The 72,089-nt window shown below is 37.3% G+C and overlaps 3 protein-coding genes, 1 non-coding gene and 1 pseudogene across 4 annotated transcripts; 2 read left to right on the forward strand and 3 right to left on the reverse strand.

The window, feature by feature from the left end:
• Positions 1 to 3,107: 3,107 nt before the first annotated feature.
• Positions 3,108 to 3,843, reverse strand: LOC105060619 (delta(12)-fatty-acid desaturase FAD2-like; annotated as a pseudogene).
• Positions 3,844 to 10,413: 6,570 nt separating this feature from the next.
• On the reverse strand, positions 10,414 to 12,189 carry LOC105058476 (zinc-finger homeodomain protein 1). Its single transcript, XM_010941425.4, has one exon. The coding sequence runs from the start codon at positions 11,973 to 11,975 to the stop codon at positions 11,121 to 11,123; it is 855 nt and encodes a 284-aa protein (XP_010939727.2). The 5' UTR covers positions 11,976 to 12,189; the 3' UTR covers positions 10,414 to 11,120.
• Positions 12,190 to 46,312: 34,123 nt separating this feature from the next.
• On the forward strand, positions 46,313 to 56,525 carry LOC105060571 (bet1-like protein At4g14600). Its single transcript, XM_073247929.1, has 4 exons — positions 46,313 to 46,466; positions 46,593 to 46,716; positions 53,688 to 53,744; positions 56,088 to 56,525. Exons 1-4 carry the CDS (start codon positions 46,426 to 46,428, stop codon positions 56,247 to 56,249), a joined length of 384 nt encoding a protein of 127 aa, XP_073104030.1. The 5' UTR covers positions 46,313 to 46,425; the 3' UTR covers positions 56,250 to 56,525.
• Positions 56,526 to 57,668: 1,143 nt separating this feature from the next.
• LOC105037216 (uncharacterized) lies at positions 57,669 to 60,154 on the reverse strand. The gene is made up of 2 exons (XR_012136371.1): positions 59,115 to 60,154; positions 57,669 to 58,201 (listed from the first exon to the last, which is right to left on the reverse strand). It is a non-coding gene; the product is annotated as an uncharacterized protein (transcript).
• A 7,529-nt stretch (positions 60,155 to 67,683) lies between these two features.
• Positions 67,684 to 68,416, forward strand: LOC105060570 (phosphoribosylaminoimidazole-succinocarboxamide synthase, chloroplastic; the record flags this gene model as incomplete). The annotated part of the gene is given in 2 exon segments (XM_073248169.1): positions 67,684 to 68,234; positions 68,315 to 68,416. Coding segments are annotated over 2 exon segments (312 nt in total), but the record flags the coding sequence as incomplete, so codon positions are not given.
• Between the last annotated feature and the right edge of the window lie 3,673 nt (positions 68,417 to 72,089).

Raw genomic sequence — 72,089 nt, forward strand, 5'->3', positions numbered from 1 at the left:
ATGCATTTTTTTTCCTGATAGTTCTATTCCAGTTCCCAGCCAGCTTTTTGGAGCGTTAAGGATTGCAACCATAATTTTCCTTCCGCCAACAAGCAAGTTAAGGATAATAGCCAGTTATAGGTCAAAAGCTCCTTCTATTCTAATTCTAGGTCCAGGGAAAATAGAATCCATCCAATTCTTTTCGAGCCTGCAAAATCAAAGGGCATTGGCGATATCCCACAAGCCAAGCGGGAAGCATAACAGTTTGAAATATACTTGAAAGCCTTATCTTAGTTTCTTGACTCAATAAAGAGGTGCAACACTAGAACTTTTTAGAGAGTCATCGATCCTATAATACTACTTTCGTCCAAATATGTTAACTGCAAAATTTTAATAGAATCCGACGTATTGGTACAGATATGATCGCACCCAAAAGTAAGGATATCATAGCAGCAAATTCAAGTCCACATCTCTCTTTCTGCCTACTAATACTAAACTTCAGCACTCATAATGCATATAAGATAAGGACTTTTATTTATTTTACTTTTCACAAAATAATAAAGGATCATACATTTTAAGATCTAAATTAAGTTGAGTAAATTGGGTGGAGATGCAGAAAAAAAAAAAAAAAAAAGGGGAATTACATAGAAAGAAAGAGAAACATGAAAAAAAAAGGAGGAGTTGGAGAGTCCAAAATAGGCGTGGCTCCTGCTCTTTTGCTGCCCCTCCACCAGCTTGGTAAAGCAGGCTGCGTTTCCCAGCGGCAGCTCAACTTTAGTGTTCGAAAGAGGATTCCATCCCACGGAATTGATGTCTTCTTATGGTAGCTTTTGCTGTGTGCTTTCTAGAACCTAGACTGCAAGCACATGCACCTTGGAAGCATAATGGCATAAAGTTCCAAAGCCACATCCAAAGAACTCCTCTCTCTTTGTGTGTGGATCCCACGGTTCCGTGCCCCAATGGATGGCTGCCATGGAGCATGGAACTTGTCCTTCTGACAGTAATATAAGTGTAGGTTGGATGCCACCAGGCCCGGCTTGACGGCAGAGTAGTGTTGTGGCTCATTTTATATGTCTACATAATGCTTTAATCAGAGTTGCTGAGGAGCGAGCAGAGAGATCTTTCTGGCATCTTCTCTGACTGGAGAATTGTTGTTCTACAATTTATAAAGTTTTCTGTTACAAAGCAAGCAGGGGTGGCCCAGTAGTTTGAAGGAGGCATGAGGTTGATGGAAATGTACATGGAGTTACAATTGATTGCTTTCTTTTGTATTGAGGCTACTTAAGTACGACTTTTCTAGAAACCTTTGTGACCATTGGTTGGCTTTGCAGCATTTGGGTTGTATTACCTAGCTAGAGTTATACATAAATTTACTTTTTCTTTTCAGAAAAGCAACTCCTCTCTCTCTCTCTCTCTCTAGGAAGAAAAGATACCTATCAACCTTTTCATTGATCATTGAACCAATCATAAACAAAATAACTAAAGCAACATTAAGGATGAATGGCGTGCCTTAAATCATCTTTCATGCTTTTGACAAATCAATTAAACTAATAAATATGAATTTACACTTGGTAATGAATGACCGTCCTAGAAGAAGACAAGAAGTTGCAACAATTAGGCTTACAAACTGCTACTCAAACTATAATATGAAAATATTGTAGGTAAAGTTATGGTAATTAAGAGAAATCTAGGGTATTCATTTGAATGGCTCGTCTAAAATTATTTTTTAAATTTTTTAAATAATCAATTACTACAGTAAAAATAAATTTACACTTGGTAATGAAACAACCATCTCCCCCCCCCCCAAAAAAAAAGAAGTTGCAATAATTGAGCTTACAAACCGCTACTTAAACTATAGTGTGAAAAGATTATAGGTGAAGTTATGGTAATTGAGGGCAATCTAAGGTATCCATCAAAATTATGTTGGAGCATAGTTTCTATTATAATATCGATAATGCTAAAATTCCAACTCTAAACAACCACTATTTACTAACCACAAAACATGCCTAAACCACAATGATAATTAAGTGATTCAATATTAAAAAGAGAATAGGCCTCCCTCTCTTCTAATTAAATTCTCAATAACCTATATTTTTTAAAATATGGCATTTTATAGCTAATATGACATAGTACCTAGGTGAAAAAAATATAAACAACAAGGTGCATATGTTAGATCTGCATTCAAAGTTTTATACTTTCTCCGTATGACTCGATTGATCATTGCAATAAAGGATATGTAGAGCAATAATTTGATGTCTTTATTATTTTTACCATAACATTTATGATGCATACTTGATACAGAGTAATGCTGACATGGATCCTGTAAGGTATACAAGAAGAATCCTCCCATCAAGTGACAAGGAGGGTTTGGTGCCACTTCCAAACATGGTAGGTTGGTTGATTGTGTAGTTGCCAATTTAGTGTCTTGGGTTCAATAAATTTCTCATGTGCAATTCATCGATAACTCTAAGCATATTCGATCCCTGATTATAGTAGTTGACTAAATGATGATAATGATGGATGCCCCTAAGCATATTCCCTGATTATAGTAGTTGACTAAATAATGATAATGACTATTTAGCATGTAGGATAGGTTGCATCATTAGCTATATTTTGTTTTACAATTGATTCCTTGCATTCTTTGGTCCCGATCCTCCGTATGATGTTAGGGGGTGTTTGATTCGCGATTAAAATCGGAATCAAAATAAAATGGATTGGAATCAGAATCGGAATGATCAAATCATCTGAAATAATTGGTTTGTGATCGGAATTGGAATGGATGATTTTCATTGTTGTTGTTTGGTTCATATAAAGATAGAAATCGAAGTCAACTCAAATTTTTATTTTTATTCTTAACTAAAATTTTTAAAAATTAATTATTTTAAAAATTAATATTAAATTAAAATTAAACATAATAATAATATCTTTAATTTTTTAAAAAAATTATCATTAAAAAAAATTATCATTAATATGCATCTGAAGGGCTATTTCTAGAGTCTTCTTGGGGCTTGCAGAGTGCTGGCGAGTGAGATCATCGGGCTCTACAGCAACCTAGAAGCTTCGCATAGATCTCGGCTCAGCTGGGCATTATCTCAAGTGTCTTGAAATCATCCTAACATCTTCTGTCTCTAGTAATCCCTCAAGTTCAGAACTTGTTCTGACACCAGAACACGCCCTTCCTTGCTTCCCTCTTGTCTGGCTCTACGTAGATGCACTCCTTCCCCTTCCTCCATAGTGCCTTGGACATCGAGGTACAGGGGCCAACCGAGGGTTAGGGTCACCACCATGGTGAGGAGATGACCGGGGGGGTTGTTGAGGTACTTGCTATATTAGAGGAGGGCGGACTTGATCTTGGGGATGAAGACCTCATCGTAGTCGAGGGAGTCGATGTTGGAGTGATGGCAGTGGTGGCTGATCTTCTAGGAGAAGTAAGGGACGAGGGGAATAGAGTAGAGGACAAGGCCGACGACGTCATCGAAGAGGGAGGAGTCAGAGAAAGCATGGTGGCCACACTCGTGGGCGATGACCTAGATGTCGGTGAGGTTGCAGCCCTGGGCGGCCCAATAGAAGGGCTCGACGGTGAGACAGAGCAGCGGCTTGGATAGGGCCGAGTGACAGTGAGGGCCATGTAGAGAAGGGTGGCAGAGATGGTGAGGTCATGGACGACGTAAGAGCGGAGAACGGAGCGCTCGAAGCAATGCAGGGGGATGGTCTTTTTGATTTGGCTCAATGTGAATGGAGGCTTCTCCGTCAGGGACCACCAATGGCATCCCCCTCTCCGACCTCCATGCCCACCCCATCGTCGACCTCTCCATTGATGGCGTCAATGAGGTCGACCCGTCGCTCAACATCGTCAAGGGCCATGGCGGCTCCCTCCTTCACGAGAAGATGATCGAGGGTAGATGATTTTTTTTTTAACCTCATTCTAATGGAATGAGATTTGACTCCATTGGGGTGAGTCCGGATTTGATTACGGGAGAAATAGATCATTTTCATTCTTCTCTGAAATGAAAATCAGAATGAAACTCCTTCCAACCAAACAGTTGGAATGGAAGTCATCCATTTCGATTCTCATTCCAGATCTTAGCTACCCTAACAAAACACCCCCCTAATGGATCTTTTTCTTAAAAATTTTTGTAAACTTAGTTTAATTTGGTTGATTTGTATTATGTTTGTTGTTGCACTTGCATGCATTGGTAGAATATGTGGACTTGTTGATTAAAACCTAAAATTTTGATTCATGCATGTTAAAGGGGTAAACAAATAACACACATTTAAAAAAAAAAACAAAGATTTATTAGTTGCTAAAAATTGTGCTGGATTAACATATGTAATTGCATGTATTAGGTGGTTGAGCACATGACACTAGATTTGAAAATAAGTTAAAAATCAAGAATGCTTTTTTGATTAACATGATTATTTTTAGATATTGTAAATTTGAAGTATCTCTTTAGCTCTTACCACAAAGAGAAGCACATAATGCCTATCGAACTTGGTTGGTAGCCTATTATAATTTCGTATGCAACATCTTAGTTTTTATGCATGCTAATAAATCTATTTGTTTTAAAGCACAATTAATTTTCTCCAGTAAAATTTATTTATCTATATTAATACTAATGTGCATAATGCTTCTCTGATCACGTATACATGCATAACATCTTATGAAATAGAGAACAAATTTAAAAAGAAATAAAATTATCCAATTTTTAAATTTGATATTTAATGTAAATAAACTTCGAGCTGCCTTACTAAGAAAAGCATTATGTTTCATTTAGTCAACATTCATGCTATTTCTTTTCTAATATTTTCTCCTTTACACAAAGTTATTCAATTGGTTTTTCTAACTTTGTTAGTTCTTCATTATCTAAGTTGTGAAATTAATTTATATAACTTAAAAAGGATAGAAAATTAAAAATTATTATTTTTATTTTAACTTATGAGCATTTTAATTAATTATTTTGTTCCTTTTAAATTTTGTATGTAATATTTTTAATTTATATTCAATAAAATTTATAAACCTCATCTTTTTTTGTAACAGCTTTTATTGGTATCTTCTTTTATAATAGTTTACATTAAGCATTTTAATAGAAGTTATCCTACAAGTGGTAACAACTAGTCATTGTCGGTTTGAAACTAGCAAAAGCTATGGAAACGTTGTCATTGCAAACTAAATGGAGTGGATTATTGCAGATGGGAAAAGACAATTTTAATCTCTTTCTAATTTATTCTTTAAGATTTAAAAATAATTTAATATATTTATCTTTCATATGCCTTAGGATCTATAGTCTGCACAGTTTACTTGTATCTAATTTAGTAATAACTATGTTTGTCAAACATAAAACATGAGGTGTAGTCAACATTCATTTTGTTTTCTACATTGAAAAAATAAGCATCTTTTATACTTTAAATTTTCCAATTTATCAAACGATGTTCGTAAGAAACAGCAAGAAGCCAGTTGTTATAGGACCAATTAGTTTGTCCAAGCCTAAAGAAAGTCAAACCAGGCTAACTTATCTTAAATCCAAATTCTAGAAAATTTAATTTCTTTCTTCTTAGTTTTTAATTATAAATGCCAATTAGGTGTCTTTTTCAGTTTCAAACTCCTTTTAAGCTGTGGTCTACCAAAAAAAACTCCTTTTAAGTTGTGTAGGTTTATAGCATTTAGGTGCAACTTAAGCTTGTTTGACTCTCATAGATTGTTTGTATCTAGTGCACAAAGTTGAATGTTTGTTCTTTTTGTTCCGTATAATCTTTACACCATATATGATGATGGTAGCTTAGTGTTTTCAATGATTATATCAGTACTTGTTTGTTAAAAAAAAAAAATCTTACTTTCTTCTTGTCTTTTGGTTAATATTTATTTATGGTAGATTTATTTCTTTGCTTGTATTACTAGATATTATATCTTTTGTAATATGAAATTTAACATATCTTAGAAATAGTTTAATTCTTTTTTCTCTTTAAATGATTTTTTTTCCATTTTCATTTTGGCTTGCTGTACTCTGATAAAATAGTAAGAAGTGTTTACCTCGACTTAAAGCTATTCTTTTCTTCTTTTTTTTTGTTCTAAGGTTCCTTTTTTAATCCAATCTTATTGTCCCCAAAAAAAACATTTGAATGATTCTTGATTTGGATTAGAAGGGAAAAAAAAAAAAAAGGGAAAGCCGGAAACTATAAGTGAAGTGAAATTACATTGCATAGAAATTTTGCTGTGAAAAGAAATCCCCTATTTTTTGTGATCTTGCTCTCAAACTTGTCTAGACAGATCTGAAATAGCCCAATTGGACCATAACAGGTCTAGTAATTCCTTGAATTATTTATGTACTTATTTATTGTCTAATCGTTAGGCCTAATCTACTAATTTAGTATATTTTTCTATGGGATGAACTGAACAATCTAGTGGGAAAAAAAATTATATCATAAATTCCAAAATCAAGCACTTAAAAGAGGCAACAAGCTAACAACAAGATCTTTCGGTTTTATATATCTTACTTGCCTCAAGCCTAGAAGGAAATATTCTTACATTAAAATCAAATAGTTCATTAAATCAAAATCTATCTTAATCTAAATAATTTTCCAGTTGTTAAATTGAAATAAAACAGTTCATTAATTAAATCTAATAATTTTCTGATCTATATATATTCTCCAATATCCTCTTAACTCTTCACAGAAACATATAAAGACCTTCACTAGCTCCACTGGACACTTTTCCCGTATTAGATTGAAAGTCAATTATACATCTTACCCTTCAAATACCTCATTGTAAGCTTAGATGCAACAAAAACCATTAACTCTTAGTGAGAAAGTCACCTGCACCTCTCCTTCAAGTACCCTGAACAACATTGCAAAGATCTCATGCTTTGCTCTAGTTTAAGGCAATTTATAAGATCATCAAATAGGCCCCATATAAAAGATCCTAAGTTTATCGAAAGGTCGAAGGATTCGAGGAAGCTAATGCCTAATCCTTCTCCATCACTTTCTTCATGGAATGTCTTATATCAGAGAAAGCATCTGTTAATGCTCAGAAAGCTCAAGGAACAAGAGGTAAAGGCTACTGAAAGAAAACATAATTGGGAACATCTACTGAAAGCAAGTAAATTATTAACTTTTTTTTTTTTTTTTCGAAAGAGGAAGACCCGCCTGCACTATAATTACCTAGTCCAAATTCTTGGATATGCCCTCGAGCCTGTAAAAAACTTTGATGGCTCAGCAAAGGAGTGTCACTACTATGGCAAGCCTCAGCCTCAGTTCATCACGAGTGGATTATTAATTATCCGTGCTGTAACATTTTCCAACCAGAGCAGAGGCACAACAAACACATTTAATCAATCATGAGAATAATTTTGTTAAAAAAATTTCAAGAAGATTTTTGGTCCCTTTACCAAGATAAAAGTCTGAAACTCCTAATAATTCTTGTTACAACATAAAAGTTTCTATTTTATCAACATAAGTTACTTCGATGAATAGAAATGCAAAAGATTGCATACATACATGGACTGAAGCTACTTCGAAGGTAAATTTCCATGGAGGATGAGGGAAGGGTATATGGAATGCCGTGGAACTAAAAGAGGGTGAACAATTACTAGAAACAATATTCAATTTTGTGGTTTGGTAAGGTGGCACTGTTGTGTTTGCTGAAATTCTGTGGACACCCATTTTTCAGTAAGGAATTCAGTGCTACACCTTCAAGATGGTATACTAATATACACTGACTATTCCAACCAGCTAAGATGTTGGTTAACCTCTATATTTCAATTGTTTTGGTTCCCCACATTATGAGGACTTGAGCTACTGTTGGATCTCTTGAATTAGGACTAAAATGAATAATTTAGATAAGCAGCGCACCAATTGAAATTTGCAATATAAATTTATATGCTTTGCAGTCACATCAATTACAATAGGTCATTAAATATCCTCTAGCTAGGGCTATATTTTGATTAGGAATAAGCAATGCATCTTCAGTTTTATACTTGGATCCCAGGAATCTCAAGTGTGATCTCTATGCTAGACCAAATTCAGAAATATGACCTCAGATAACTTTGTGAGGAACAAAACTGAAAATGATCGATCAACAAATAGTTAGAATCAAGCAAATATACGCTTGTAACCTATGTTTACTTCTAGATGAAGACATTTAAGTTGCACGTCCCTCTAGATGTGACTAGACAATATTATAACATTTTATTAAAAAATCTCAAAGATGGAAGATCAAGTAATTCGCAAGCGTTGGAGTCGCAGTTCATGGTGGTACATAAAGATACAGCCCAAAGGGAGTGCCATGAAAACTTCTTTATGCTAAAATTATGCGCCACTGTATGATGGCCATAGATTTTGTTCCATCCATTATGCCTCAAAGAAGCATGTTACACTTATTACCAAAAAAAAAAAAAAAAAAAGGAGCACGTTACACAATTAATATGCATATTACTCATAATGTGATTCAATTACCGTAAACCTCTGACTTCTTTCAATCTTTATTTTGTACATTTTACTCTATTGGGTAAAATTGCTGGGGGAAGTTTCTTGCCTTCCCCACTTTATGGTCAAAAAAAATTACCATAATCTGAAAATTGCCTAGTGAGAGTGAAGTAGCTAAGTCATAAATATACAGAAACAAAGGAAAAAAATAATAATAATAATAATAATAACCCGATTTTACTAAAAGCTCTCTCTCTCTCTCTCTCTGAGGCATGGGAAAACGCTTCATTTAACAAATTAAAGATGGTGTTGCAACTCAAAAGAGAGAAAAAAAGGAAAAAAGAAGAAGACAAGATATATGTATGTTACAACCATCAACAAAATTTAGATGCCAATGATCTCTGCTTCAACTTTGCTCTCCTGCCAGACAAAACAAGCACTCTGGGCCTCCACAACTCTTCTAGCTAACTTAGCAGGTCTATGAGAGTAAACCACCCTCCTCCCTCACGGGAGACATCCCTCCTCTCGGGAGACAGCACACATTAATTCATGCACTAGATCCGGTCACCTCATCCCTCCCTCCCCATCCCTTATCAGGCAATCCAGTTCCGAGCTCAGGGGCAACCTCTGATGGCCCTTTTCTTCTAACAGAATCCCACGGGGAAGAGGGAGCCAGGAGAAGCAGCTCAAGCTTTCATGACAAGTCCCCCAAAACCTAGAAGAAGAAGAAGACAACCCAAAAAAGAGACCATATCCCATTCATGGGCCCCACTTGTGTGGGTCTTAGGTTGGGCGACCAAAACACTGGTCCAGCTTTTCCAAGGGACCACTCCTCCATCAATGCCTCGGATCCACCAGCCCTCCTCCACTCCCTCTGAGTTCGATCCCGGACCCGAGAATTGATGGGATGGTGGACCACTTGCACCGGCACCCATTTATTAGCTATCATATTCCTACGGACCTTGCCACACGGGCAATTCCTGGTCTCCACGGACCGAGGCCCTAATTATTCAACGACCGCTTCAAACTAAGTTGTACCTTCGAATCCCCCAGAGATCGCCACCCGACCCATCCCCCCTCTCTCTCTCTCTCTGCCTTTAAGACCTAAGGAGGAGTCCGCACACGGAGACGAAGTTGTCGGGCCATCGGAGGGTCAACGCTGTGGTATCGTGAGGAGGACTCACAGGGCTGGCTTCTTCGGATGTGTTTGGAGGTTTCGAGAAAGATGGCGGCCTCCGAGAAGCTAAGGGGGGCAGTCGAACAGAAGGAACAAGAGAGCATGCGGTCTCCGTAGTGTTTCATTTAAAGGCCGTCATCTTTCTTCTCTTCTCTTCTTCTTCTTCTTCTTTGTGCAAGCTCAGGGGAACTTGGTCTTGGGACCGAGACAATTATAGACCAGGACCAGAGGGTGCGGAAGTGGACAAAGCTCCAACAGCTACCATCAGAGTACTTAATGGCAAGGAGCTGCACTCACTTACTCACCAGAAGGTGATATGATACTAGTATTTAATGCCTCCCAGGTGCAGCTCCAGGTTGAGGATGGCTAATAATAATGTATATAACCTCAGATAACAGTAGAGAGAGAGAGGGAGTGAGAGAAAGAGATCTCGTGATTCTCATCCATGGCCGATGCAACTGCCCATTTATGGCAGCAAGTAAAACCAGAAAGCTGGAGATCATCTCAACGTTAGAGATGGGAGAGAGAGAGAGAGAGGTGAGTGAAGAAGAGGGAATGAGAGGGCAATGAAAGAAAGAAAGAGAATATATAAGGAGGAATTCAAGTCTCTTCATTCAATTCCTCTCCTACGGAATCGCAGTCACTGCTGCTTCTCTTCGCAACCACCTCACGTTCTCTCTCTTGAGGGCTTGGTTTATAAAGGTCTTAATAACTACGAAAGAAAGGCGAAAGAGTGGAGAGGAAGAGAATAAAAAAGAGTGTGGAGGCCTTTCCTTCCCTCAAACCAACAAAAACACAAGAGACAAGCACGCATACAACACAATATAACAAAGCATAGATGCAGTCGGAAATGCAGGTAGAGAATTGCATGGAGGACACGTTTCGAGTCTCATAAAACAGCTCGTGGAACTGTTGTCGTTCTTGAGATACATACAGAGGATCAGAAGATGAGCTAGAGAAGAAAGAAAGAAAGAAAGGGGAGGGGAATCCAACAGTACCCCATCACCACCCACCCACTCCCCAACAAACCAAACTCTCTCTCTCTCTCTCTCTCTCTCTTTATCAAATAGCAATCTTCCCTCTTCCCTCACCCCCTCTCCCTCCCTCCTACATCCATCGTCACTACCAGCTCAACCTTCAAGTTCGCCCCCATGTGTTGACTCCAACTCCTAAAGTACTACAAATAACAATGCCAAGTTAATGAAGAATGGCCCTCCGCACCCTCCCACCCCCACCCCACCTCCCTTCCCATCCCCAAGATCACATTCATTAAAACCATCAACCGCCTGTCTCCCCCAATACCCATCCCATCCTCCAACAACATAAAATCAAAGATAGTCTAAAAGAAAACCCTAGAAATAGCACTACCGCTACACTTAAAAAGAAGGATACAATTAAAGCAGTTCCCAGCTAGAGAGAAGAAGATAAGCAGCAAAGCTAGAAGTATTGATCATAGAAAGAAGCAAAGGAGCAAAGCCAAGTAAGAAACCCTAACTCCCATCCCACCCCTTTCTCGAAGAGCAGTGTGGTGAGGTTGGCGACCAAGCTAGGGTTTCTTACCCAGCGTGTGCTTGTTGTTGTGCATCCAGACCTTGAGCACGTGGCGCTTCACGCACGTCTCGTCGCAGAACTGCTGCACCGCCGCCTCATCGTGCTTCTGGATCCGCCACCCCACCTTCTCCGCGAATGCCAGCATCTTGTCCTTCTGCTCCTGCGTGAACTTGGTCCGGAACCTCTTCTTCCCCGACCCCGATGCCCCCCCTCCCCCGCTGCCGCCCATGCCTCCGCCGCCCATCATCGGGTTCGAGATATCCTCCTGCTCCTCCCTCATGTGCCCCCCGCCGCCGGAAGTCGATGGAAGCGCCAGCGGCGCCGGCCGGTGCTGCTGTTGTTGCTGCGCGGCAGCTGCCGCCGCCGCCATGTGGTGGTGGTGGTGGTGCAGGTACCCCGCCGGCGTCCGGTAGTAAGGGGAGAACTGGGGGTGGTACTCCGCCCCGATCACGCCGGCTCCGGGGGCGACGCCGCCCTCAGTCTCCTTCCGGTGGAAGTTCCGATGGCAGCTGCAGGCGGCGCAGCGCAGCGCGTCCAAAGTCCCCTCCTCTCCCGCCGCCATGAACTCCCCGCACCCATCCACCGCATGCCCCCCGATACTCACTGCGTGGTTCTTGAGGCACTCTCTGTACCTCCCTCCCCCTCCACCGCTCACCTTCCGGTTACCCGGCGCCCCCGTCCCCCCGACCGCCACCATCCCCCCTTCCCCTCCTCCGCCGCCGACGCCTCCGAGGCCGCTCACCTTCCCGCCTCCGCCGCCTCTGCCGGAATTCCCCAGAGGTGGCTCGTAGCCGGATCCCACCGGCAGCCCGATCTCCTCCTCTGGCTCGTCGTGGTCGTCGAAGTCCATCTCCGGATCCGTCGACCGGCGATCCCCGGTCAGATCTCGAGATCGGACCCGGACCTCCTTCCCCGCTCCCTTTCTCTCTCTCTCTTTCTTTTCTCTAACTCCCGGGCTTAGCTTAGCTTAGCTTAGAGGAGGAGATAAGAGAGAGTGTGGACGCCATCAATTCACACACCGCCTGCGAGCTTTGTGATGATATAACCCAACCCCCCCCCCCCCCCCCTCCCCTCTCTCTCTCTCTCTCTTCCCTCCCTTCCCTCTTCTGAAATCTTCCCTCTCTCTCTCTCCCTTTCTCTCTCTATCTTTCCGGTCACTATCCCTTGTGTGGCCGGTCGCTGCCGGCCGCGTACACCGGCTGCACCCGGTAGCTTAAGCACCGCACTAAGCCAACCCCGCTCCTCTTCTTAAACCCCAACTCGGGGAGGTTTGGTACCTTGCGCGGTATTCACTGTTTTACTCCCCATGGTGAATAGCAAAAGCGTCGCGTCAATGTGAAATGACCCGGTGAAAATATTAGACAAAAATTACGCATAATTTCAGACAATTTTGGCATCTTTTTCTTTCTCTTTCTAAAGTTTGACAGGAAGGTCTCAAATTCAATAATTCCTGTACACCTTAAAGACAGACCCTCTCTGAATCCATACATCCAGCTTTTTATAAAGAAATTTACGACCATAATTTTTTCTAGTCAAATCTTTGACTGCCTTCACTACTTAATACTAGAAAATAGTTATCATGGGAAAACAATTCTAAATAATGTAAATAATAATCATAAAAAGAAAAATCTCATTTTAGGTTTTAATGTAAAAGAAATTAATTAAACATGCATGGCTGCTTTTTCTGCATAATGATGATTAATTATTATAACAATTACTATTAGCTAAAATGTTACTTCATAATTAAATATATTTTTATGTAAAAAATGGCATTAAACTGGTCCGGGTTGGAGTTTCTGGGAGCCATCAGCTATTCTGTCACTGTTCTTCGCAATCCTGCTACTATTTTATGCTGAGAAGTATGTTGCCAATTTAGACCACCAAAACTGCTAGGAGGGATACTATGTCATGATAACGTCTGTTAATTTAGACCACACTTTTCCAGCTTTGACCATCTTGGCATGAAAAAAGGGCAAGAGAAAAAAAAAACTTTGGAGGTTTCCGCAGAATTTTTTGTTCTTTTTTTATCACAGACAAGTGACATAAAATGAAGGTATATGTCCTAATATAATTAATAGATAAACTAGAAGAAAAGTCTTCAAATTAAATCCTCTTAATTTTATCTCTATATCTGCTCTGATATAATAAGATAACTAAGAGGAAGGCCCTCAAATCAAATTTGTTAAAACTCTTCTGAACTTGAAATGCTAACGAGGCAGTTTGCTGTTTGATTTACTTCATAGAGTAAGTAAGTGCAGAAGATGTTAGACAAGATGAAACCAATTCTTGATATTTATCAGGATCAAATATTATGAAAATATCTTAGCATTAATCCATGTTACTATTGTTTTCAAATCTTGTTCAAAGAAGATTCTATTATCCTGAAATATAAATATGATTTTCTTAAATTCATACAAAATAATCTTTAATTTAGCTATGGGAAACAAGGGTGCAAATGGATCGAGGAGCTTGTGAGCTCTTCGAGAATGACTTAACCCTAACTTCGATTTGATTTGATTATTTTTGATATCGAATAGTTTAAATAATTTTTTGAGACAAGCTTAAATAGCAAAATATTTGATTTGAAGACCCAAAATCAATCGAATATATATATAATCACATTTTATTTATAATATATATATTAATTTAATATTTTTAAAATATAATATTTTATTATATTTATTTTAATTATATTTTAAAATTATAATCAAATTTTGAACTTGAGTTTGGATTAGATCTCCAACGTCGCTTAATTAATATTTGAGTCAAATTAAGCCGTCCTTATCAGTATTGCTTTACTTTTTATGCAGGGTTGGATTCATGTTTGGATAACAAAACTCAATTGATCTCAAATTGAATTTTGAGATCAAGTATTTTGATTAGAATCGAGTTCTTATCTTTGACTATTCGATTTGACGGGGGCTTGTGGATTGAAATTGGCGTAGCAAACGGTACTGGCCTTTCTACGTCTTTGACGTACGACAAGGTTGTCAACTAGTGCACATTAACGCAAGGATTTACTCCGGGAGGGGAAAATTAGAAGCAAAGTAAAACAAAGGAAATAATAAGGTAAATAAAAGTGGTGGGCATTTAAGGCAGCTTGAGCTACGTGTGTCCCTCCTCCGACATGCGTGACGCCCTCCACGCGTCAACACCCATTTTGTAAGGCCCTGTTCGAAAAAGATAACCCACTCACCCCATCTCGCCATTATTCCCTCTTTTCTTATTTATTGTTACTGCTATTACTGGCCCCGTTAGAATCAACAAATATGTGAAACCCCACCCCGTTGCTGCTCCATTTATACCATTCTCAGCCTCCATGGTCACCCATCTTGTGACGTTGGCCACAACTTTGACCGTTGGCCGTACGTAATTGACCTCTTAAGAAAGTATAGAGCAAGGTCTGACATTATCACACCAGGGTTTCCAATAACGGGCGTGGATGTGTGGGTGTTGGGAGTTCCCACTTTTTAATTAAATGATAAAATCAATGGACCCTCGAAAAAAATCTCGACCATTCCATATCATGAGAAGTTCAGATAAAGCCTTATCCTTGTTAACAACCTCATCTTGGGAAAAGAGGTTAGATGCCACATATTTGTATCCCAGCTAACCTAATGTGGTCCATACCATCCGTCTCAATTGGGTCTGAGTACGAGTGCCATTTCATTTCTCACCGCTTGCGGATGTTAAGCATAAGCAAGGGACCGATAGAGATGGTTACGATCCAATTTAGATATTAGATTATAGATTATTAACTGTAAAAAAAAAAAAAAGATAGCTCAGTGCATGAAGCTCCGATTATTATGATGTTTTGGAAGGACCGACATGTACGCAACCCTATCCTGCATACATACAGAAAGAGGCTGCTTCTATTTAAATTTATGATAATTGAGTTAAAATCTAGCAACAGTACTGCTCCTACTATTAACTATATTTTAATAAAATTTAGTTTGTGACTTTTCTCATACATTGTAGTTTGTAATTAATTAAACGCCAAGATTTTATGTAGCATAGATTCCATGCGATCTAAGTAGCAGCCCCTGCCACCGCTTTTTAGTGCATTCACACCACATGCTTAGCTTGACAGTGAGACACTTGTCCAACATAAGCCGAACGAGGAGATAAGAGATTATGGTGACCACATGTAAGACACAGAACAAGTGACGCTAATACTTGCGGCGCCGAATCACCTGGCCAACACCTATCATATCAAAATGGCTCCATGCGTGAGTAGGAACGAAAAATTGAAACTGAAGACATAGTCCAGAGTGAAGGATAAGTCGCGCATCTTAGCTGCTGAAAAAAGGGACGCGTTACATCTTGGAACTTGGATGGAAGCAGTTATGGCCAAAAAAATATTGTGAATAGATAATTAACAAGCAAACAATGCTAACCAAGAATAATGATAAAACCAATCTAATTCTGGATGCGAGAGTGGTCATAAGAAGGGGAGGAAAGGATCCAGTCGCCTGTTTACCAACAGTAAGCAGCCTTTTACTCTGAGTGAAACGAAGTAAGTGGGCCCTACTTGAATGAGTTACAAAAACCATCACTTTTAAGAGAATGGCACGTGGCAAGGGGAAGCTGGTTGGTGTTTGGGAGGAGAGAGGAAAGGGGAGGTGGAAGAGAAGGGCCAGGGGGTGGGGGGGGGTCATGTGAGCCGGGCCAGGCCATCCGGGTCACACTGACGCGACGCTCTGACGCCGTACGTCAGGCCTGTCAGCTGGCAGGAAACCGCAGGGTTAGCATAAGAGATAGAGAGAAAAATGAGCTCAATGAATAATGTCTCTAGAGAGAGAAAGAGAATTATGCCCACAGACGGATATAGAAACAAGGAGAGAAAAAGGGGAATGGAGAGAGAAGGACAAAATACTGTAGCGATGCAGCTGGTGCAGAGGGGGGGACTGTAGCAGTAGCAGCAGCAGAAGCTCACGCTTTCTAATTCCAAATCCACAAGCAACCCACGAAGATCGAACCAAATAACTCAATTATGATCCGTTCCGTTTTCTCCCCATGCCACCATTTCGTTTTGTTCTCAGAACCCCGTTTCATTCTCTCTGTTCTCTATTGAAACCGTTTAGAAAAAAAAAAGAGGGGGGCGAGAGAGAGAGAGAGAGAGTGTAGAGGGTTTTGCGGGGAAAAGGATGGTGGATGTTGACAAGACGATAAAAGGTCAGTCGACCGTGATTTCCATTTCTATTCCTCGCAGGCTTTTCTCCCTTTTTCTTTTATTTTTTGCCTCTTTTCTTAGAGCCATATTACTACCAGTCTTTCTCTCTCTATATGCCCCAAGCCCAACATTCCTCTCACTTCTTGCACCACCTCATCTCCCACCAAACCAACTTAAATCTCTCGCTGTCTTATTTAATTTGTTTTTTCTTTGCTTATAATGTAGCTTGCATGTGTGATATTGTAATATTATTATATGTGGCACCTGTGTACATAAGTAAGTAAATGGAATGATATCTCTTCTATGGTAGCCTGGGGAAAGAAAGAGGTATGGGGGTGGTGAGGTGGTGGACCACACACCACATGAAATGGGATTTGTTTGGATGATTCCTCGACAGTGGTAGGAAGGAGCAGGTGCGGGGTGTGGACTGACATTCCCACCAAGTGATGGGAGAGAGGGAGAGAGAGAGAGAGGGAGAGAGGAGGGAGGGGGATAAAAGGCTTCTTCCTTTGTCTCCTATCTCTGCTTCCATCATTGCCTTTGTTCCTCTTTTCCCTCCTTCACTATTGCCCGTATGTTTCATTTCTCCATACACAACCACCATACACCCACACAAGACCCCCGGCCCAAAATACTCCAAAAGAGACAAAACATTGTATGGAGTAGAAAAGAAACCCCTTGTGCTTGTGGACTGAGTCAGAATTTGAAGACAGCGATGCAGCATGGGCTAGCTATAGAATGAATGACAGGAAGAACAATTCATATTGAAAGAGAACTAGTGATGATCTTTCTCTGGTATCATGATTAGTCACTTCCTTGTTTGGCTTGACATGTTAGCCCACCCCTTTCCCACCAGCAGATCCAATCACTGGTGCACCCTCTTCTCCATCCCAAAAAACAAAAGCCCCCCCCCCTCCTCTTATCCATCATTCACACATCTTGCCACTTGATGGAGGCATTTGATTGCTGGCGAGAATAACGAGACATGGTAATGTTGGATCGGGATGGATGGATGGAGCCTTTCCGAGAGCACCACAACACCAACACAAACACAACATTCTTTGATTAAGACAATACGTTAGCATTGTTACGGTCCCTCCTCCTGGAGTTACCGATGCCCTTTTAACTTTTTCTATTGCTCATGTGAGTCCCAACAGTGAAGAGGCCTGCAGGAAGGTCCTAAAATCACTGCTAGGTTAGCCCGGTGGGATCAGCTCCTGGGCTCCCTCTAATAAAACTGGTGCCGAGGATCCTTAACACTCGACACGTAATCGGGTCTGCCGGTACATCACAAGAGACAGAGAGAGCTCTGAGCTTGGGTTTCGTCCTTTGGGACGTGGTATGTGTGCAGTCCACACGAGGGAGAGCATGTGGGGATCACATGCGAGGGTGGGCGGACACACGAGCGTCAGACTGCGAGGCAGAGAGGACAGCTGTGGCTTGCAGCGGCGGAGGGCATGAGGTCGGGCAATGGGATTCTCGGATACAAGAGAAGAAAAGGCTGCAGGAACCGCCGGAAAAGCGGCTGGTGATGACACGTGCTCGAATTCCTCATGCTGCTGTACGTTCCATGTAAGGAGCCACAGCAGCTATCTGATATCTACTTGGTCGAACGTACATCCCGTGTGCTCGCATGTGCGAACCTTGCTCTCTCTCGAAACCGGTGGATGGATATCCCCTCGGTTGGACAAATTATTAAGTGGATCCGATCTACCGTAGATTTAGGATGAAATTATTGGTATCTACTAATTCATCCTAAATCGACCATAGATCTAATCAACTAATCATTTCTCCTCCAACATTCTTAAACAAAGAGCATGGATGCCTCAAACACGAGCCATCCAATTATCACGTGAACATCCATGATCGAGTAAAATACCCAATAAAATACGTATGTCCATTCAACAATGGATCACTTGATTGGGAACTATTTATGCAATATAGGGCAATGGGTTGTATCGTTTGCATAAAAACGGTTTCACTTTCCTTTGCATGAATCAATGGTTGAATCATCCATTGATCACCTAGGGTGCATTTGATTATACTATTTGATTTTTAATTTTTAAAAAATATTTTTTATTTTTTTTATTTTTATTATTGAGTAAAAATAAAAAAATAAAAAATATGTTTGATAACTTTGTTGTTATAAAGTAAAAAGCAATATTTGAGGATGGCAGATGAAGAGTTCGATAAGAGAGAATGATTCAGGAAGGAGGGAGAAGGGGGTGGGGAGGTGAAGAACTCAACGAGGGAGAAGGATTCGGGCTTTTTGCTTTTTAGTTTGGTGTTTTAGATATGTGGAAGCAAAAAAAAAATAGAAAAGTAAGTTTTGAAAAGCAAAAAATTTTTGCTTTGCATATAAAGTAATTATTTTGATTTTTTTTATTTTACTTTTTATTTTTTATGGTGTTACTAAATATTATTTTTTGATTTTTATTTTTTAAAAATTAAAAAAAAAAAAATTAATGGCTAACCAAACGCACCCTTAGAGATTTATATAGACGAATAAATTATGACATCTAAAGATTTGTGAAATCTATGTGGTAGGTGATCCAACAATGGATTTGTACGAAAGAAGATGAATCTTTCCTTCGCATAAAAGATACAACTCGAAACCACTGCATGGTCCATGTCTAAGACTGAACCTTCTCCAATTCAAGCGCGAACTATAACTCAGAACCACTTCATGGTCCATATCCAAGACCGGACCTTCTCCGATTCAAGCACGAACTATATTGCACCATCTAAATGCACAATTACAATTACAGAACTTGTTTTGCTATCTTGGCATCTTGCTAGCTTGCCTATTAGTTGTGGAACACCTACTAATGAGTGGATTGTTGATTTATAAGCTTACTAGGTAATCAAATGGATGAGCAACTAAGATTTTGTCTAATAGCTTACGGATTGGATCCCAGTCTCTCTCTCTCTCTCTCTCTCTCTCTCTCTCTCTATATATATATATATATATATATATCAATTAACTTGTCTTCTTATTACGAAGGATCTAGCTAGATGCGGTGAATTTGTGGCTGTGCACAAGAATTTTCATGCATGATCAGTCATCTGTCTGTCCTTTACTAATCATGTGGAGATTTGCACTCATGAGAATGGATATGGGAATATTTCAGCATACAAAGGGCTGTTGATGTTTATGGACTTATTTAAAGTAGATCAATAATTGTAACTATGAGGGCCATGTTGTTTCAAAACAAAACGACAAAGAGTAATAATTAACAAACTGATCTGACTGCCTGTGTGGGATCTTTTGATTAATCATTTGGCTTAATTTTCACATGGCTTTTATCTGTGAAGGATATGATTTAAAGTCAAAGTACCACCAAAAGATTAGTCGCATGAGCTTGTCTCGGTTGGCAGCATGTTGCTTGTTGCATGCATTTGATGCGGAGTGCTTCAGATGCATTTGTGGACCATTTCCTTTTTACGACATGCAATACTTGGCAGATCTTGTAGGATGGTCACACATTAGGGTTCATATTATGTGTTTCATGGCTCTCTGTCCACAGAAGCATAAATTGTAGTGTGACGAGATACTCTTCTGCTAGAACGTAGCTTGAATTTAGGATTCTAGCGAAGAAGATCAAAATAATTCAAATATGCCTGGAATAGATTTGTACACGAAATGTACACAAAAAAAAAAAAAAAAAAAAGTCATAGGCTTGATGAATGTGGCGGCATAAAGCATGTACAAATAGCAAAAGATGGAATTTCTGATGTGAACTCAGCCCAACCTTCAGGAGGAACAACTTAGATCATCAGAAAAGTATCTACTTACCTGTTGATGCCTTGACAGACTAAAAATGGAAGCGTCTCAGATTTCTTCGCAGTAATGAGAATGAAGTATCTTCAGCAATAATGTATTCATGGAAGTAGGAAAAACCATGCATGGTGGAACGACCATATTTTAAGCCACATCGGCAACAAAACTGTACCTTCTAAACCTAGTAGTTTGGCGGCAACAAAACGACCATTCATGGAAGAGGGAAGCATTGTGGCTTCATAGATATTAAGGTTCAAGTGCGAGGTATAATCTTACATTAACTAATTTATAATGTTGGCTTAACAGCTTGCGTTTCTAAATTGAATTAGCTTCATCAAATTAAAATATCAAGTCTGTTCGGTGAGAGGACTCTGGCTAATCAAAACCAAACTTGATTGGTGATGGTGGGTACGAGCACAACCTTGAACGTAGGTTCTTTAAAAGAGTGGATTTTCATAAATGTGTGGTCAAATGTTGCTCTTGCAAAGCGGGTGATTCTTGGGCTAAAGTGTATGCAGGCAAAAGATGTCCAACCCTATGGTTTGACCACCAAGGTCAAGAATATATAGGGCCCACATGTTATACCCATCAGAAGGGTCATACGAAGAGGTTCCAAAATTTAGGTGTTTGGTTCGCAATCGAAATTGAAATCTGAATGGATTGAAATCAGAATTGGAACGGCCAAATTCTCCAACTATTTGATTTGTGACGGAAATCAAAATCGAAATAAAAATTTGAATTCTCAGAGAAAAAGGAGTTTTAGACAAATTCGGCCATATTATCATTTTATCCCGAAATCATAATCGAAATGGGACTCCTTCCGATCCAATGATTGGAATGGGAGTCATACATTCCCATTTCGATTCTAAACCCCAACTCTTCTCAACCAAGTACCTCCTCAAAAGAACCATATAGATCAAATTAAGATCTAACGGCAAACATCCCATCGCTCACCACCTCAATTCTATGCTCACCACCTCAAGCCACCTTTCAGAGGACTTGCAAGCAAACTAACTAAGTCGAGTTCGATCGGCTCCTTCAAATCTGATGATACATTACAATTGTTCAAAGGACCAAGAACAAAGCTAGAGTCAAAGACCAAGACTAAAGAAATTAAGAGTGAGTTTTCACCATCAAGTTAGATCCAATGGTACCAAAACTATCATCTAAAGAAGATCACCATCAGAACATTTTCTTCTAGAATTACTTTGATGAGATAGTTTAGTATAGTTATTGCTTATGAGTAATTTTTCTTTCTTCTTATCAAACTCTGACGAGGCCCAGATATCCTTAGCTTTGTAAGGGACCCCAGAGCCTTAAAGTATCCCCTAATCCACTATTTTGATCAGTTAAATGAAATTTTCTTCCGTAGGATTATCTACTCTGGGTGCTGGATTCTATAGAGGCCCTAGTAGATTCTAGGGATGAGAGTGAGGCCAATTGAGGGAACCCTTGATCGCAGCATGCTTGAGGCATTAGCTAGTGAAATTTTCTGGCATGGAGAAGAGTGATAGGTGGCAAGGTAGGGAAGCTACTAGGTATCCTTAGAATAGATCTTAGTTTTCCCTTTTACATTTAGTTTTTAAAGAAACTCTATTATTTGCTTCCAAATTTTAGGAATGTTTTATTTTTTGTACGCTTAATTATGTCTTCCATAGTTTCACTCTGAGCCTAATATTAGACCTTCCTTGTCGGTTCAACATATTCAGCTCGTATCAAGGCAAGGTCATTCTTAGTGATTATTATGGTAGTATAATTTTCTTTCGGGACCTTTGCTCGATTTTGTGACACATGCATTAGTAGATTATGGAAGACAAAAAATATATATTCCCAATATTTGTTCTACTTTTAACATTTGATCAGTTGCTCTCAATTCTGATTGATCAGAAATTGTTTTCAAAATTTTAATTTGATCATATCAAGCAAGATAAGTTGTATTACAGGGAGTTCCTTCCATGATTGTTTATTTTCCTATGTGACACATCTACTCATAGGCATTATCCACCATGCTCCTGCAACCCTAGCTATAACCTTATCTTCATGGACTAATGTAACTAAAAGATAAAGGTGATAGATACATGCACCTAAGACCTTATATGTACCACCAGTTGGCTTTCTACTACCATCAGTCTTTCATGCATATATCGATAGCACTCCCACCTTCAAAGCCCTACCAGGGGTAAAGCCCCGATGGTTGGAACCTAACTGACGACCAACATCTATCATGTGAACAAAAATAGCCATAGCTAGCCCCTGCAATCGATGAGAAGCGTACGCCATTCGGAGGCGTCTGATGACAATCACCCTACCATCTATTCCTATCTGACAGCAACCACCCCACATCAATAGGGTTGGCAATTTGCTTTGCCCCATTGGGCACTCAACCCTAAGGGATAGGTTTGACCCAACCCATTTAAAGTCGACAGTGAAGGGTTTTCATTCTAAAACTTGTAGAATGAAAAAAAAAAAAAAAAAAAAAAAAAAAAAAAAAAAAAAAAAAAGAAACTAGTTTCATATAATGACCAGTTTAAATTTATATTATTATATTATTTTTATTTTTTATTTTTTTTTTTTTTTTTTTTTTTTTTTTTTTTTTTTTTTTTTTTTTTTTTTTTTTTTTTTTTTTTTTTTTTTTTTTTTTTTTTTTTTTTTATTATTTTTATTTATTTAATTTTTATGTAGAAAAAAGCGAAGCAAGTATGGGTGTATGGTTCCTGGTTATGAGGTGGACAAGGATAATAGTCTACCTGGTCCATATTCATCATGTTGTCATTTCCCTAACCATAAGGTCCAATGGCAACTATGAGTCCTCTTGACTATAGGTCCAACCTTCTACCAAGTTCATAATTGTGCGTAAATAATTTCACAATGACAGCAAAATTACCGTAATATTGCACCAACAGCAAAACTAATTCCAAGATTGAACCGCTCAAGGCACAAATGCCCCAAAGCAATGGAATATTGAAGTAGATCTAGGCCTCGTTACAACTCATCTAGGCCAAACTAAGGCACTATCCGTGCCTCGTAGCTGGAGCTGTCAAGACGGGCCGGTTCGCCCCGACCTGCAAAAATCCACCTCTAAACAGGATGGGGCGGGCTGACCCATTTAACTGATGGATTGAGAAAATTCCAACTCAACCCAACCCGCATGGGCTGCTGGTTAAATGGGCCAATCGGTCAAAATTTTCAAAAAAAAAAAAATCTGTAAAACAGCAATATAAACAGAATTTCATATTCAATTCAAGCTCAAATCAACCTATCAAAGTCTCACATCTCAATTCACAATTTCACATTCATAATGATAAAGTCAAAGACTCTAATTCTAAGTCTTAACTATCCAAAGCAACTGCCAAGTATCATTGTTTGTGGTCCGCTTCAAACTTAGAGTCATAAAATAAAATTGTCAAACTTAAATACTTAATACAATCCAATCTTAAAAGAGTTAAAGTTTAATTTTTAAACTAATTTAAAGGCAAATCAAAATTTCAAAAAATTATCTACCATAACATCATTGTGATCCTCATCATTCAATTCTTCATCTCCTTCCTCTTCTTCATTAATTTCTTTTCAATAACATTAAAACCCTCCTTTGAGAGATATTTTTATTTCATAGCTAAATCATCATCTTCATCTACAAGTACCACAACAAGAAGTCAAGAATCAACATCAAAGTAATTAAAATCATAAAAAACTAAAATAATCAAAACAAGAAGCACTAGGCAACCAAATAAAAAAGCTAAACACAAGCCAAAAATAAAAAATTAGCCACCAAAAAAAAGTAGTAAGGAGCAAAAATCAAATAACATCTAAAGCACAAGACAAGCTTACCATTAGAAACAAAACCATACAGCCACTTACTAGTACAAAGAAAAACCTGCACTGTCTCTGGAAGCATGCTACTTCTATATTTGTTGAGTACTCGAGCACCAATGGAAAAGGCCAATTCTGATGTAATAGTAGTAATAGGAATAGCCAAAACATCATATGCCATTATTGAAAGAATTGAAAATCGATGCTTATGACTCTTCCAATAGTACAATACATCTAATTCTTCATAGAATCTAAACTCAAGTTTCGGTTCCTCCAAATAGAGATCCAATTGGGATTTTCTAGCATTTGTAATATTTTAGCTCTCAAATATTTTAATTTCCTACATCAATTCAAATACAAGTTAGATATATAATTAATAAAATAAATATGAATATGAAAAAAAAAACATAAAAAAGAGCACAAGATGAGATACTTACATCAAGTATTTTCTTGCCTTTGTTTCTAATTAATCTTCTGCTTGACATTGACATATATATATATATATGATATGGATGGAGATTGAAAAGAACTATTTGGTGCATTTGTGGAGTTAGCATATTGTTCAAAAAGTTTGTTCAATTTTGTCCACACCTCCTTCATCATATCTTTTGCTTTATTTGCATCAATCTTTGAGTAAAAGTACTCCAATATTGTAAGCTTGATGCGTGGGTCAAGAACAGTCCCAAATGCAAGTGCAACATTATATTGACTCCAATATTTATCAAATTTATTTTCATCCTCTTGCACATTCCACTTATCACCACATCTTCATTCCTCTCATTTTCCAACAACAAGCACTTAATTTCCAAATTTGCATGAAATAAAGATTGGAGGTCGGATAAGAAGAATCGAAAATCAAGTTGGTAGTCTCATAAAATGATCTAGGAACTCAAATATTTTCTCTCCTCTTGTCCACTCAAGGGATGTAGGGCAAAATTTATAGTTCTTGTCAACCAATTGGAGAAAAGAAAAAGCTTTTTGTATTTGATTGCACTCTCCAACATCAAATATGTGAAATTTCAATGGATAGACACATCAAGCATAAGCCAATAGAAGTGTCAATACTACCAACCTCCTTAATATATTCATCAAATTTTTGTATCCTACTCTCCAAACCCTTCACATACTTGACAGATTCCTAATCTTATCAAATTTATCTTTCATCCTCTTGCACATTCCACTTATCACCACATCTTCATTCCTCTCATTTTCCAACAACAAGCACTTAATCTTCCAAATTTGCATGAAATAAAGATTGGAGGTCGGATAAGAAGAATCGAAAATCAAGTTGGTAGTCTCATAAAATGACTCTAGGAACTCAAATATTTTCTCTCCTCTTGTCCACTCAAGGGATGTGGGCAAAATTTATAGTTCTTGTCAACCAATTGGAGAAAAGAAAAAGCTTTTTGTATTTGATTGCACTCTCCAACATCAAATATGTGAAATTTCAATGGATAGACATATCAAGCATAAGCCAATAGAAATGTCAATACTACCAACCTCCTTAATATATTCATCAAATTTTTGTATCCTACTCTCCAAACCCTTCACATACTTGACTGATTCCCTAATCTTAACTAAAGCATCATGGCTACTTTCAATCCTTCTTGAACAATGAGATTAAGAATATGAGCACAACACCATATATAAAAACTCACCACCACACAATAAACTATCATTCAAACAAAGCTGCTCTTTCAAATTATCTTGCATATTATTATTACTAGAGGCATTATCTAAAATCAAAGAAAAAATCTTGTTCTTAATTTCTTAATCCTTCAAAAATTCATACAACTTTGCAGCTAATTCACCCCCGTGTATGGAGGAGACATATGAGCAAAATTCAGAATTTTACTATTCAATTTTCAATTATCATTAATATAATGAGCAATTAGAGTAATATAACCCTCACTAGTGCATGCAGTCCACACATTAAAAGTCAAGCAATCTCTATTGAGAATCTTAGCAGATGTTTCAACTTCTCTTTTTCCCTCAAATAAACTTTCTGAATATTATTATAAATAGTATTTTTAGAAATAAAAACAACATCAGGATTGATATACTTCGCCCAAGTCCTAATCCCAAGATACTCAACAAATGAAAAGGACAAATCATATTGAACAGTGGCAGATGCACACAATTCACGAAAAACTTTTTGATCTATTTTTTTAATCTTTATTTTTTATCAGCATCAATTATCATTTGTCCTATATCATGAAACTTTCTCATAGGATACTTTGGAAAATGATCAGTCATAGAAGAGGTCCCATATTTTTTTCCACCATATTTATACTGCTTTTACATCCATTACATGCATCCTTTCTACACCATCTTTATCTTTTTTATTTTTGTAAAATAATTTCAAACATTAGAATATTCCTTTATCCTCTTATTTGATTTCTAACCCTAGATTTAGTTTTACTTTTACTATCTAATTTAGAATCTTCAGGCACTTCATCATCATCCACATTTACAACTTGATTCATTATACTCATAGACCAGTCATGATGCAAGTAATCAGCCATACGCCCACATAATGGAGAAATAAGCTAATAATCTATCAATCAACAAAAAAAAATCAATTAAGACAACGATCAAGCAAAATAAAAATATAAATAAGAGATTCAAATAGTAAAATCAACAGCAAGTCCAAAGATTCATAGCAAGCATCAGGTTATAAAATAAGTAGATAATGAAAACTGGGTGACGGCGTTCGGACGTGGCAGCAGTAGCTCTCTTGGTCTCTCCTTTCTTTCTCATGTAGATACACTATAGAGAAGCTGCTAGCATGGATAAGACTCGACGGCTGGTATGGCTCATGCAGGCAAAAAAGTTCAAGGAGATTTGGTTTCAAATTTGGGAGTAATTTGATATATATATATATATATAAAAGAGATGGGCCAGATCGCTCCGACCTGCTTCGAATCCGCCACAACCACAACCCAAATGGGCGGTTATATATATATATTATAAGAGGTGGGCCAGCTTGCCCTGATCTACCCCGAATCTGCCACAACCCACAACCCAAATGAGGCAGGTTATTTAATCCGCTTTTAGATAGATTGCTAAAACACAGGGCCGGCCCTGGGCAGGTCAAACTGGCGACCGCCTAGCCCAGGCCTAGATCTGTATTGATATTCCAATAGGTGCAAGGATGCTTCTACAATATTATAAAAAAAATAATTAAATAGGTTAATGATAGTTTATACACTGCTTAATGAATATATCTATAAAAATTATTGCACGTAGATTAATTTTCAATGATAATTAATATTTAAAGTATGTTAATTTTAATAGAGAATGTCTCATTTTTCATTTAGCCTAGTCTAAAAAATGTCAGGACCGCCTGCTAAAACATGAACTCAATCCATCCCATTTACATGACGGGATGGGTCAATTGACGGGTCCAACCCAAATTGATAGCTCTACTCATAGCGAGAAGCACCAACAACCTAACTTGACCCACACCTAAGAGGTTGATGCTAGCACCAACAACCCAACTTGACCCACACCTAAGAGGTTGATGCTGGCCAGGGCCGGCCCTAGGGCAGATCGAACTGGGGGACCGTCCCAGGTCTCAGGCTCTGCATTGATGTTCCAATGAGGTATAAAGATGGCTTTCTATAATATTATAATAAAAAAAATAATTAAATAAGTTAATGATGGGTTTTACACGCTGTTTAACAAATATATCTATAAAAAATTATTATATGTAGATTAATTTTTTAATAATAATTAATATTTAAAATATATTAATTTTTAATAAAAAAATTTATTTTATTATTTGATTCCGGATCTAAAAAAATGTCAGGACCTGCTCTGATGCTGGCAACTCTACGTGCCCAGACCGCGCTGCAATAACAACCAAAACCAGCAGCCTAATATGGATGAACATGATAGGCATCATGACAAAATAAATAGTGCATTTGACTGACAAATCTTCGGGTAGTCGGAGCTGCAGCATTGAAAGACTAGCCAGCCTTGGTTGATGACTATTCGAATGGTACCACCTGTCTTATTAAAAGCAAGTTTCGATTTGTAAAGGCTAAACTGAAAGGATCAATCAGCATCTGGTGGTCCACCTTAATTAGAGGAAAATCATGCGCTCTATCGGAAGACATCATCGGAGCATGGACCTAAATGAGAAAAAAAAAATACTCAAGGGCTGCTGCATTGCCTTCGACAACTCCCAAGCCTTCACGCTCCAGCTGAAGCAAGCTGCCAGATAAGTGTAGAAGTACCCAGAGAAATCTGACGAGCTCGCTGTACGGGTTCGTTTTAGTAAGCCAATATACATGCATGGCCAGGTTTCACCATGGACTTCGCTCGGAGTTTTATGATATGACCAAAATAGTAGTAACACAAACAAAAATGCCAGATAAAACCTATCAAGTGATGAGGAAGGTTGACTTACAAGCTGGAGGGTCAAGTCTGCGACGAGAACAAACAGCATCATAGCCAACCATGGCAGCTTTCAGTTAAGGGCGAGCTGCCTAAGCTCAATGCTTAGAAATTAAAGACCCTCGTTCCACCCCTAACGCACGCAAATCAGAAGTTAATTTGATGCTTCAGGGGCATGGACAAGTCGCCATGCAATAGCCCATCAGAACATTGAACTACGTACGTACTTCTAGCTAGGTTGGAAAGAGCTAGCATAATGAGATGCCTAAAGAACAAGTGTCTGCTAATGAATCCCCCCGGGAAAGAAGATCACGAGGAAGACTCTTGCTATATATCTCTCGCCCTCATTTTCATCACATCCGAGTTGTGCCTCGGATGGAGGAAAAGATGAATTGGAGGCCAAACAATATTTTCATATATATATATCATGTTTTTAATTTGTCATGATTACTACATCAAGGTTGTCATTGACAATGGCAATAGCAAGAATGTGGCCTCCAAAAAACTCGAAAATAAACTCAGGCTCCCAGTTATCAGTCAACTAATAGCTGAACGAGTCACTTGGGTCAATGATCGATCTAGCCATCACTGTAAGCCATAGGAGTCATGTCTCTTCCAATTGGAACAAGACACGAGAAGAATTTTGGTGTGATGTCGATACCCATAAATATATGCCACCTCTTTCTCAGACGGTTGTGGATCAATGATTGCATCTACCTATGATGATTGAGAAAATACCTACACCTATGATCTGAATGGAGTAGAATCAAGATATAAACTAGAGCAGTTGAAGAGTCGAAAAAAAGGTGGCAATAGCTGGATCCCAAGCTAGCGTCATAGCTAGAACAACTCGATATTCCTTGGGAGGAATATATAGACCACTCAGGACCAGTAGCTGCTCGAAGGTCTAAGACACTTGCTACATCTTCAGGGGATGGCCCATGCAAGCTAGGAGACATCTGAAAGAGGACCGATGGCGTCCAACAATGGAAGCATGATGACCGATGAAAACTCCCTTCAATATGAACGAGGCTTCTATTCAACGGGACTCGGAAGTCAAATTCCCCAAGCTGGGGGAGCTAATGCATGCCAGAGATGTCCGGCCCAATGGTTCAATTATCCTAATCATGATTACCTAGGGACCCATCATTTAGACCCATTAGAAGGGTCTTATGGAGGTTCAAGAATGCACATCAAGGAACCTTGTGGATAGAGCTATTGTCCAAGAACCGTCAAGGAACCATATGGATCGGTTCTAATTCGACGACAAACATAGTCTTACCAAAAATGTTTCAATGGCAGGCTAAATGCCATTAGAAAGAAATTGACGATGAATGTTTTATGGTTGGAACAAGTGCCCAATGGTGCCATATTCATCGTCAAAAGATTTCTAATGTCATGATGGTCATTGTCAAAACTATAAGGGTCCATGTTCCACCTTTATTAATCATCCTATGAAGATATTTGTGGTTCCATGTTTATTGTTAGGAGCCACCTTTTAGAGGACTTGCGGATCGTATGTTTGAGGCCAACTCGTTCATATCCAATGGCTCATTATTGTCAACTTTGTTGAGTGTGGCTTAAATTTGATGTGATCCATAGTACGAATCCGATCTGTTTTGTACTTTATTTGATTTGTTTGGATATTATGATCTTTTCTCTATATTTTAGGATTTGATGGCTATATATGTATTATAATCACATCTTTTGTTATTTGGAGGGTCATCTTTTGTTATTTGAACCGCCACTCTTTATTCTTCATCTTTTTTATATAGTGAAATTTCTCTTCATCTTTGCTCACAGACGTAGGCCAAAGTCCAAACCATGTAAATCATTATCTTATTTTTTTGTGTGTCATTATTTGTTATTATTTTAAATTTCATACTAATTAATAGGTAATCTTGCAACAAACTAGTATCAGAGCTAGAGATTTAGATTTATTCAGGTTTGTTTGTCAGATTTGTTTTTAAGTTTTTGATTATGTGATTTTATTTTTTTTCTCTATTATTTCTTCATAATGGCTATGAAATTTGAGATCGAAAATTTTAATGGGAAAAAAGGATTTCAATTTTTGGCGTGTAAAGATGCGAGCTCTATTAGTTTAGTAAGGATTGCTGAAGGTGCTAATTAAAAGATAGAGATGCTTTGCCAATGACATTGTCAAAGGAGGATAAGGATGATCTCCTAGAGCACACATACAATACGATTTAGTTATTTCTAGTATAAGAGATTCTGTGAGGGATTATGGATGAGTTATCTGCTATAGTATTGTGGCTCAGGTTGGAAAGCATTTATATGACTAAGTTGAAGGGAAGAGAATAGTTTCCCTCCAGAATGCCCAGGTTGCATCTAAAAATTTTTCTAATATTCTACTTATTTAATGATCAAATCCTTATCTGAATTGCAGCGGAACAAGGGATCAAATATCAAATTATCTGATATAAACCTTCGCGGAGGTTTGGATATGCAGACCCTCTACTTTGCATGCACGTCAGACGCTACAGGAAAGCAGGATGAACTCCAATCCAATTAGCTTCGCATACACAATCAATCGAAGGATGAGATGTGATGATGTGACACCTCACACCAGCAGGTAAGATGCCCAAGAAGGATCCACGCCAAGGAGAGGAGGCGGCAACAAAGAGAGAGATGTAGAAGATGAAGAACCTCTCTCTTCACACGCCTGTCTCTCTCTCTCTTTTTCTCTTCTCTCAATTTGATTTGTTTGCTATTCTATTCTCTTCTCTCATCCATAGGTAGAGACTCTCTCTATTTATAGATAATTTTCATGACCCAATGAGAGAAAGACTCTTTATTCAAATCTGATTTGAATTGGTACAATACTCATGAAAGAAAGACTCCTATATAAGATATAATTGCCATCACTTATGACGTCCACTTTGCACCTACTCCCACACCCACTTGGGATGTCCCAAATAAGCACTAAACTAATTTTTGATCATGCTTCATGAGTGAATATTCCCAGTGTAAGTAGGAATACTCATATCTCATTTAAAACAGATCCGATTCGAATCTGATTCGAAATCAGTTCGAAATAATTTTGAAAGGCTGTCAATCCTAAACTCTTTAGGACTTTTATACCAAGTCTAACTTAAATTTTGAACCTATTTAAGTCTAATTAATTCAGATCTAATCTAAAATTAATTAGTACTTAAATTCAATTTTTATATGTTCCATAGATCATAGATAGAAATTGTTCATCTCCAGGATTGAACCTGAACCTCATATGTAGTGCTAGCTAGACATAGTCAACTCTTCAATCCCGTTTGACCCATAACTCAATTCTCAATCAAATTAGCTTATATGTTCAATCAAGTCAAGTACTTTCAGATTGGACATATAAATATGGGTCAATTTCTTTCTACTTTATCTGACTTGTGTGCGTGACTTCATAGGTTCAAACACTAAGCCGGTAGCACAAGAACCAATTCCTGCACTAATCGAGATACTATCTAGCAATGATTTCCGACGTCCAGATAGGTCGAATTATCGTAAAGAAATATTTCAGAATTCATACTCATGGTTACTGCATAATTTATCCTTTTGATCCTGGATGCTCTAGGATGATCTTAGGTTAACTGTCAATCGAGATTCTTCATCCACATTGTATTTCAACCTTTCAAATCCATCTCATAGATTATCCTGACCAAGGATTTACTAAATTAAAATATAGCGATACATCAACTCCAATAATTTGGAGGGATCAATCCCATCTTGATCCACACACAGACTTCGCAAGTACTTGACTGTACCCAGTAGCCTTCCATTACTACATTAAAAATTCAGGTAATTTGGCACCAAAGCACAGTGAGTTGCTTGCAAGTCACTATGGTGATCTCAGGTCTGAAGGACATTTATACCCATGTGTTTCGTGAGCAGCTCTTGATAGCATAATGCTCAGCAGGTGAGTCACTTGTTCAGTGACGATGTACTCTTACATCTCACCTGTATGCCATACCAGTGTCACCACACTCCTTAGTTAAGAGGACAACCAATCCATATGACACACAATGACCTTCACTCGATAAACATCATCATCCCGTAATGACGTATCATTTGATCGCGAACTTGTTTAAAAACTATACAATAAATCCTCTCTTATCGTACACTAGTATAGTTCTAGAGACTTTATCACAGTATAAGGGTTCAAGGAAGATGTCATTTTGTGATGAAAAATACTAAAATAACTATTATTCAATAATCAATAATTTATATATAAGGATGAATTCAATCGTCACACGATTGATTTTAGGACACAATTTCCAACAACTTTCACTTGGACTAAAGTCAATCGGGGCAGTATCTTATACCCATATTTCATTTGAAGTTATCGAACTCTTTGATCTCGAGAGCTTTAGTGAAGGGATCGGCTAGGTTCTCCTTTTTGTCAATCTTCTGAAGCTCGACGTCACCTCGGTTCACGATCTCTCGCATTAGATGATAGCGGCGCGGAACATGTTTAGTATGATGGTGTGACTTAGGTTCTTTCACCTGAGCTATGGCATTGGAGCTGTCATAATACAGCAGGACAGGACCATCAATGAAAGGTACAACTTCCAGTCGATAATGAATTTTCGCAACCACATCGTCTCCTTTGCAGCATCCGATATAGCAATGTATTCTGCTTCGCATACAGAATCGGCTACAGTATGTTGCTTGAAATTTTTCCGCAAACAACTTCTCTATTCAAGGTAAATACGTAGTCCGACATGCTTTTACTATCATCACAATCTGACTGAAAATTGAAATCAGTATATTCCACAAGTTTTAGATTAGAGTCTCTATAGATAAGCTATTGGTCTTTAATATTTTTCAAATACTTAAGAATTACTTTTGTAATCTTCCAATGCTTCTCATCCAAATCTAGCTGGTACCTACTCACTACTCCGAGTGAATAGACCACATCCGGTCTTGTACATGTCATAGCGTACATGATAGATCCCACTGTCGAAGCATATGATATTCTACTCATACGCTCTCTCTCATCAGGAGTTGTCGGACAATCTTTCTTGGAAAGAGTAATTCCATGATCTATCGGAAGATAACCTTTCTTAGAATTATCCATGTTGAACTGCTTCAACAAAGTGTCAATGTATATGGATCGGGACAATCCAAGCAACCTTCTAGATCTATCCCTATAGATCTTCATTTCTAGGATGTAGGATGTTTCTCCCAAGTCCTTCATGAAAAACTGTGATGATAACCATAGCTTTATACTCTACAAAGTAGGGATATCATTTCCTAGTAACAGTATGTCATCCACATACAGCTCAAGAAAAATGATCACAGAATTGGAAGCCTATTTGTAGATGCTAGGCTCTTCTCCATTCCTAACGAAGCCATACATTTTGATTACTTTATCAAAATGCATGTTCCAACTCCTCGATGCCTGCTTAAGTTCATAAATTAACCTTTTCAGCTTGCATACTTTTGACTCATTTATGGATGTGAACCCTTCAGGTTGTATCATATACACCTCTTCTTCCAGCTTTCCATTAAGAAAAGCAATTTTGACATCCATCTATCAGATCTCATAATCTAAGTGTGCAACGACAGCAAGCATAATCTGGATGGACTTGAGCATTGCCACAGGAGAGAACATCTCGTCATAGTTAATACCATAACGCTGACAATAACCCTTAGCAACTAGACGGGTTTTATAGGTCTCTACCTTTCCGTCCGCTCCTCTTTTTCTCTTGAAAATTTATTTACACCCTATGAATTTTATCTCTTCGGACAGATCAACTAGTGTCCAGACACTATTATCTTCATAAACTCCATCTCAGACTTCATGGCCTCAAGCCATTTTTGAGAGTCGGGCCTTTGCATGGCCTCCATATAGGTGATCAGATCCTCATCGTTCTCATCAAGTTCAATAGGATCGTTATCCCAGACCAAAAAATTATAGTATCTGTCCGACTAACGCGGTACTCTACCGGATCTCCTTAATGGTGCCTCTACTAGTTTCGAATTCGATTCACCAATCAAATTTAATTCTGTATGTGTCGGTCCTTCCATCTCATGAACTTCATCAAGTTCAATTTCACAGGTATTAGCTCCTTCACTAAGAAACTCTTTTTTCAAAAAGACTGTCCGGCTGTTGACGAGTACCTTTTATTCTGCAGTGAGATAGAAGTAGTACCTTTTAGTTTTCTTTGGATATCCTACGAACAAGCATCTATCGAACTTCAGTCCAAGCTTATCTATCTTTAAATGCTTGACATAAGTTGGACACCCCCAGACCCTAAGATGTGAGAGCACCGGCTTACGTCCAGTCCATATCTCATAAGAAATTTTATCGACAGACTTGCTGGGTACTTTATTCAAAATATAGCAGGTAATCTCTAGAGCATATCTCCAAAAAGATATTGACAGACTGAAAAAGCCCATCATGGATCGAACCATGTCTGACAAAGTTTGATTCCTCCTCTCGGACACACCATTATGTTGTGATGTTCCAAGAGGGATCCATTGTGAGAGAATCCCATTCTCTTCTAGATATGTTAGAAACTCACTGATGAGGTATTCACCTCCTCAGTCTGATCGAAGGATCTTAATACTCTTTTCAGTTTGTTTCTCTACTTAAGCACGGAATCGTTTGAATATTTCAAATGATTCTGACTTATGCTTTATAAAATAGATATACCCATACCTCGATAGGTCATTTGTAAACATAATGAAGTAGTAGTATCCTCCTCTGGTACTTATGTTCATAGGCCCACATACATCAGTATGTATTAGACTTAGGATATCACTGGCTCTTTCATCTTTTTTTTTGAAAGGTGACTTAGTCATCTTACCAAGTAGATAAGATTTACAGGTAGGTAATAATTTACAATCATCTATCTCCAAAATATATTCTTTGATCAACCTGTCAATCCTATACTTGTTCACATGACCAAGCCTACAATGCTAAAAGTAAAATTCACTGACATTATCTATTTTGAGATATTTACTAGGTATGTACATTATACTAACAGGCCGTGATATTATGTATATACCACGTTTTAATTATCTACACATAATTGTAGTATCATTCATAATGATATCACAAAAATCATCCTTTATTATAAACTTGTAACCAAGTTTGGCCAAAAGACCTACAGAAATGACATTCATCATAAAGAAGGAACAATAATGACAATCATCTAACATGACACTACTGGACTCGAAGACAAGCTGCAAAGTTCTCAAGGTCAGAACTGGAACAAGACTTCCATCTCCAACGTTAAGAAACCGCTCGTCCTCTCAAAATTTTCTACTTATCTGCAGTCCCTGCAATGAATTGCATATATTAATAAGACTTTCGGTATCCAATACCCAGGTAGCAGTATCACAAACAGAGAAATTACAAGATGTTATCATATAAATACCTTGTGAAGCACCCACTTGCCTCTTTCTCTTGTTCTTAGGCCTATTTGGGTCAAGGGTGGCTATATAAGCAGGACAATTCCTTTTTCAATAACCCAGCTTCTTACAGAAGAAGTACTCTGCCTGGTTCTTATCAATTTTTGACGGTTTGCTCTGCTTGAGATCGACGGTATGAGATTTTTGTACCTTTTTCTTTTTTTCTCTCTTAGAGGATCGACGTCCTGCAAATGAACCTCCCACTAAATTCACTGGCTTCTTTTGAAGCTAATGATCATTCTCAAAAGTCTACAGTAATCCTAGCAAATCATGGTAGTTTACTGCAGGCTTCATCATTCTATAATGACTGAAAAAAGATAGGTAGGATTTCGATAACAAATTGAGGATAGCATCTTTGCCTAACTGTTCATGCAATGGAAAGTTAAGTTTGCTAAGGCGTTCAATCTGCTCAATCATGTATATGATCGGTGACTGAAACTCTCTCTCGCATACGGGTATTAAACACTGCACAAGAGATTTTATATCTCTCCGCATCCTCAAGAGTGTTGAAAGACTCATTCAACATTTGAATCACCTCCTCAAGCTGTGCATCCTCGAACTTACGACTAAGTTCATCATTCATAGCTGCCCTCATCATGCAACGCACAGTCATGCAATCATTGAGCTACTTCATGTAAGTATCTCTCGCAGCACGAGGAGCATTGGTTGCAGCTTCTTCGGGTGCCTGATCTGTAAGGACATACAAAATCCTCTCGTGCTCCAACACGATCTTCCACTTTCGATACCAGCTATCAAAATTGGGTCTGATGAGCTTGTCGCTGTCCAACAGCGAATGGAGGGATAGTATGTTGGCCATAACTGAAAGAAAAAAATATTAGCCTATTAGTATATGAATTTTTTTTTTTTTAATTCTGAAGATATGGACTTTAGTCTAAAGATCCTCCCACTATTTTTTGCGAATTGGTAGCCTCTACCTCCAACTCGAGGAATTACATTAATTCCTTAGTGGGTACTAGAATCCACACGAACTGCATTCGTGTCCGAGTGTGGCTCGACCAACTTTAGTGCATCTATGGGTAGGTTCATAACCAATTATTTCTCTAAACAATTTTTAGCATTGGGTTTTGCCCCAGACATCCCTTCAGCAGGCGTATAGTGCCTCCACTGAAAATCCTGGTTAGGTCCAACCATTAACATGACTATCAAGTGCATCCAACAAACGGATGTCCAGGTCTGAGTATAGCTCGACCAATTTGAGCATTGATCTGAAGGTATATCATGATGGTCATATGATGAATGATAATTTCAATACATAATAGACACCAGGTGTGTGACGCTTTCAATACTTATTTGAAATATTGGACTCATTATCACACACCTTAATGGAAGGCAATGACCAAGTTATCTCATAACTTTATCATTTTATAGACCTAATAATTTAGATGATTTGATTTCATTGATCTGAGAATAAGAGAAGAAGTCAACCTGCAAGCTGTAAATCCTTTCACTAACTTCACCAAGTCATGTAAAGGATTAAATACAAACTGATCTAAAGATATCTAAATCAGTCACACTGATTCACCTTAATGGCATGGGTTTGCACGAATCGACTAGTAACCTAATCAAAATATAATCTATCATGTTGGCCAGGTAAGTGAGATCAGCGGGAGAGATCTGCCTTTAACTCACCGTAGACGCATCTAGGTGAATAGCTTCCAATTAAAAATTACTTGATCGAATCTGCCAAACTTACCTTAGATACCAACTGATTAATTAGTTTCAATTTGGCACACCAGAAGATTCGGACTCAACCATGGAGCCATGATCATGATCCATTTATTAGGGTCAAACACATGGACTTGATCAAACTTCAACTATTGAGATTGCTTTAGAGAAATACTGACCTAATCTAATTCAACACTTGATTAGATTTAATTAATTTTTTTACTTGGTCCATATGTGTTCCTAACCCTAGATCTAACCCATTAAAAGGACCTGATCCATGCTAATCCTTTGCTCATCATACTATGTGGTGTCTTAATGATCTTCAATTCTCAATTCTAGATCATTCAAACTTAATTCAAAATTAAGTATGTAAAATGTGTATTTCAGTTTGTAGAACTATTCTACAAATATTTCAAGTGAAGCATACCATATGTTCAACACATGAAAATAAATTTTTATAATATGTTTAACAATTAAACATACATAGGTATGATTTAAACTTCATTCATACATCTCATGTATCATGATAACTTTTACATCAATACCAATTACATCATATGTAATATGTAATTCAGATCTAAAATAATTTTATACCTAAATTTTATCCGATTATAATGAATCATCAATCACTTTAGGTCTAATTTAAATATATTTATGATCAAAATAATACATAAAAGTCTGTTCACTTTTCTTCTTCATTAAACTGGATCACAACGATACCCCTACACGTCATAAGAGAACCTATCGAATAGGTAAAAGAGAGATTAATCTCTTCAATCTCTTATGATCGAACGGTCTGATGATCTCATCAATTCGAGTACTAGGCTACTAAGATCTGAAATATAATTTCATATATAATTATATCAACATGCAATTATTGATAAAACTATTTTATGTCTTGAACATATCCTTGATCTCATCAATTATATTCTTCATCTAATCCAATTAGATTTGATATATCATATACATCATATCAAATCTAAAAATTATCTTATACTGATTATAAAATATTAATTTTAGATTTGATATCAAATAGAAAAATAATTAGATGCAAATATGAATGTATAAAGAATTAATTTCTGGTAAAATCTACTTTCGCGCAGTGCTGAATTATGATAGGATTTAGATCTAAATATCTATCGAAACAGATCCAATTTAAATTTAAAATAATCATCACTTTATAAGAAAAATAATAAAATTAAAATTTTATAAAAATAAATTTAAAATAAAATTTTAATTTATATTATTTTTCATAAAAAATACAGCAATAGCAGAATTCTATTATAATACATTTATAACAACCTCAATCAACCATTAATTAGGCACCTCTAATCTAACCAAAATTAGATCAAAAATTTTATATAAATAGATTTAAATAAGATTTAATGTTACACAAAAAATTTTAATTATATCTTATGTAAATAATCATAAAAAATTTTATTTTATATGTATATATTTTAAACCTGGTTCTGATATCAGTTGAAGGGAAGGGAATAGTTTTTCTGTTGCATCTAAAATTTTTTTCTAATATTTTACTTATTTAATGATCAAATCCTTACCTGAATCACAATGAAACCAAAGATCAAATCTCAAATTATCTGATATAAACCTTCACGGAGGTTTGGATATGCAGATCCTCTACTTCACATGCACATCAGACGCTGTAGAAAAGCAAGATGAACTCCAATCCAATTGGCTTCGCATACATAATCAATCGAGGGATGAGATGTGATAATGTGACACCTCACACCAGTAGATAGGATGTCCAAGAAGAATCCACACCCAAGGAGAGGAGGCGGCAATAAAGGGAGAGATATAGAAGATGAAGGACCTCTCTCTTCACATGTCTGTCTCTTTCTCTTTTTCTCTTCTCTTAATTTGATTTTTTTGCTATTCTATTCTCTTCTTTCATCCATAGGTAGAGACTCTATCTATTTATAGATGATTTTTATGATCAAATGAGAAGAGGACTCTTTATTCAAATCTGATTTGAATTGGTCCAATACTCATGAAAGAAGGACTCCTATATGAGATATAATTGCCATTACTTATGACATCCACTTTGCATCTACTTCCACACCTACCTGAGACACCCCAAATAAGCACCAAACTATTTTTTGATCATGCTTCATGAGTGGGTATTCTCAGTGCAAGTAGGAATACTCATATCTCATCCAAAATAGATCCAATTCGAATCCGATTCAAAGTCAGTTCAAAATAATTTTGAAAGACTGTCAATCCTAAAGTCTTTAAGACTTTTGTAGCAAATCTAACTTGAATTTTGAACCTATTCAAGTCTAATTCAGATCTAATCTGAAATTAATTAATACTTAAATCTAATCTTTCATATGTTCTATAGATCATAAATAGAAATTATTTATCTCCGAGATTAAACCTGAACCTCATGTGTAGTGCTAGCTAGACATAGTCAACTCTTCAATTTTGTTTGACCCATAACTCAATTCTCAATCAAGTTAGCTTATATATTCAATCAAATCAAATACTTCTAGATTGGACATATAAACATAGGTCAATTCATTCCTACTTTGTCTGACTTGTGTGCGTGACTCCATAGATTCAAATACTAAGTCGGTAACACAGAAATCAATTTCTGTACTAATCAAGATACCATCTAGCAATAATTTTTAATATCCAGATAGGTCAAATTATCATAAAAAAATTTCAAAATCCATACTCATGGTTACCGCATAATTCATCCTTTTGACCCTGGATGCTTTAGGATGGTCTCAGGTTAACTGTCAACCGAGATTGCTTCATCCACATTGTATTTTAACCTTTCAAATCAATCTCATGGATTACCCTGATCAAGACTTTACTAAATTAAAATACAGCGATACATCAACTTCAATAATCTGGAGGGATCAATTCCATCTTAATCCACACACAGACTTCGCAAGTACTTGACTATACCCAGTAGCCTTCCGTCACTGCATTAAAAATTTAGGTAGTTTGACATCAAAGCACAGTGAGTTGCTTGCAAGTCACTATGATGATCTCAGATCTGAAGGATATTTATACCCATGTATTTCATGAGCAGCTCTTGACAACAGAACGCTCAACAGGTGAGTCACTTGTTCAGTGACGATGTACCCTTACATCTCATCTGTATGCCATACCAGTGTCACCACACTCTTTGGTTAAGAGGACAACCAACCCATATGGCACACAACAACCTTCACTCGATAAACGTCATCGTTCTGTAATGACGTATCATTTGATCGTGAATTTATTTAAGAACTATACGAAAAATCCTCTCTTTATCATACACTAACATAGTTCTAGGAACTTCATCACAGTATAAGAGTTCAAAGAAAATATCACTTTGTGATAAAAAATATCAGAATAACTATTATTCAATACTGAATAATTCATATACAAAGATAAAAAAAAATAGTTAAGCAACTAAGCAATTAGTTGTCTTGATCTGAACGTAATTTTTTCTGCAAGTTATTATTTTTTTTTCTTATTTCTACCTAAATGGGTTAGCCCACTATAAAATGCAAATCATGTAATAGAATCAAGTATGTCAAAAATGAAATATCTTTCTCTTTCTTCTCTCTTACTTTCTCTCTCTCATTTTTAGATCTGGATCCGAACCTCGAGAGCTATTTTCCTTCATAGTTCTCCTGAATTCTGATCAAATTACTCCTTAATTCCACAAATCCCTATTGAACTAGATCAATTCATATCATTGGTATCAGAGCACAGTTGATTCTCCTCCTGGTAAAATAGAAATTCAATAACCACGGCTCCTAAATTGTGATCTGGTGATACTATGAAGATGATTGAAGAGGTGGTAAAACAAGCAATAGGGAAAATAAGTTCACAACAACAAGCTCTTGTTGAAAATGTGTTACAATCATACACATAGGAGCAAGAGCAAGCAATCACTGCCCAAAATCAGGTAATTTTTGAACTAAGAAAGCTAGTTATCGATTATGCTGCTCAAAATCCGAATAATGTGGTTAATTCTGCTACTTCTATTTCAAATCAAGCTAATCTATCCAATCCTGTGGTGACTAATTCACCCCTTATGATGAATCCTATTCCAGTACCCCCTAATCTGGCTCATACATCCCCTCATTTGGTTCAAACACATTATCATCATTAGGGTCCTATTAGGATGGCCAAAATTGATTTCCATGTCTTCACTGGAGTTGGAGCTGAGAACTGGATCTATAGGATGGAGCAATGTTTTATACTGGACAAGGTTCCTAAAGAATCCTGGGGTCATTTTGTCTCCATTAACATGGATGGAAAGGGCTTGAGATGGTATAAGATTTTTGAGAAAGTCTATGGCAAGAGGGTTAGCTGGAAGAGTTTTGTATTAGCATGTATTAATAAGTTTGATAAGGTGTCTGAGGATCCTATGGCTGAGCTTGTGCAATTGAGGAAAACTGGCAATGTGCAAGAGTATCAGGATGCATTTGATGATTTGCTGTCTAAACTTGACCTACCTGAAAACTATACTATAAGTTGCTTCCTCAGTGGGCTCAGGGATGATATTAGCTTAATTTTTAGTTAGATTATTCCAATCCAAAACCTTACAACAGGCCATGTGCTTGGCCAAACTACAAGAGGCAATCCTGGATTCACAAGTCAAAAGACTAAAAAACCCCACCACCAGAAGTCCTGCATTGATCCAGAACTCTTTATTTACATCTAGCACCCCAAAAAGGCCCCCCACCACTCCTTAACCAAAACTCAAATATAATAGCTCCACAAAATAGGCCTCCAACCTTTGACAAAGCCAAAAGATCCCTGACTAAAGCTGAAATTGATGAGAAAAAAAGCAAAGAGCTATGTTTCTATTGTGATTAGCCCTACCAGTTTGGCCATAAACATAAGGGCAAGGTTGATAAAAACTAGTTCTTCCTCGTTGAAGTCCCTAATGAGGTAGTGGAGGAACTAGTGGTTGAAGAAGAACAGGTAGAAGGGGAAAGTATTACAAAACCTGTAATCTTAGTGCATGCATTACAAGGAGGCAGTTCCCTTCAGACCCTCAGAATCACAGGATATCATGCTTAAAAACCCTTACACATCCTCATAGATATTGGTGCAACCCATAATTTTTTAGACCTCAATATATGCCAAGAAGTTGGGGTGCCAGATAACTGAAACTGACCCTATGTACATCATTGTAGCTGATGGTAACACGATGTTAAGCTGCCATACTAGCAAAGGGTTCACATAGAGATTGCAGGAACACAATTTTTGAGACAGATGTGATTTCTCTACCCTTAGGAGGTTGTGATATGGTGCTTAGAGTGCAATGGTTGTTATTATTGGGCAAAATTGAAATGGACTTCCAGAAGTTGCATATGGAGTTTGTATATAATGGGAAAAAGCATGTTCTTAGAGGAGCTCAGCCCAAGCTAAAATTAACTATTGGCAAATAATTCAATCAGTTATTATTGAAAACTCCAACCATTACTATAATTTGCTCTATGCAGATGGTTCAGAGGCCAATAGGGACAGAATCTTTTAGCATCACAGCCATTGAAGATGAAGGGGTTCTAATGAGGGGTTGCCAGAGTTGTTGCAAGAATTTGAGGATTTGTTTAATGAGCCAAGGGCCTTCCCTCCCTTTAGGCCAAAGCATGACCACAAAATTTCCATCAAAGAAGGATCTAATCCAATTAACATCAGGCCTTATAGGTACTCTCTTATACACAAAAATATTATTGAAAAGCTAACTCAAGAGCTGTTAGATTCAGGGCTAATACAGCATAGTAATAGTTTATATGCCTCTCCTGTGGTTTTGGTGAAAAAAAGATAGGAACTAGAGGATGTGTGTAGATTACAGAGAACTCAATAAGAATACACCTAAAGATAAGTTTTCAATTCTCATTGTTCAGGAACTTATGGATGAGCTTTATGGAGCACAATTTTTTTCTAAGATAGGTTTGAGAAGTGGATACCATCAGATTAGAATGGACCCTACAGATGTGCATAAGATAGAATTTAAGACTCATGTGGGCCACTTTGAATTTTTGGTCATGCTCTTTGGGTTGACCAATGCATCCTCCACTTTTCAAAGGGTGATGAATGCAACTTTCAAAAAATACCTTAGGAGGTTCATTTTGATATTTTTTGATGACATATTGATCTACAGTCCAACATGGAAAGATCACTTACAGCATTTAATGCTCACCTTTGAGGTTTTGAAGGAGCACTCATTGCTGGCCAAGAGGAGTAAATGCTCCTTTGGAGTGACTGAAATAGAATACTTGGGGCATATCATATATGGCAAGGAAGATGTCTCCACTGATCCTAGTAAAATCAAAGCCATCACATAGTGGCCACAACCTACTCCTCTTAGGCAATTAAGGGATTTTCTATGAATTACAGGATACTACAGGAGGTTTGTGAAAAATTATGGTTCTATTGCTAAACAACTTACAGAGCTACTTAAGAAGGATTTATTTGTGTGGAATGATTTTGTCATTGTTACTTTCAATACTCTTAAGGTGGCTTTGACTCTAGCTTATATTTTAGCATTGCCTGATTTTTCTAAAAATTTACTGCGGAAACTGATACTTCAGGAGTGAGAATTGGTGCTGTTCTAACTCAAAATAGGCATCCCATCTCTTTCCTTGGCAAGGCCCTAGCTCCATCACACTTGAGATTGTCTGTATATAAAAAGGAGCTCTTGGTACTAGTAATGGCAATACAAAAATGAAACCAGTACTTGATGGGCAGATATTTTGTTATCAAACAGATCAACAAAGCTTAAAATATATTCTAGAATAGAAGATCTCAACTCCCTTCCAGTAGCAATGGCTAGCTAAGTTAATGGGGTACAATTATGACGTGCACTACCAGAAGGGCAACAAAAATATTATGGTAGATGCCCTTTCTAGGATACAGGGAGCTGAGAATATGGCTATGGCTCTTTCTACAATTTCTGCAAATCTCTTAGAACAGATCCAAAGTTTATGGCAACAAGATTTTATAGTAGTTGAACTGATCAAACAATTGAAATCTGATCCTGGAAGCCACCCTAAATACACCTGGCAGCATGACAAGTTGATGAGGAAGAGAAAGTCGGGAGTAGGTAAGCTAAACAATTTGAGAACTCACATGATGAATTGGCTGCATGCATTATCAGTTGGGGGGCATTCTAGGATTCAAGCCACTTACAAGAGGGTCTCTTCTTTGTTTTATTGGAAGGGGCTCAAAAGAGATGTTCAGTCCTTCATACCGGGGTGCTCCATTTACAAACAGTGTAAATATGACACAGCAGCATATTTGAAACTTCTACAGCCTCTCCCAATTCTAGAAACAATATGGACTAGTGTGTCCCTTGACTTCATAGATGGGTTACCCAATTCTAAAGGAAAGGAAGTGATTATAGTAGTGGTAGATAGGTTGAATAAGTATGCACATTTTGTGGCTCTTAGTTACCCTTACACAGCTCTTATTGTTGCTCAAGCCTATATGGAGCATATTTTTAAACTCCGTGGGTTTTCAGAACAGATATTGAGTGATAGGGATCCAATCTTTATTAGCAGTTTATGGCAAAAACTCTTTGCATTGTAGGGAACTGACCTACACTTATCCTCTTCATATCACCCACAGAGTGATAGGCAAATTGAAGTCTTAAACAGATGCCTAGAGAGCTATCTAAGGTGTATATATTTTGAGTACCCCCATAAATGGCTTAAGTGGTTAGAATTAGCAGAATGGTGGTATAACACCACCTACCATTCAGCTACACTGACAACACCATATGAGATTTTGTATGGTCAACCACCCCCCTTATACATTCCATATATCTCTGGAGAAGCACTTAATACAGTGATTGATAGGAGTTTGCAAGCTAGAGAATTGGCCATTCAAACACTTAAACACTACCTAGCTGCTGCTCAGAACATAATGAAACATATTACAGATGCACATAGGAGTGAAAGGATTTTCTCAGTAGGTGATTGGGTTTACTTGAAGCTGCAGCTATATAGACAGATGTCAGTGCAACAAAGTAGTCAGAAACTGGCCCCTAGATACTATAGACCTTTCCAGGTGTTTGAGAAGGTAGGTCCTATTGCCTACAAATTGCTTTTACCCTCAGGATCAACTATACACCACACTTTTCATGTCTCACTCCTTAAGGAGCACATTGGGACCACCACTTCCAGCCTTACAAGTTCACTAAAATGAGGGCAGCAAACTACCAGTCCAGAACTTGAGACTATTCTAGACATTAAGATGGTGAAGCAACATTATAAGGCAGCAGTATATGGATAGTGAAATAGAAAAACAAATCTAGTGAAGCTGCCACATAGGAGTATGCCTCAATCATCCAGCTTCAGCACCCAGCTTTTGACCCTTGGGGACAAGGGTCCTCTCAAGGGAGAGATATTGATACAACTCAAAATCAGAGTGGTGTAGCATGTGGGGAAATCTCAAGTGAGATAAGATAATTGGCGGAAAAGGAGGTTAAGCAGTTTTGATGAAAAAAATGATTAAGCAACTAATCAACTAGTTGTCTGGACGTAATTTTTTCTGCATTTTATTATTTTTTTTCTTATTTCTACCTAAATAGGTTAGCTCACACTAAAATATAAACCATGTAACATAATGAGGTATGCCAGAAATAAAATATCTCTCCCATTCTTCTCTCTTATTTTCTCTCTCTCATTTTTAGATCTAGATTTGAACCTCAAGAGCTATTCTTCTTCGTAGTTCTCCTGAATTCGGATCAAATTACTCCTTAATTCCACAAGTCTCCATCGAACCAGATCAATTCATATCATTATGTCTATAATTTGAAGGTTTTATTATTATTAGTGTAAATGCGGATGTAGGTCAACACAGCTCACACGGAGCCGGCCAACTTAAAATCTGGACCCGAATCCACAAGAGCAGCCAGCTTTGACCCGTCCTTTTCATTTCCTTTTTTCTTCACTATAATTGTTTCTATTTTTTAATTTCTTCGAGTCGATTCAATTCAATTCAACCAGTTTCTTCGGAGCGGGGAGGGCTTCTCTCTTCTTTCCAATGGCGAATCCTCTCTATGCCTCCGGGCCTCTGCGATCCAGGTCCCCCCAAAACCCTAGCTTCCTTCCGTTTTTTATCCCTTTCTAATGGATTTAATCGGCTTTTTTTAATAGCTTTTTAGTTGTATTTCTAAAGAAAATTCCATTTTGGGGGTTTTCGAATTTCAGAGAAGGCCTCACGGCGAGGACGGTGGCGAGTTCCGACGAGATTCAGTTGCGGATCGATCCGATTCATGGGGATTTGGACGACGAGATCACGGGCCTCCGGAGACAGATCAAACAATTGAAAGGCGTGAGTCCTTATTTCTTCATCGTGATGTTAGTTTAATTTTGAAAAGATTGTTTTTGGTTGATAATACTTTTGAGATTCTGGATTTTTTTTTTCAATCTTTCAGCTTTTTTAAGCTTTTGCGGTAGAGAAAGATATATTTAATGGAAGAATAACAAAGGAATTTGATGCAATCAAGGGACACACCAAGATAGCAAATCTTCTGATCAAGTAATAAATAATCAGGCGTAGTCAGGAATAAATATCAGCTATCTGCATAACATTTTGTTTTTTTTTTTTTCCCATCAAAAGAACCTTGCCGACAAGGTTCAGAATATGGAAATATTGATGTAGCTGCTGCCTGATTACCCAAGCAATATCTTTGTGTCTCATGTGACATTGCACCGACGTTTCAGCCAGCATTAAATCCTTATGGTTTATCTGGAAATTCAGAATCGCCATAGGCTCAAAATGCACCTCAACGTGAAGCTAAGAGGTGGTAGCACTGCATGTAGCCCCTTATCTTTCTTAGCTTACAAATATAGGATCCTTTTAGCAGTCTAACCTATATGCAAACTCGGTCAACTTTTGGAGCTGTGGAAACGGACCATAAAATCAGGGAGATAGGTCAGTGTATCCATATATCCTTTGATGTGTATTTGCAAGGTTGAAAGTTGAAATAAAATAATTCCCAACTCGAAAATTTAAACTTGATACAGTAGAGTTGATGCTGCACTCACGCGCACTTGCACGCATGAACACACACGCTCACATATATGTATATGTATATGTATGTATATGTACACATTTTATCCTGTGAATTCTTATGAGAAAATGGATATTTTCTTGTATCTTTATACCTTCTGATACATATATATATATACATATACATATACATATACATAATACATATATATATACACACATTTTATCCTGTGAATTCTTATGAGAAGATGTATATTTTTTGTCTCTTTATACCTTCTGATGGATATAACAGTGAATATGTGCATGTGTATTTCATCTTGTGAATTCTCACGAGCAAACACATTATTTTATTATGTCTATATAATTGAGTCTTCATAGCCTTAAGCTCCACCTTTCGATGGATATAATGGTGAATGTAGGAGTGCACAAGCCATAACAACTTCATTAGGCATCAGGCCGATTGGTACATGTAGTGCGGTACTTTACCACTGTCTTTCCAAATACAATTAATGAACTTGGGCTTATCCACTGAAAATGCTGCAAAACACCCTAAATGTCTCCAACCAACATTTGAACACCTCTATCTGGCCATTAGTTTGCAGATGATAGGATGTGTTCATGTCTAATCTGCTTCCTTGTGATCTAAAAGATTATTATCAAAGTATGCTAAGAGACAACATTGTGATGGTGTCAATAAAGATAGGCATGCCATGTAGTTTAAGAAAATGATCTATGGGCACTTGAGCGATGTTATTTGCCAGGTATTGGTGGGAAGGAGCAGCAAAATGGGCTATTTGCTCATTCAGTTCACAGTGATTATATTTTAACTTTTGTCATGGGATGAAGGTAATTGATCGATGAAATCCATCAAAATTTTAGTCTAGACCTATTCTGGCATTTGTGACCATTGTTGGGACCATAAATTAGTCAATTTTTCTCTTTTGTTCAGTTCTTTATTTTACCCTTTTTATGTTTTTTATATTACCTAACTCCATTTATCATCATCACTTTCGTTAACTTTACCTTCTCTCTCACTTATACAAATGTATTTAATATCTTAATTTTGTTGCCTCATCGACCGTTGCAAGTTTAGCTCTTTGTTTACCCTTCTATGTTTATTTGGTGCTTAATTCCATCCGTCATCATCATCACATTCATCAACTTTACCTTCTCTCTCTCTTTTCTAGATATATTTAATGTTATATATGTACTTAATATCTTAATTTTGATAACATATTGATTTTTACAAGTATGCGCTCTCATGAGTCTTGGTTCCTAACTTTTTGACGTTAACCTGCTTTAGGAGACCATTGACCCTCTATTATAATAATCCCCAAAGAGAAGAGAACAATCCTCTTCCAAGTTTCAGAGTTGAGTTTTTCTTGATTGAATGCTTGAATTCTGTTTTATTTTTATTTTCCCAATAATTACAGTTGGAGTGGAAATTAAGTGGTAAAAACAATGGTTAGTACTAAGTAGCATGTTAATTCCATCCATCATCATCATCATCACGTTCATCAAATTTACCTTCTCTCTCTCTTTTCTAGATATATTTAATGTTATAGTTATATATATATATATAGTTGTAATATCTTAGCTTTGTTAACATATTGATTGTTACAAGTATGTGCTCTCATGAGTCTTGGTTCCTTTTTTTTTTTGATGTTAACCTGCTTTAGGAGACCATTGACCCTCTATTATTATAAGTCCCAAAGGGAAGAGAAACAAATCCTCTTCCAAGTTTCAAAGTTGAGTTTTTCTTGATTGAATGCTTGAGTTCTATTTTATTTTTATTTTCCCAATAACTACAGTTGGAGTGGAAATTAAGTAGTAAAACCACTGGTTAGTACTTAGTAGCTTTGCTACAAGGCTTAAAAATGATGATGCCACCTACAAAGTTTTGATGTAACATGGAATCAAACAATGACTAAAACATAGCATGTTACTATGTAAATCTTTTCTCTGGTTGTCCAAGATCTATTAAGGTATGGGAAGACATAAATGATATTATGAATTTTGTCCAAGATCTATCAAGGTTTGAGAGGAAATAAATGATATTATGAAGTTCATTAGCTACATTCATATTTGATGGTTCTTTGAACTGGCTATTAGAGCTTATGTAAAATGAGAACAGAAATAAAGTTGTGAGCATTATTAGTTGCGGTCTTTGATTGTTAGGGAAGATATATAAAGCTATTTTATTGGTTAATGCAAAGCCCTTGTGCTTTAGGTACAAGCATGTAATGTTAGTGAATAAATTTATAAAGGTTTAAATACCAATGTTTCCGAGAAGAAGAAGAAGAATATTCAAGTTGAAATAGCAAAGACCTAAATAACACTATTTCAAATTAAAAAGGTGATGGTTCAAGAATATTGGGATCTATGAGATTTGGTCTTTTGGAGTTACTTTGGATGAGTTTGGGCAGGTAATTTGGGCTTTTTCAGATGAGACACAAATTGAAGAGACAATTTGTGCAGATGTTGATTATCAGAGATTGGCTTTACAAAGCTTTCCATGATATCTTTACGGAAATGGATGGACTTGACACCTATATTGTTTGTGACTCGGGGGGGGGGGGGGGGGAGGGGAGAGGGAAGCTTCTTGGTTTTTTGACATGGAGTCCTTAAGGAAGTTGGATGTCTTCTAAGTTCATAGACATCAAGCTAACTCAAGCAAATGAGCTAAATTTCTAGTGATTGAAAATCGGGTAGGGCTCAAGCTTACCAAATTATAACGGCCCAACCTGGCCTGATATATGTAATTTATTGTTGGCGCATGTGTGGTCTCCTTAGGTCTACGCAGGTGCACGGCGGTTTTAACATTTATATAATTTTTTTTAATGATCTATACTATATATAAAAAATATGGTTTTTAAATAAGAGAATATTTTCTTGATTCAGTTCGTCACCATTTTAATGGAAAATGTTCCTCAAAATAAATTAGTTATTCCACTTTCTCATTCACATTAACTACCATGTGTGTTTTCTCCTTTTTTAATTTGACTCTTGTATAAATTGTACTCTCTGATTTAACTCCTAAATAGATGGAACTCTTTCACTTTCTCTTCTCTCTTCCCTCCAATGTGCATTCGACGTGCCTGGCTGGTAGTTTATATATTACATTATTGGTTTTCTATATTGTGTTTATATATTGTATTATCTATTTTTAAATTTTATAATCTAAGAGCCCGTTTTTTGGTGGATAAATATCATGAAAAAGTTAGTCAACATTCTCATTGACCAACTTATCGATGTTCTTATGCTTCTCTAGGTGGATAAATTATTTTGTAATGGATAGTATTTACCTATGGAATGGGGGGAAAGTCGTACCCATCTAGGAGGATGGTAAGTCATTTTTCAATCAATTGAGAAAATAATTTTTTTATTTTATTTTTAATATACCCCTAACATCTATAATAATATAATAATATATAACCTATTTTATATATAACATAATATAATGTTATTATTGGACAATAATATTTGATCATTTTAATATAATATATTCATGTAATAACATGATGTTATAATATAATATATTATTTTACTATTATAATATAATATATTAATATCTTATTTTATTATTATAATATAATATTAATATATTACATTATTATAATAAAATATAATATATTTGTAATAGTGTGTTATTTTAATATATATTAATGTTATACAGTATACTACAATATATATTTTATTTTATTATATATAATATAGTTTATTATATTATATTATATTATATGTATAACATATATTGTCTATATTTATGAATATATACATTATATAATATAATATATTATAACATACAAAATATAATATATTATACTATATTATTATATATAATAATATTTATATAATAAAAGGTATTATGAAAAATATAGATAGATCTTAGCAACTTATCCAAAAAACTAGTAATGCAAAACAACATGGATAGCAAATTATTGAGCTATTTTTCAATGCATAAAAGTTCATGAATAAATTATTTTCCTATCTAAATGTTGTCTGAGAAATACTTATCCTAAACAATATAGATTCTTAGGAAAGTTTTTTACCCTCAAAAGAATGGGCCCTAAAAGTAAATTTAGAGAGGAAAATTTGGAACAAGAATACCTAAATCTAAAATCTTTATTCCTAAATCCTAATTTAGTTTTCTCTTCTCGTTTAGCAAGGATCCAAACTCTCCTCCATGATTGATCAGCAATGGCGACCACTACCAACTCTTTTTTCAACTTCTCCATTTTCTTTCTCTTGCTCTCCGTCCCTTCTATCCGTCCTTTTCCTTCATCTTCTCCCCTCTCTCTCCATGTGTGTGTGTGTTTGGGGGAGTGGGGGGGGGTTCCGACATACCTGTAACATTGCTCCCCTCCCTGTGCCTCCCAAGCAAATATGGGAACATTGTTCTCTCTTTTTCCCTGTGTATATATTGGGCCTACGTCAGTTTGGGCTGGTTGAGCCAAACCTGGGCTTGTATAATTTTGCTGGACGAAGCTTGGGTACAACTTTCAAACTGATGCAGCTCAAGCTTGACAAATGCTCAGGTCTAGTCTGAAGTTCACAAAGAATCCAATGTTTCTATTAACATTTGTTACCTATTGAAATACATAAAGCATTGTGACAGATATTGGGTTTTTTCTGATTTAATTCAAAATGGTGATCTCAGTCCATGGTAATAAAAAAATATTTCAGCATTTCTTTCAGCAGTTTTAACTGTAGGAATGAAAGTGGCCTTGTTGAATTTGTCCCTGGCACTAGTTAGTAGGATCATATTACCTTGCATCTCAATTTCACTTACCGTTTTCTCTTGCAATTATTTTTGAAAAGTTTCTCTTAGATTAATATTTCTATAAACTCTAGATTATGGTAGGTAGAGATTAACATTCTAGAACCGCTAAAAGTGCGATCATCTCTTTTAGAGCAACATAATGAGGGGACAATTTGGGCCACGCAACCTGTTTAGTGACCCAACAAGGATTGGTCTTCAGCAAATATTTATACATATATGATATAGACTTTTATGTTGGCTACTAAGGGCATGTTTGGAGTCATGGACAGAAGATTCATGTGTAACCTCACTTGGAAGGAATTAAGAAGCAGCAGATACATTGGAGGAGATTGAGACAGGTGGTAGACACAATTAATCCGGAAAAATTAGGATAAGAAATTCAAATAAAGAGATGGTTTAACTTATCTCTGAAACTATAGGGATAATGGGATTGCAGCGTACTTCCTTCCTTCCCTGATTTTGCTAGAGCTACCTTCTAACATTTTAACCATGTCTCAACTCCTCTAATGGAAAGGGTTATGCATAGGTAATCTGTCTCTTTCCAAATGGATCCTAAAGTTGAATAGACAGCTATGGACATTTTTTTAAAAAAAATTGGATTCGTTTCCTATTATATTGTTTCATAGAAGATAAGCTTGATAATCTAGATATGGGTTATTTAAAGCTAGGAGTTTTTAACGTGTGCGCTAACAGTTGAGGCCACCTATTTGACACTTCTTGTCCATGGTATCTGGTTCCTGTTAAAAGTACAACATTCCTAAGTTTTTGCAGTGCAAGGAGCAGCATGCTTCGTGATTTCAGGTCCTCAAAAGGTTTTTGCACTTCAAAAATGTTAACATTTTAAGGTATTGGATAAGAGGTTGCTGCAGCCTACAGTAATAGGTGGCATGGGAGTCATTGCTTTAAATTGATGCATGAGTCGACCTTGTTGTTTATGAAGCAATTGCTACTATTCATGAAAATTATGTAGAAACGAAAAAAATGTGAAGTTTGATTTAATTTCATAGAACATTTCTTTCTACTTGATGTAAGTCACCTAATTTAGCCATGAAAATTTTAACATTATTTGTAGTTAACTTTTTTTAAAAAAATTGCCAGGCCCATTTTATATATATCTAGGGATATTTTTAAAAATATTCAAAGAAACCAGTTTCCTCATTGAGTTTCTCGCACTTAATTTGACCTATGTTTTCTTTTTCTTTCCTTCATGAAAAGTAGTATAGTAGGAAGCCCAATCAAAGTCGGGGTGACAACAGAATGGAAGCCGCATCACTGATATCCAAAACTTAGTGACTTTACTAACTCAAGCTTTGGCACCCTTAGATTTGGCCTATTTATCATCTTTTTGATCTTTCAATTTAATAATTCCATGTGATTCTTTATAAGATGATCTTTTCCTTATCGTTTATTTTATTTGTATTTGTTGATAGTAGTAGTTATAGTCATATATGAATTTTCCAAATTTTGTTTCTGCTCTAATCAGATATCTTTTGAATCAATTGTACAGGTAGCTCAAGAGATAGGGACGGAGGCAAGGTTCCAGAACGACTTCATAAATCAACTGGTGATCTTCTTTCTCTTTTTTCGTTTCAAAGTTTCTGTTTTAATCTAATGATGGTTTATAGGTTGATAGCATTAACAAAAATTTATATAGTTTGTATGATTGAATCTTTAGTCTTGTTTAAACCAACATAAAATAAATTTTCTTAGAATTCTTGCTGCATTTGATCATATGCCTTCGCGAGTAAATAACTGAAGGCATGGAATGACACATGAAAGGAATTTAATCAATAGAAACAGGCTTTTGGATATTTCAGACTAATAAGATTAAATAATCTTGCATAACCTTAAGAAACTTAATCTAAATATAAACTCAATTAACGAACAGTAGCAACATATAATAGTTTAGTCAATTTCTGTGTCAAATGTTAATATTTTTTTAACACTTGATAAAATGTGACATTAGACAAAGATGTGAAATGACTATAATACCCTTTGGCAGGTTGTATATTTGTCTTCTATCTTTATGCATTCCATTCATGTGAAGTTATTCTCCATATTATTTAATCTTTTTATATATATTTATTGGGCTGTGTTTCATTTTTATCCAAATTAATATCCTTTTACATTCTCTGCTTTTCAATTTTGTTTGAAAATTTCTTTTTAGTCTACAACTCTGCTTAATCCCTATATGCTCATCCAAGCAGGCAGTTATATGTTAAATTCATAAATACAACTAAACTTTAGCCATCTTTTTATTAGGTTGTATTTGCAATTCCCTGAACTTATAAGTGAAATCTCAAAAAAGAAAAAAAGATAAAGAAAAAGAAACAAAAAGCGAAGTACACATCTGACTCTCCTGCATGTATGCAGACTTTGACTTGTGATGAGGGTATTTCATGATTTGTAGTTATGGTACTTGCAAACTATCTTTTCTTTTTTCTTCTTGGCCGGCTTCAATAGACATGGCTCAAATTTCATACAGAACTGTTTTTCTGAAAACTTCTGTTGGCCTCTGAGATAAAGATCCTTGGCGAATGTGCCTTCTTGCAGTATCTCTTAGTTTTGGTGATTGATGGAGCTGAGCACCCTGTACATACTGTTACATGATGGAGATACCTTCCCAGAACAATAAAGATAAAGCTTGGGCAGCTAATATATGTAAAGTCATCTTATCATAAATGGATGATCTTCCCAATGAATTGACTTCAATTTGCAGAACATGCATCCGATGATCCCTCCACAAGTGGCCGTTATATATTTCTATTGGGAATGTGTAGTTCTCTGCTTTTACACCTGCATCTGGGAATCTTTTCTAACTAGTCGAACATCTACAAGTTATTGCAAGATCTGATTGAAAACTTTTTGATTTTGCTTTGAGGATAGTTTACCAAAGATATTGTAATTATTGTATGCTTTTTTATCATGAGCAACATGATGTTCAAGGGTCAGAGGCAGCAAATTTTCATGTCTAATATGACTGAGTGGTTCAATTCTTCTGTAGTTATTGTAAAAAGAATGTCTTTATTTTTTCTTGTTAAATGGTTCACTAAGCTTTTAGTTTTTTCCGCTTAATAATCATCACACCATCATGGGCCATGAATAACAATTGCATCACACTGGTACTATGTGGTCTTAATCTGAAAAATTCCTGTCTCATTTCATCTTTAATAACTATAGTAAGGAGAGTAAGGAGAGAGAAGAGGTTAAAGGTTCAGAGACAGCATCTTCATGCCTAATATGACCAAATAAGTGATTCAATTCTTCTGTAATTACTGTGAAAAGAATATCTTTAACTTTTCTTGTTAAATGGTCAAGTAAGCTTTTAGTTTTCTCTGCTTAATACTCCTTATCCCACGGTAGGCTATGAATAACAATTGCATCACACTGGTACTATGTGATCTTAATATGAAAAATCCTGTCTCATGTCACCTTGTATAACTGCAGTAAGGATTGGTAACCTTGTGGCTAAAGATTAAGCATGTTCATGTTGAGCCCTCCTTAATGGGCATTTTCCATTAAAGGCAAAGTTTAAAATGCCTTTCATAGGAGAGCCAGCATCATCTGAAATTTGATCAAAGAAATATTATTTTGTGATTGAAGGGCCTCTTTAAGTGAAAGACACACACCATATAATTAGGTTATTGCTTCTATTTGGGGTTACCAGTCCCTTTTGGTCTCCCTTGAACAAATTTATTGATTTTCCTTGCACAAGTGCATTATATTACATCTTCTTGGGGGGCTTTTTTTTATGTCAAAGGAAACCTCAACTTTTTGAAGGATGTGAGTCCATGTGCCCCGCAACATAACATGCTCTCGATTCTTATTTTAATGTTAGGCAGTACTTGGCCTGAGGTCATCTTATAGCCTTCATGCATTTGACATAGTTTTCTTGGATGTTGAACAGCAAATGACTCTCATAAAAGCTCAGGCAGCGGTAAAGAACAACATGAGAAGGATGAACAAGAAAATCATCCAGCAGGGTTCGAACCATGTCATGCATGTGATCCTCTTTGCACTATTCTGCTTCTTTGTAGTATATTTCTTGTCGAAGTTCTCTAGAAGATGAAAGGGTACATCCAAGAGTTTGAGAAGAGGTTTCTTACAGAGCTCTCGTCTTCTCCAGCCTTCAATTTGCCTTGTTATTGGGGTCTTTCCAACGTAATTCATGAAGATATCAAGGTTCTCTTGTATCTGTATAATCTTGATGTCAATTGGAACATATTCAGACTAATTTGACAGCAAAAGTTGTTCAAATTGCTAATCTTTTGTTCAAACCAATTAGAGAGATTGTGCTTATTGTTCGACATTGTGCTACATGAATCAGGTTAATTCCTTTGCTGTAGTTTTCATTTTGACAGCTAGAAGAATTTCTGCCGGTCAAGATGCAAAATTCCTGTCAAAAGTATGAAAATTATTTGGAGAGTGGAAATAGATAAACAATTAAAGTGAAATGATATGTGAAAATTTTATATTACATTCAACACCAATCATTTGTAGGCTATGAGTATGGGTGTGTATGGTTCGGTTCAGATCGGTTGAGATCAATTTTAAAATCAAATTAATTTGAATTGATTTTTTAAAATAGGAATTGAATCTGTCATATAGAAAATTAGGTTTAAATCGAATCAAAAAAATCGGTTCAATTTACCGTTGAGCTATTTGGTTTATATCAAATAGATGTCTTATGGGATGGGTAAAATAGGTTGTTATTTATTTTAATTTTTTTTAATCATGCTAAACGGGCAGTTTATAAGATGAGTTAAATGGTCAGAATATAAGATGGGCTAAAAGTGTTAAATATAAAAGCAATGAACTGTTAGGGCCAGGGCAAAATATAAGTAAAGCGGCGGTAGTTCACATAATAGACATACACGTCCATAGGCCGGGTTGGTTTAAATCAATTTTTTAAAATTGAATCAATATTTTTAATTTCTAAAATTTTTAAGTCACAATCAAATTGAATCTTAAAAAAATTGATTCAAATTAAATTAAAATTAGCTGTTTGGATCGATTTTACAATTTCATCGGTCTGCTTGCATACCTCTGCTTATGAGTATCTCATCATTAAAAATGTCAGCTATGGTATATATTTTTTTTTTGCAAGAAGAAAATTTTGAGTAAATTATGAATAATTCAGAAATGATTCTTGCTTATCAGTTCGCATGGTTGGCATACATAAATACATATTATTTGCCCAAAAATTAATATTCTACATGTTAAAGGAATAACTTGGGATCTGGCAAAATTTTGATGTATAAGTGGAAGGCTTTTCACCAAGTCAGAGTACATTGCCATTTTAACCGCTGCTTTGAGGCTGCATATTTCTTGGAAAGTATAAGGGACAGAGATTAAAAGGAGAAGAGAGAGAGAGAGAGAGAGAGAGAGGGAGGCGCTCAATATATACGCATCTTAGACATTCTGGACCCACGAACAATTACACGCAGCTCCACATTCAAGTGTTTTCTTCCTTAATATTGTTTACAGATTTCCCAACATTTAGTACTAGTTCAGCAACCATGCGTAATCATGTTTTGCTCTTTTATTACCAAAAACAAAGCCTAATGAAAGTACTTTAACAAATAATCTGGTTGTAGAACAATAAAAAAAAAAAAAAAAGGGCTTAGCTACATGGACAAGGCCTTGATCCAAGCTGTGGGTGGCTGCTGTTCTGTGATGCCGCTGCTAACTTGTATACCTTCATCTCATGGAGAACTTTAGCGGTCCAATTGGCAAAGTATGCCTCGTCATGCCCAAGTGGGCATCCTTGTAGTGAGAGACACAACTACCCTCATCATCATGGGTACAAGGCTCACCTTTGGGATCCCACCATGATCCCTGGTGCCTCATCCTGGCCCACTCCGCGAGCCACCGGAAGACATATTGCCCTGCGCCGGCCCGGTCCCGCCACCCCTTTGGATAGAATTCCATTATGCTGCTATTTTTGTCCATGAAAACCAAGTTTGTCATCTGAGCTCCGTGTGCAGAAACGAATACATCCGTGTCACTCAGTAGCTTTACCTGCATCAATCATGGCAAATACTAGAATTATCAGATATGGTTACATTATATGATTCCATGATTTAACCACCAATTCCTTTAATCAGCAAAAGACTTATTGAAAGATGACAATGATTTTTATTTTTATTTTTTATGAATTTATTGGTCGTGAAGATGCATGTGAATGTATCTGATGTGAATTGTATACGAAGCTTAGCTACCATAAAGAGTTGGATATAAGGCTGAAAATGGATTGGATGTGAATCAAGTATAAGTACTATCTATATACGTACGTATTATTATTTCATGAATGTAAATATACATACAGATATTAATTGGATGCAAAAAATATGTTATATTTATATTAAATAAATATAGATATAAATTAAAAAATCACTGTATGGGCATAAAATGCATATAAAAGTCAAATATTTGAACTCCATAAACCATCAAATTGAGGATATGATTATATATATAAAAAATATAAATTAAGTTAAACATATATTTAGCCGAATTCTCAATTGTACATATATATATTTAAATAAATTTGGGTATGAAAATATATCTAAAAGGGATATTAATCAATCCACTTACTCCTCTACCTTGACATGTGCATAAAAATTTAGATATTTGTACAATCTTATAATACCGCATCATAGTAACGTGGATGTACCCCACATCATAACGCAGTCCAACACCTTCAGGGAAAAAAAATAAAAGATAGCTTTACAATATCAACTACCGTGCGTATGCATATGCTACCACCAAAAATAAAGAAGACAATTAAATTTTTACAAGATGATAAGCCATTAAATAGTTTGTTGCAAAACAATTTCATAAATCAGTTCCAAGATATAGTTGAAAAAGCAAGGAAAAATTATGATAAGTCTGAAAGACGTTAAATTATAGTATATGCAAAATAGAAGCTACCAACCTGATCGCAGAATGTCAAGTTATTCGATCTTGCAACCTTAAATCTACATCCCTCCACCTTCCTACACTCCCTGTCAAAGATCCTAATCACCGCTGGCTCATCCTTGAACGACCGTGATCCATCCCTAAGCAACAGTGTCAACCGAATACCCTTTGGATCACCAATCTCCTGACTAATGTTACAAAAAGCTCTCGTCTTGCACCTCATCAAGTCATAAACCTCCTCCTTCGTCTCCTTCCCCATGGATCCTTGGTTGTGCCTGAACACCACCACCTTTTCGAAGCACGTCGGCCGATGACCGCTATTTTCGAACTTTTCGATCATCACCTTCCCAATTGAGGCTTCCACCAATGCTTGGATCCATGGGCTCATTCTTGTCCTCAGCTCCCCCCAGTGGAACAGTACCCATCTAGCTGGTACCGCACATTCCTTCCTCAGATGCCATGCAACAAATGGCGATATAGCTGTGAGTCCGTGCCAGATGTTATGATAATCGTAGTAGGTGTCAGACATGAATGTGAGCCCCGTAAGTAGAGTAGCATTGTGTGGAAGGGCTTCAGGCCAAGCCAGGGCGTAAGAATTCTTGGCACCATCACCAGTGTTGTTGCCAAAGAGGCACAACAACCTTCCCTTTGATTCACTGGAAGGGAAGTAGAGGTGCTGGGACTCGCCATCCTCATAGGTGTCATCAATGGAGCTCATGAACCAAGTGTTACCTGACATAGGCTCTTTAGTGAACCTGAGGTCTTTGAGTGGAAGGAAGGTGACCGAGTCTTGGAGCATGGTCTGGGTGCGATGGAGCTCGAGTTTGTTCTGCTGGAAGAAAGGCCATAGGGAGGAGGAAGAGGATAGGGAGAAGGAAAGAGGGAACTTGATAGCTTGGATTTGGACAAGTATTAGGAGAGCGATGAAGCTGGTGAGGAAGCAGAGGGAACGCTTCGGCGAGTGGGTGGAGAGTCTGGTGATGGTGGTCATGGTGCAAGTAGAGGTATAATTGGTTGGAGAGTTAGTGGCTACTATATATTTAAGTGGGATTCCGGATCTCCAAAACTTACAGCTCTCAGTTGTTGTTTGGCATACCGAAGCCTTAAATTTAGGGAGGTCTTAATGCACTAAAAGACTTGTAATACTTTATTACAAAAAGTTAAAGGAAAGTTGGGGTTGAGGAATTCTGGTCTAAATGCACTGAAACGTAGAAAGAAAGATGCGAGAAAAATGGGTGGAGTAAAGGATGTAAACGGTGGAAAGGTCAGAGATGATATTTTAAACCAGAATGCTTGAAGTTTACCCAAAAAAAAAAAAAACAAAAAAAGAATGCTTGAAGGGTGAATTCTCATTGCTTCCTTTTTAATTGGTATTGGAGGTCATTTAATGAAGCAAAGTCGTTGGTGCAACGCAGCTGAGCGGCTTTGTTCGGTGATTGTTCTGGGTTACTGTAGCATGGATACATCTTAAGGTCTTCAAAAAGTCAACTTATTTTTATTTAAAAAAAAAAAAGTTGGTGTCCGCAGATAATGGGAGGGCCTACCGTCGCGGCCAATCTGATGCCACGCGTCGTTGTCAATAGTCAACGATTTCCACTTCGCAAATTCATATTAAAACGGCAAATATCATGATAGCCATTATCATGATACTTAATAAAAAAAAAAAAAATTACAACAATACCTCTTAAATTTTAATCCATTTACATTTGAATCCTAAAAAAAATAAATAAATCTAAAAATTTTTTAAAAAAAATGCAAAGAGACCTAGCTGTCTCTCTCCATTAAGCAATGTTATGATACGAGGGTTATGACTTAAATTTTATGAAATTTCATAAATACTCTTCAAAAAACTTCTTGATTTGACACGAAGTGGAGAGTTTAAATCTTCAACATGTGCCCAATTGAGACTCAAAAAATAAAAAAAAAAATAAATAAAAATAAATATTAAAAAAAGATAATGAAAAAAAAGATGGAAAAATTAAAAAGCATGATCTTTTCTCGCATAAATTGATTATTTTTTTTCTTTTTTTCTTCTCATTTCTTTTCTTTTCGAAAATCTATGGAAAAAAAGCACTCGAGGGAGATTAGAGGGGAAAGCTAACGCTGATGACGATGAGGAGGAAGACGACGATGGAGATGAACAGGAAGTGACGACGAGGAGAGCAGGGAGGAGGTCGATATCTCTCTATTTCGGAGATCCATGGGAAGAAATGCTCTTTAGGGAGATTGGAAGAGAAGGCCGACGTCAGTGACAATAGGAAAAAAGGCAATACCAGAGACCAGCAAGAGATGGCAGTGAGGAGAGTAGGGAGGAGGTCAGTCTCTCTCTATTTTGGAGATCTATGGAAAGAAAGCATCTGAGGGAGATAGAGGGGAAGACCGACATAGGTGACAATGGGACCGACGGAGGTGGCAGCGAGGAGAGCAGGGAGGAGGTCGGTGTCTCTACTTTTCGAAGATATATGGGAAGAAAAGCACCTAAGGGAGATTAGAGGGAGAAGACCGACATTGTTAGGATTTGACGTCTCGAGATTCGATCCACATTGAGCCTACAGCGAGATTTGCGATGAAAATGGAGTCCAACGAGCCCAAGATCACTCCAAACGGAGATCGAATAGTCGAGATAAGATCAATCGAAGCTGGCACGAAGTCCAAAGCGATAGAGGACCGCCGGCGGTCGGCGGTGGCGCGACTGCGTGCAGCGGTGCGCGGCCCAGGCGCGGCAGCGTGCAACTTGGGCAGGCAGTGCCCGGCCAGTGTGCAGTGCGCGGCCAAGGCCCAGGCGCCAGCACACGCGAGTGCGGCCCAAACCCACGCGAGCCCACGCGGGAGCCCGTAGCCCGATCCATCATGGATCGGACAGTGCACGGGCTGGCCTATGGACCGAGGGGGTGTTTCTCCTCGATTTTTCGTGGTCCACTGTGGACCGCACGATGTTTCACATGTGTTTCTCATGGTCCACGAACTATTCCGTAGATCGATGCGCGATCTGACGGCATGGGGAGCTCCTGGTGTTGATCTGACGGTCCAGGAGAGTTATTCGGGCCTTGTTAGGAGTCCTAATCATGTTCTAACTTAGTTTTAAGGCTATAAAAAGCCTATGCATGAACAAAGAAGGCATGGTGTGGCAGTTTTGGAAGACAAATAGAGCCCAAAAAGAGAGAGCAGACGCCACACGCTGAGAGAAGAAGAAGCAGGGCTCCTGGACAGCGGACAGCGATCGCTTCAGGGGTTCAGGGAGGTCTTCTTAAAGAGAGAGCTTTTGTAAGGGAGAACTTTCTGTGAGGAAGAAATTGAGTATATGAGGGTTAGGGTGAGATCTCTTGTAATATTTCTCTTTTCTCATAGTGAAGTTTGTATGCCCCGTGGAGGCGAGTCTTTTTTTGGCTAATCTACGTATTTGATTATTTTTAGTTTTATTCCTTCTTTCTTTCTGTTGCAACATGCGATATCGAAAAGATCCTGAGAGATAGTGTCTTGACCAGACATCCATCCTACAAGTGGTATCAGAGTGAGATGGTACAAGGACACAGATTACAGTAATGACGAGTAAGACTGAAGATGGAAAAGATAGGATCAATCAAAATGGAGATTAACAAGTTTGATGGAAAGAATAATTTTTCTTTGTGACAGATAAGGATGAAGGACGTGCTCATTCAGCAAGGGTTGATCGATGCTCTCTTGTGCGAGGAGAAGCCGACCATCATAGAAGTGCAGGATTGGAGACGGCTACCGATGTAGATGGTGAGTACGATCCTCATGTACCTAGTGGATAAGATAGTGATCCATATGTCTAGCGAGACTTCTCCGATGGTGATGTGGTCGAAACTTGAGGAATTGTATATAGCAAAATCTCTTACCAATATTTTTTTCTTCTGGAGGCAGTTCTATCAACTGCAGATGACTGAGGGACAGAGCGTGTAGGAGCATCTCAATCATTTCAGAAGATCCTCACTGACCTCCTCAGCATTGACGAAAATATTGAGGAGAAGATCAGGGCACTGGTCTTGCTAGCGTCGCTTCCCCCTTCGTATGAGTCATTGGTGACTGCTCTTCTAGTGGAGAAGAGCACCATCAAGATAGACGAGGTTACCACAGTGATTCTCCAGAATGAGGTTCTCAAGAGGAAGAACTCAGCTTCGAGCTCAGGTGGCGGTAGCTTAGCTTTAATGATTTTTGGAGGAGCAGAAGGCGGTAGACGGAGTGACAGGAGATTGCGACGAGGGCGGTCTAAGTCTAGGAGGGACTTGAGCAAGACCAGATATTACTAGTGTGATGAGTTGGAGTATCTAGCCAGAGATTACTCTCAACTCAGCGATCGGACGATGGCTGCTGTAGTGACGGCCAGTAGCGATTCAAAGGAGATGTCCTTGAGATATCTAATGAGGAATCTACTTCTTCTCAGCAGTGGATTTTAGATTCTGCATGTATCTATCATGTATGTTGCAGAGAAGAGTAGTTTGACTCTTTGGAGAACAGTGAGGACACTATTTATCTGCTGGATAGATCAAGCTGCGCGATCAGAGGCATTGGGACAGTCAGTTGGAGGACACATGATGGTGTGGTGAGGAGATTGGGGGAGGTCCAATACATATCGATTTCAAATGGAATCTTATCTCATTGAGCAGATTGGATTCGAGAGGCTATAGGACAATAGCTGATGGAGGAATCCTGAAGGTGCTACATGGCGATAAGATTGTTCTGGAGGAAAAGAAGAGGAGGAGAGACATTATTATCAGCAAAGAGCTCAGTACGAGGTAGAGCTTCAAGAGTCAGGAGGAGTCCAGAGCGAGTGGAGCTCCAGATGGAGGTGGATCAAGCACGAGATGCGAGACTCGAAGGATGAAAGATGATATCGCAAGGTGAGATTCCTATTGCCGCAGAATGGTACCCAGCAGGTCTTAGGTCAGGAGGAGCACAACATATGATGGTGATGGGATCGAGCAGTCTGGCTCGACTCTCATATTTGCCCATCCATGATCAGCAAGCGATTGTCCCAGGGCATGGGGCGAAGAGATCCAGAAGCTCTTAGAGTTAGGAGAAAGTCGAATATCGAGTTGAGATAGAGATTGTTAAGATTTGATGCCTTGAGATTCGATCCATATTGAGCTCACAGTGAGGTCCGATGAAAAATGGAGCAACGAGCTCAAGATCATCCCAAATGGAGTCCGGATGGTCGAGATACGACCGATCAAAGTTGGTATGAAGTTCCGAGCGACGGAGGACCACCACGGTCTGTGGTGGGCCACAGATGCGGTGGCGCAGCCATGCGTGGCAATGCGTGGCCCAGGCACGGCAGCGCGCAGCCTGGGCTCGGCAGCATGTGGCTTGGGCATGTAGAGCCCGACCCAGCATGTAGCATGCGGCCCAGGCCCAGCATGCGCAGGCATGGCCCAGGCCCACGCGGGAGCCCGTAGTTCGTCCACCATGGATCGGGCGGGCACGGGCTGGCCTGTGGACCGAGGAGGCGTTTCCTTTGGTTTCTCGCGGTCCACCATGGACCGCATGGCATTTCACGTGCGTTTCTCACAGTCCACGGACTATTTCATAGATCGGTGCACGATCTGACAGCGTGGGGAGCTCCTGGTGTTGATCCGACGGTCCAAGAGAGTTATTCGGGCCTTGTTAGGAGTCCTAATCATATTTTAATTTAGTTTTAAGGCTATAAAAGCCAGTGCATGAACAGAGAAGGTGTGGTGTATGCAGCGCGGTTTTGGAAGACAAAGAGAGCCCAAAAAGAGGGAGTAGATGCCACACGCTGAGAGGAGAAAGAGTAAGGCTCCTGGATAGCGGACAGCGATCGCTTCGGGGGTTCAGGGAGGTCTTCTTAGAGAGAGAACTTTTGTGAAGGAAAACTTCCTATGAGGGAGAAATTGAGTGTACGAGGATTGAGGATGAGATTTTTTCTTATAATATTTTTCTTTTCTCATAGTGAAGTTTGCATGCCCCGTGGAGGTGAATTTTTTTTTGACTGATCCACGTATTTGATTATTTTCTGTTTTATTTCTTCTTTCTTTTTGTTGCGATGTGCGGTATCGAAAAAGTTCTGGGAGGTGGTGTCCTGGCCAGACATCCACCCTACAGACATCGAGTGACAATTGGGAGGAAGGCAACAATGGAGATCGATGGGAGATGGCAGTGAGGAGGGCAGAGAGGAGGTGAGCATCCGTAAGGGCTCGAAAAAATGACGACAGAGATGGATGGAAGATGGTAGTGGAGGTGGGTCATGTCCATAAGGGCTCGGGAAGGCAATGGCGAAGACCAACAGGAGGTGATGGCAAGACCAATAGGAGGTGGCAGCAGAGGTGGTCATCCGCAAGAGCTTAGAAAGGTGAAGGCGGAGACTGGTGGGAGGGCATCCACGGGGGCTTGGGATGGATTCGAAGGCCTTGGAAGGGTTCAAAGGAAAAAAAATATTGTCAAAGAAAAAAATTCTATGAATCGAGGTTATTTTAGTCATTTTCTTTCTATTAATAGTGTTGAATCGGAGACAGATGGCTGGGCCTCTTCATAAATTTTTTAAAGTTTTGGGGTACATTTGAAACATTTTCTTTTTGAGGTTTAAGTGTAAATAGGTTAAAATTCAAGCGATGTCATTGTAATTTTTCTTAGAAAATAATTTACTATAGCGAAATAGTAGGGATATTACTAGATAAATCACTATTTATTTAATAAAAATATTTTAATTTAAATATATTTTTTTAAAAATATTGATACAAAACTTTTAATTTTAAAATATTATTTAAATTTATATGGCAGTTTAGATATAAAATAATTATTAATTATTATAAAAATTATAATGGGTTGTTATTATAGTAGATATTACAGAGGTGCTTAAATTTAAATTAAATTTAAATATTTTTTAAATTTTGATTTTTGTGTTATTGACCTATGCTAGTCTCAAACCTGCGACCTTCGCGTTATTTGCACGTTGCTCTAACCAACGAGCTAATAGGCCAATAACAACTTTTCATTTTTCTAATCTAAAATATTTATAATTTTAAAAAAATTTATATTTTATCTTTTATTTTTTAAAACAAGCGGCCGTTGGCCCCCTCCTTTTTTCTTCCTTTTTCATCGACACACGTTGCATCTTTCTCTTAGGGTTGTACAGTAAAGTTAGGATCCAAAACAAATTAAATACGGAAAAGATACCAGTTAGATGCAAAATTTATATCTATATTTATTTTAAATAGATACAGATCCAAATCAAATATTAAATATACTAATATAAATATAGATATGATTTAGATAGTTAAACTTTGTATCAACCAAATTCAAGATATCACCAAATAGCGGGTAAATTAAATCAATAACATAATATTTCAGTCAATTATTTTTCTTAAAGTTCACAAATGCTATATGCAGTTAAGTAAACAAAGAGGAATGGCTAGACATGAATTGTACAGTTGTTTATTCATATATGTATCCATTGTTTTTGATAAATAAATAAAAATATATATATATATATATATATATATATAATATATATATATATATATAATAGTCATACGATCAAATTTGTACCGGCATCTATATATAAATTCTTATTCAAGAATAGATTAGAATGGATATTATCTAGTCCACTTTTGTCCTTAAGCAAGGTGCTTCGTATTACAAATAGGCCGTCATCAATTTAATTTGCCCTCAAACCAGCGTCCTCTAGCCTTCTTTATCAAGCTATAGGTCTAATATCCTCATAGTTGGTGCATTGCCTTAAGTTTCATATTCCATTTTGCCGCACAATCTTTTTAGACATGCAAGAGACAACACCACCTTTACCATGTGGCAGCTGTTATGCGGTGCACGTACCACAGAATTTTAGTTTGGATGATACCACTACTTGCCCTCTAAGCAAGAGGCCGGGGATTTGATTCTTGAGTGGTATTGAACCCCACTTAGAGTCTCGATTAGCACGGCCCTAGTCCTATATAGGAGTTATGGCTCGATCTGTCTTGAGGCCTAAGCGTGGATCAAGATTGGGTACGGTGGATATATCATGGTGGACTAGTATAAGTCTCTTTACTGTCGTAGGTTCTCGCTTTATTTTTTTTCAATATTTTCTATAATCTTTAGCTCTGATATTTTGCCAAATCATCTCGATCAATATTGTTTTAATAAGAAAAATTAGATAGATGTCCCATCAATTCTTCAAATTTTGCACTTATACCTTAATTATTTTATTTTTTTCAATTAAATTCTAAAAATTACTGATTGGTTATACTGTAGCCTAGGCTCTAATGTCATTAATTATGAGTGTGAAATAGCAATCGTACTTTCAAATATTTGTTTCCGCCAAAATATAATTACTCTTCTAATCCAACTGATCAGCATATTGATGAAATTTTGTGTCTAAATTTATGTCTCATGACAATCATGCGTTCATAGATCCTCTTAAGATGAACAGCTGGGCCAATTGTAACCAAAATTTCAGTTTTAGAGTTTAATCGAAAAAAATAAAATTTTTAGATTTAAATATAAATTATAAAAAAATTAAAAGGATGTTGCTGTAATTTTTTTAATAAAAATCCTAACCTAATCTAAAATTTCTGGACGGTACAGATACGTTAAACTTGAACCAGGAATATGAGTGCTTGGCTTTGTCGTCGATTTGCCGAACTGCGCGTCGCCGTCAGTCTCCTGGCCGTCGTCGCCTTCCTTTCGTTTCGTGGGTCTATGGCTCGCGTACTCGCAAGAGAACCTGACGAGCCGGTTGTTTAAACCGCGGCACCAGGGGCACCGCTTCCCCTCGCTTTCTCTTTTAAATAGACCCAAAACCGGACAAAGATCTCGCTCCCCGCACGACTATCCCCTGAAAACCCCCTCATCCGATGGCTTTTTGTGTGCCGCCCGCCACCCAAAACCCTCCCAAAACCCTCCAGAAGACCCCTTCCTCCCCTCTTTCTCTCGCTCCCTTCGCCTCTCCATGGCGCGCCCTTCTCGCCCCACTCCTTCCAACCTCTCAGTCGGCTCGAAGACCCAAATCCGCTCCGCTCACGACGTCTCCCTTCTTTCCGCCGACGCCCGCCACCGGGACGACGTCCTCTGTGCCGCCCGGAGCGCCCTCTCCAACTGCCTCTCCGAGACCCACCTCGATCGCACCGTTCCGGGTCTCACGGCCAAGGCCAGGGGCAAGGTGAGGCGGTCTTCCTTGGTTTTCTCATAGTTTTCCTCTTATCAATGGCGTCTTTTTTTAGAGCCGATGGGTTGCTGTAGGTGAGAGACATTTATGATGGTGGAGACCATGTGGTTCTGGTCACTACCGACCGGCAGAGTGCTTTTGATCGGGTTCTCGCTTCCATCCCTTTTAAAGGCCAGGTCTTTATTCTCTCCTTTTCTACCTCTCACATTGTTTCAGTTGTTTGCAGTTTGAAGTTAAAAATTCCATCTCTGATTGATTGATCTACTTTTGGTTCTTTCCATGCTTCTTGATTGATTTCATTTAGAAAAATGACTTTCTTCATCCCTCGGGTTGAAATGCATTATTTATTGAGGCTGAGAAATAATTCGTCCCGTATTGAATCTATTAAGCAACTGATTTAAAATTATGAAAATTGAAGATGGATTAGCACCATAATATATGGATAGAAATCCTGAAAAATAATTTTTTACAAATCTGTGATTGAATTTAATGTCATCTAAGAAGTGAGTCAAGGATCTTAATTTTCTTTTGCTCTTGTTGTTGGAGGAACAAAACTCCATATCTATGTTTGAACATTATATTGCCTGGTTATCTGTTTTGACTGCTCCGAGGGAGAAATGGCTTTGAAGCTTAGTTAGATGTTTCTGGCGAAGAGGTATCTTCAATATACATAGACCGTTAAAAATGTTGAAACATCATAACTACGGGGATGAATAAGACAATCATGATGAGGAAACTTGTGGCAGTCGGTTGAGAAGAAAACCACATAGTTCAATGCAAGGGTGGGGAAAGATAGTTCTAGAGTTAATCCTAATGCAACAACAGAAGAGGGTTATGGTAGTGGAGCCATGAAGATCTCAAAATGTCATTTGATTTGGAGCACATATGTGCAAGTGAAGCGTTATGTAATGTGTTCTGAAGAACCACATATGTAGGTGTGACTATGGTAGTGGAAGGCTTTAATTTAATTGGAGTATAGTTCTTGATGGGGCAATTTCTTTTGGAGCCAAGGGTTTAATTTCTGGCAGGGTAGTAGGTGTCCAGGCCATCCATCCCATTTATGTGAGAAAATGGGACTAGGATAGGGGTGAGACTCCTCAGAACCCATCTACATGGAAAAAGAATAAGAAAGATGAAAGAAAGACAGGAAGAAAAGAATAAGAAAAGAAAAAAGGAAAGGAAAGGAGGAAAATAAGAAGAAAAAGAAAGAAATGAAGGAAGGAAATGAGACGAAAAAGAAAGAAAGGAATGAAGAAGAAAAAGCAAGATAGGAAGCAAAGGAAGAAAGAAAACTAAGAAAAGAAAGAAAAAGGAAAGAAGTGACAAGAAAAAAGAAAGAAAGGAAGGAAAGAACAAAGAAGGGAAAGAAGAAGAAGAAAAAGGAAAGAGAGACAAAAAGGAAGAAGAAAAAGAAAGGAAGGAAAAAAAACAAAGAAAAATAGAAAAAGAAATGAATTAAAAAAAATAAAGGAAAGAAGGGGAGAGACATTTAAGGTACCTATCGGAATATTTAATCAAGACGACTGTTGGGATAGGGTGGGACAAAGGGACATCCTGTTTCATGGAGAAATCGGAACATCTTCGTCCCATGGGATTTAAATCCTTTGTTTGGGTCGACTGGAAGGTGGGATATCATGGTCATGAAGAATGATTAGGCATGGGCTTTACCGTTGTTGTGATACTAATGATGGGAAGAGCTAATGTTACTTTTGGCTTAGTTCATATATATATAAGATATTGGCAGGAGTATGTTGAGTTAAATTTTTACAATCTTACCTTTGATAAGGTAGGGAACGATCTTTTAGATAGCAACATGTGTGTCTCTTCAAAAATTTTGAGGAGGCAAGGTGACATGGATGCATTTTACGGCTGATAACTTTCATTGGTGTAAACTTATAGGCAATCCTCCAATAACAAGCAGTGACTCTGTTCTTTTTCTGGTGGATTATGGGTTACACTTTCCGATTATTCACCATATTGGTCTCATATTACCAACTTTTACCTAGATTTCTATCACATTGAACAATAATGAGAAGAAGTAGGATGTGGATTTAGAAAATGCAGCCAAAGCACATGAAGTTGGAAGAAACTACTAAGGATAGTGGTAAGAATATGGTGCTTATGCATTTTAAGATGTGGTTGTGCACTCAGGGTTGGAAGGGGCTATTGAGGAATAACTGTGGGCAACTTGAGAGGATTGTACTCTGTAGTCTGCCCTAGATTCTTCTAGTATATAGACAAAAAGTAACACATATTCGGTAACCAAAAAAATAAAATTAGGTTAGAGCAATCAACAACAAAATGGCATCATGATTTTTAGTAAAGGATGAGGTACCACAACAAAAAAAATAAACAACACAAAATTAATAAAGACAATGGGAACTATAAGTAGACTTAAGCATTTTAAAACGAGAACAATAACAGTATATAATTAAAAATATAAAACAGGAAGATGATTAAAATGAATAAAAACTCTGGCTAAAAATATTCTGTAAAATACATTATAGGAAAACAAAAACTTCGTTAATATAAGCAGAAAAAATTCAAAACATATTCCATACCAAAAAAATCCAAAACACATTTCCTATTGGTTATGCATGGCACATTAAAATTAAAAAGACAAATTATAATCATATTTTAAATAAAAAAATTATATATAGTTTTAATAAATAAATAGGGACTTTGTAAAAGAAAAGATGAATCTTGTAAAAAAAAATTAAATATGATATTAAATTATGAAAATACCAATTAATTAAATAATTAGAACAAAAGTTATCATAGAAAATTAGATATAACTGGAGAAAATCTGAACACCATTTCCTATCCAATAGTGCAATGCACTTTAAAAGTGTAAAAAATATGAATTTGATTTTTTTAAAAAAATAGTAGAATGATTTTCATAAAGGAAAGGATAAAACTCATGGAAGTTTAGAGAACACTAAATAATAAATTATAAAAATTCAAATATTTTGATATGGTCTAGACTGTTTTTTGTTAATTAGATTTAGGATAGCCAAGCGGAGGGAGAAGTTATGGAATTGGTTGAGTAGAGAAAATTCAGAGAAAGTGGTAGAAATAATGTTTGTGATTTAAGATCCACTAAGTTAGGAAGTCTATCCTTAAGTTTTTGTTTCAGAACAACCAATATCTGTTGTTATGATGTAACAGTTTTAAGTGTTCTCTTCTTAATATTCCATCTGAGGGAAAATATTAAAGGCCCAAAGCTGCCCCAGTGGTCCCTTTGATATAGTATGGATCCATATAAGTTTTTAAAGGAAAATCTAGATTGTAGGGAGACAATGATGAGAGAAATTAAAACATTAATTTTATTCTGAATGATATCTAAATCAGTGTCTCAGGAGTTGGAGGAGAAAAATTTAGAACTCTTGACCAGCCAAATCGATCAGTCTTGAAGAGTAAATTTCAAGATTTATTATTTTTTTATAACACTATAGGTATATTTCACAAGACATCAAAATCATGCCAAAAAAGGAAATAAAAGCAATGGGTGCTGTATAAGGTTTGCTCCTGAAATTTGGTAGAATTTGTACATTGCACTTTGCACATGTTCACATATTTTGAAGCATATATATTGACAAGTAGTGTTTCAATATATTAACATTCATGCAAGCCATGAAGTGAATAATATGTATTTCTTTTATCATAATTAAAGTCCACATTTTATTTCAAAAAAACAAGATCATGCAAAGATATATGCAAGTCTCCTTGCTTCTCTTTCATTGATGTTGAAAATTTCATTTCAAATTTCCAATACTTGAATTTAGTGTGGTATGCCTCTCACTAATGGTGCAATGTAGGGTTCAAGAAGTCTGCATCATATAAATCTTT

Source organism: Elaeis guineensis, chromosome 13 (assembly GCF_000442705.2).
Source record: "Elaeis guineensis isolate ETL-2024a chromosome 13, EG11, whole genome shotgun sequence".
NCBI lineage: Eukaryota > Viridiplantae > Streptophyta > Magnoliopsida > Arecales > Arecaceae > Elaeis > Elaeis guineensis.

Excerpts from the sequence above, each read along its gene's own strand:
- LOC105058476 (XM_010941425.4), bottom strand. The coding sequence starts at position 11,975 with ATGGACTTCGACGACCACGACGAGCCAGAGGAGGAGATCGGGCTGCCG.
- LOC105060571 (XM_073247929.1), top strand. The coding sequence starts at position 46,426 with ATGGCGAATCCTCTCTATGCCTCCGGGCCTCTGCGATCCAG. Across the intron at positions 46,467-46,592 it reads TCCGGGCCTCTGCGATCCAG|AGAAGGCCTCACGGCGAGGA; the intron begins GTCCCCCCAAAA and ends TTCGAATTTCAG. Across the intron at positions 53,745-56,087 it reads ACGACTTCATAAATCAACTG|CAAATGACTCTCATAAAAGC; the intron begins GTGATCTTCTTT and ends GATGTTGAACAG.